A 72,089-nucleotide genomic window follows, 5' to 3' on the forward strand; every position below is an offset into this window, starting at 1 on the left:
GATGCAAACGGTGGCAAGCACCCTAGAAGCGATGAAAAGCATGTCCAAAAGTGCTTTCCACCCACACAAACCACTAAGTGCAATGGGTGGAGACGATTTCTCCAGCATCGACTTTAGGAAGTCTCATGAGAAGAAATGGACAAAGATATTGAGGTAAACATTTTAAAACCTAAACGATTGTCTATGCTTTTCTTACAACAAGCGATAATGTCCTTCAAACTGTTTAGCAAGCCGCATATCATGTTGATAAATTTGCAATGCAAATTGGAGGTTCTCGCAACCCACTAGTAGGGATAGATCCTTGTGGCACTACCTGAGCCACCTGGGACCATCCAATCGTTGAGTTGCTCCTTTGGAAAGGGTATGTGTGTGTGTGTGTGGGGGGGGGGGGGGGGGGGGGGGGGGGGGGGGGGTAAAACCTTTATATCATGTGCGTCCAAGCACTTTTCATAAAACCCCTTAACTGTGAATTTCTCACCCAAAAAAAAATCAAAATATTTTTTTCAACACCCTTTTGTATGTAAAAATGTGAAAAATGTAGAATAAAATATCCCCAATGTTGAACCCACATGGGGATTACTATGTGTAAAATTTATAGATCACGTGCATTTACTCAATGTTTAGTTTAAGCACTGACCACAATCACATAGTCCAGGTGGTCAGGGGACACCTTCAATCAACTTTTGTCAAAACATAATGTACAAAATTAATGTTACATTTTGCACCAAATAGTAGAAATCTGAGTCATTGATATTATATTATGTTCTTTTTTAGTGCACGATAGTCCACAGACATGCGGTATGAACCATCCTTCTTTTGCACTAATAACACGGGTGAGCAAAATGGAGATGAGCTTGGGCGCACCATCCCTTTTTCCATTAGCTCATTTACTTGAGTCATAATCTCCTCTTGTTGTGCAAGAGAGACCCAATCCTATGGTCATCTTGTCCCCTTGGAGGAGGTAGTTCCCCTGGGATAGAGTCGATAAAACAATTAGCATATTCATTAAGAAATAACATTAAATTTGCTGCTTATTTAAATGAATCTTTTAGCTCACATGGTAGAGAATCATTCATAGAATCTTTGACAAAAATCAAGTAAGCGAAAAGAGTAGACTTTGAAAAGAAATAACTCTATCGGGAGGCTTAAGATTGGCAGCCATACGATGAAACCAAGGTGTGCCCAACAAAACATCTTGATGCTTAAGAAGAGAAATGTAGAAATCCTCTTGGTCCACATAGCCTTGCACATGTATGCAAAGATTTCCAAAGGAGTGAATGGGACCACTGGAGTATCAAAAGCCCCATCAGCTTCTAGCACATGTCCCATCTCATATGCATGAATGCCCAGTCGACTTGCCGACTCCCTTGAGATGAAGTTACGATTGGAGCCTAGGTCAAACAAGATAGACAATCTTGGTCATGCACTTTGCCCCATGCATAGCATTGGCGTGATTCATCGTCTTATTTTTTATTGTCTTAACCAAAGATGCTTGTGGATTATCATTCTTAGCTATCCGTGAAGGACAAGCTCTATATGCATGACCTTGTTCTCCACACTTGTAGCATCAGTTCTCTTTGTGGTAGCGCTCCATCTCTTTGGGAGAAAGACATTTCTTGCCTTTGTAAAGGCCTTTGTCCTTCTTCTTTTCCTCTTTGGCCCGATTATTGTTGGGAGGTCTCTTCCCATTTGGTGGCCTTTCTCTACGCTCGTTGGATCTCACCACTGTCTTTGTAGTAGCTGTAGGAAAGATCTTAGTAGCTACAATAGAGTGGTGTATCATGACGGAGATTGTTTTGGGACTTTGAGCATTAACATATGCTCTCAAATCATCTGGAAGCCCAATGCAATATTATTGCTTTTGCTCGGAGCATTCCATCTTATTAAAGACAGTGGCTTTGAGATGTAGATCCCAAAACTTATCAATGTACTTTTGGATGGTTTCTCCCTCTTCCAACTTGAAGCTTCTCCATGCGGTTAAGACCATCTTTAGTGCCTTCTGTGAGAAATTGTTTCATGATAGAAATTCGGCATTCCTTCCAAGTCCTTGGCACTAGACGTTGAGCTCTTAGAGTAGCCCACCAATGCCTAGCTAACTTTTGGAAATACATTGTAACATGGCGTAGCTTGGAGCCTTCCATGAAGTGCTCACCTCTAAAATCTGTAACAAATTGTTGAATAAAGTGTAGTACTTTATTCGTATCACCAAATGTCCCATCAAAGGAAAGGAAGGTAATGCTTTTTCCTCCTTCCTTGAACTTTTGGAGACGGCGAGACCTTTTCCACGCTGGATGTGCATGTCTATGCTCTCTTCCCTTTCGAGGTGGTGGAGAGGAGCTAGCTTCTCGTGTATTCGCATCATAGCTGGAAGAATTGGGTGAGGAAGAAGGAGGAGAAGGGGATATCCTTCTTCGTTTTATCTTGGAGTCCTTCTTTCACTACTCCCATCGCTAGAAGAGGAAGTGTTGTAGTATGAGCTAGCATAACCTCGCTTTGTTGAGCGAATAGGAGAGCATTGTGGATGGTGTCATCTTGGTGGCATCTCTTGGTCGGGGACCCTACAACGGTCCGCTTCACTCCGATATTCTTGATCTTCATATCCATTGCTAGGATTTAACACTTGTTCTCCCTCGTTGCATTGGAGACTTTAGCTCTTTGTAGGTAGAATTTCTTCCACCTTTAGCTAGCGATTCCTGGTGCTCTAGAGAACGAGTTCTCTCTTCTTGAGCGGAAGGAAGCAAGTTGTTGCTGCATAGTTGAGCTTGCACGGCTACTCGCAAATGCAGATTGTATTGTGCTTCATGTAGCTTATGAGAAAAATAGCAGATTGCTCTCATACCTTCATTGCTTGCTTCATCTTGTAGTAAATCTAGCTTTTGCCAAGCATTCAAATCAATCTCTTGATTTTCAGCCATGACTCTAGAATCAAGAAAAGTCTTTGAGTACTCCACACCCACGGTGAGAGTTCCTCCTACAAGTTAGAGTAGAAGAGCATGGTGTAATAGTGCTATCTCCTAGATGACTAGCTTTTGGAGACTTTCCACATGCCAATAATACCAAAGCCATAGGCACCCTCCGAAGAAGTGTATTATTAAAACAAGGGATCCCCCTACTCCCTAGTGTAACAGGAAACAGTTAATAGCTCCCACTCTCTTCTTACACTAAATTGTAAGCAAACTTACCTTCCTAGTGTACTTTAGACCGTTTCTGGCTAAATGCACTTGTTTGGAATCTTTTGGGCCATTATATGACTCTCCCGAAGTCTCAGGTTTCTGCCTCACAAGTTTTTGCAGAATGATCTTTTTATCGTGAATAGTGAATTTCTTGAGCCCATCAAGCATTTCTGCATCGGCTTCTCCATCAAAATTGTCATTGATTGAAGACCATGCAGTCTTTACTGTCCTTTTCTTTTCTTCTAACAGAGCTTTTCTTTCTACCTTGGTCATTCCACTCGTGATTGAATCATTCTTCAACTTTTGTGACACTCGTTTGGTTCTATTATGTTTCTTTTTCTTAGGGTTTTCTCCCAGTTTAACCATGATGTCTTGCACCAACTACAGTCCATATTTCCATTGTACCTCATCTTTTACAAAATCTTTTGCATTGACATAATACAGATACTCATTCTTATCAGAGAATAGAGGGGGTTTTAGCTGTTCTATTTCACTCTCTTCTCGTTCCCTTCTTTCTTTTTCACATTTTTGTTTGATGGCTTGTTTACAAAACTTCCTATGGCTATGACAAAACTTGCGTACTGGCCAAGACTTAGGAATTTCAAGTTTGTTGGTGGACCTGTTAACCTAATGGTTGGAGAGCATAATGTGTTATGAGGATTAAGCCACCATGTATGGTTATGGGCTCATAAGAGTTCCAATTAGGATTTTAGGGCATTTTTGAATTTTGGCTAAATTGGAGTGGGCGGCTAAGTGTGAACATGAACCCTAAAGTGCCTAAAAAGGAGTCCTTAGGGTTAGAAATGCACCTTTTTTTATCTCATGTTTTTCAGAGAGCTCTAAGAAATTAGGAAGTATTCTTCTATTCTCTCCTTACTCTTCTATACTCTCTAATTGATTCATAACTTCTTATAGAAGTATAAATCTCTTCTAATTACTCTTTAATCAAGTAAGACTCTCTTAATCATGGATTAATCTCATGTTTACAAGTTTTACAAGTGGCTGCGTTTCTGTGTTTTATGCATGATTTTGTGGCTGAATTGTTGATTAGTGAATGCTTGAGATGATTATGTGCTTATGCATGTGTTAATTCATATGGAGATAGCTATCTATACATAATTCTCTTGGAAGACTCCAAAAGCTCTCGGATCTTCTCATCTGATTCGTTTGTATTCATGCGGCTCCATAGATCCGAGAAAGCATTATCAAGATGGTATCTTCTTTGATTAGAGAACCATGTTTCAAACCCTTCTGGCAATTCCTCTACTAGCTTGCCTTTCATTCTAATGCATTGCTTCAAGAGATTTTCCCAATACCACTCTTTTCTCAAATATAATCTGAGTTTCTGTGCACACAAATACCGCTCACACGTGGGGTCATCTAAGCGGCATTTGAGCATAGAGTGGAGGATATCTCTTTTCCTAGAATTTAAACATAGGGTAAAAGTAAATAAATAAATATAATTTAGTAATATAAATTTGATATTTTGCGAGGGTAAAATCTTTAAAATAAAGTACCTGTCAGCATTAATTTTGGCCGTCGCTAATGAGTGAACTTTATCCTTTGTTAAGCCCACCATATCTTTATCTTTTACCCAATTATATTTATAGAGAAGATTAAAGAATCCTTGACCATTTGAAGGATTTGCAATAGATAGCATCTTCACAAAAAAGCTACCTATTATAAGAATGTAGCCAAAAAAATGATGCTTACTCTTGTCAAATTCTAATATCATACCTTATATGCTCTCTCCTTGTAAATCTTTTCTGTTTTACCTCTAGCCAAGTTCTCCTTATCTCGCATCAAAATAGAGGGATCATTAATATCCACTACTCTTTGGCAAGGGTTGCATCAAACTCTTCCTATAAAACATAACAATGTTTCTAGGAAATGGTTTCCCATTTTGAGACAAATAAGAAATATATAGAGAAAATAGATTAACGAACCTTCCAAACTAACATAGCAAGCAATATTGCAGGAGCATTATACCATGTTCCTTTTGCTCCCTTACGCTCACATGCTAGCTCCACCTCAATCCAATGAAGCCAATAATTTGTAAAGTCTTTAAGCAAAGGCTCCTTGCTTGCCATAGCAAGTTTTTGGAAAAGAAACACCTCTTGACCAAAATTGGTACATACATCGGTTCTTCCAATTCTAAAATTTTAGCAAGCACAATAATTAGTTTACAACAAGTAAAGTATAGCATGTTCAAAGTACTTCAATTTGTAGTACAAAAAGACAAATAAAATGAGCTTATAAACTTACTCATTTTGTGTCCTTAGAGCAAGCATAAATTCAACTTGTGAATGTCGATCACCATCCACAAAGTGACATTTTACAGAGCAATGTCTCCATTTCACCATGGAATACTCTATAGTTGAAATAAATAAAGCTTAGATCAAGTACATTAATTGTAAAAACTTGTTTAAAAAAAATAGAGAACTTACGATTTTTAATAAGGGAGCCCCAAATCTTTAATCGATGATTTCCATCGTAGACTATGAATAAAACCTCAAAAAGAGAGGTTACATGGAAATAATTTAATTCTTATGGAGGCAACCGTCATTTTGCAAGTTGATTACAAGGGCTAAATCTATGTTTTTTAACGTTGCTTGCTTTTCTTGCACCATACAAAAAATATCATCCCGAAATAGTTACACCAAAATATCCTCAGAGGCATCCAATAGGACTAATAAGGTAGCACACTATATTCTGCTTGCAGAATCATATGTTTTTCAATAATCTCTCTCATCACTTGAGAGAAGGCCGCTTTTGGAATGATCGGCTTGGTGCTCTTTTGGTACTTTTTTATCTCTCGTAGAGTCACCGTTCTAGGCCTCCATCTCTGTTTCTTTTATATTGTTGGCAATGGTGGAGATCCTAGCTATCGGTCCCCTTGAGGAGGGTCATTTTTAAACTTTGTCCTCCGCTCCTCTTGGGCATGTTTTTCTTTGGGCATTAGCTTGTCCTTCTTCTTGGCATATTTTTTTGCTCTTTGTGGAATCTTGAAAGTCTTAGAGATCCCAATGGTAGCTTGAGCCCTATCCTTTGTCGCCTTCTTCTTTGTCTCTCCCCTTGCTTGTAAATTTTCAAGGTGGGCTCCCTCGGTCTCTGCACATTCCCACTCCTCTTGCTGCATTTGCCTTCTCTCTACCTCCTTCTTCTTTTGTCCTTCTCTCTCAGCCTCCTCTTTCTTTTGTTTCTCCTCAACTCTTTTGATTCTCTTGGCTTCTTGGCTTTGGATTTAGGATTGCTTGTTATTACCTTTCAAACCTTTTTTTGAAGTGAGGGCCAAATCTTCATGGTGAAGTTTCTACGGTTGCTTGAGTTGCAAGTGCTCTGATCATAGGTGGGATCTCCTCATTTAGTAGTGGACCTGGATATTGTTCTTCAATGGCCTGTATTTCTTGTTCGGCTCTTTGTAGAGTAGAGAGTGTTGGGGAATATGATAGAGGCATGCGGTTGGCATGATTCAATGGAAGATGAGCAAATATCTATTGCATGGTGATTTGATCCTCCCTTTCAAAGGTTGGGGAGGTTGTGGGGCATCTGGAGTAGGTTGCGGTGGTGCATTCTCCACATGTGGTTGAGGTTGTGGATTTGAAGCGATGGATTCAGTATGAACGGATGTGGTTACGGATTTATTGTGGTATGAGTGGTGGTGGTGCCATTGGTGTTTGTAGTGGTTTTGTGTGTCGTCCATGTGGTACAAGATATGTGCGTGCTTGTGTTTTCTCAAGAGGATCTCCTAGAACGTGCAAATGAGAAATGAACTTCAAGTTATGATTTTGACTTATATAGTACTTAATTTTTTTAGAAAACTTATAAAACTAATAAAAATTCAAAAAACCCAAAAAGAGACGATACTTCGTGCACGGAACCATTAATTGTGTTGTTAAAAGCCCACTTGGCATTACTATGCATGTTTACAATAGAAATGATTACATTGTTAGAAATTTATTAGTTTTCTATCCCAGACCTATCATTTCATTGCCTTGTCTCTAACCACCATTGGGAATGATCTTTTGCACTCGAGGCGTGATATGATTGTGATCACCTCATGTTAACCACTTTCATTATCCTGCATTTTAGACTACTTTTCATTCTATTCTTCTTCCTCTCTCTCCCCACTAAAACTCTATAGCACCAGTTGAACATCTTATGTAGAGCAGTGCTCATTTTCCTTCCACCTCCATGATGTGTATTTTTGAAATAGACTCCTTTTTCTTGATAGTGTGAGCGCTCCATTCATTGGCTACTCCAAATGCCCAATGAATCATAGGTGTCAAGAAAAAATACACCATGTGAAAAAATTATGTGTTGCAAACAAATAAATAACTTGAGAATAAACACATAAGTATTTTGACTCTAAAGACAAAGTGTTCAGTCCACCGTGTAATGTGTTATGTGTGTTTTCCCTGTGCATCGACCCTTTGGGTTGTGAAACTATTGATTGCAAACTTCAAGGTGGACATATCATCAAAGGTTTGCTTTGCCTTCTCAAGCAGATGAAAAATATTGTCAACAGACTACCATGCACGAGCACGCTTAATTCCAAGGGTTGCTTCATTACCTCTGTAGATGGTTATGTCACACACCTTTTTCCATAACTATAACTTAGTGGGACTTTGGGAGTTAGAATAGTTTGAAAACAGATACCTTGCTTTACTACCACCTATACATATTTTATTAGGGTGATCTTGTGTAGTTGTAAATGCCTTCTTGTGCTTTGTTATCTCACTACACCACCATGGAGATCAACGCTTGATAAAATAGCCTCAAATTCTCTTATACACTCTTCCTTTCTTTTTCAAGCTCCATATTCCAAGCATAATTAATATGGAGCATTAGCAACTTGTCAAGAATTTGTAGACAGGCATGAAGAATACACGAATGCACATTTAGTAGTGGAATTTGTAGAGTAGAATTCTAATTTGGATCTTCCATATCTCGATTAGGAGATACACTTTGGTCACAACTAAGGATACCTTGAAACCATTTTTGTAATGCTTTATTCACTGTTTGTATAGTGTCTACACCTTTTGCATAGGTGGTTGCAACTTTGCCACCCTTTTTTTCCCACCCTTTGACTTGTGGGTCTTTGCATCCTTGCCTTTAGCGATCGTCAAGGCTTTTTACAGTGGCAGAATACATGCAAGGAAAGAGGGCCATGGCACCTTGTTTGCACCCCAACATACACTTGAGAGCTTTCAAGTCTCTTTCTAAATGTCATTCAACTTGGAACCTACCCAAACTTGAAACCTGCAATCTTTGTCCTTTGTGTTGTTGTCGAATGACATAAGAAATTGGAGTGTGATTGAAATACCATTTGAGAGATTCATATGTCTCACATGAAAGATGAAAATTTGCAAGCCACTAAGTATTATTCTCCAATTGAACCCAAAACATGTGTTTCCCTTCTTGTTGGTATTTAGCATCGACGCTCACCAAGTCCTTGTGTTGGCGGATACGCCACGACGGACGTCAGCACAGCGAGAACTCACCTAACAAGATTTGTCAGCTAAGGACGAAGCTCGACCCGCAGACGCGTGGAAGTAAGCATAGGGTGTCAACCTACACTCAATCGACTCTCGACTAATTCCTCAGAGGTCTCTACCCAATGTCTAAGCTACAGCCCTCAGGAGTGCATAAGAGGAGGTTTCCTACAACGCTTCCAAGAGCCAAATACCCATCAAACGGTCTCGAAACGCCACAGAATTTGAAGGAGACCCTACTAACACCAATAGGTCGCTCTCCCTAAGGTCCATGAACCAAAATCCCAACCCTAAACACCTGGTGCAAAATCGCGTAGGATGTCTGGTCAAAATTTCCGAAAACTAAAGTGCCTAATGTGTAGCTCTACTCAATGCGAACACGTGGATATGCTGAAATGCAAAAACCGATAACGTATGCTCACCGAATCACCAGATGAAGCTCGTAGGTCGAGCTCACAAAAGCAGACCGTACACCCACAATGTAGGTATCGGCGCGTAGCTCTCATCGGGGACAACACGCTGCACTTCTCCGCACTCGATTCTGACCACCGGTGTGCGCGTAATGTCAAGATGAAATTCTCACTCTCTCTCGTACACAGTACGCTCACTCACAGACGAACTTTTTTTAAAATGACAAAGGTTTCTTCATTAAGGTCAAAAGTGGTATAAATACCTTACAATCTCAAAGCCTAATGTTGCAATTTAACCATCTACTCAATCTAAATGTCAAAAATGGGATACAATCTGGAAACTTCTGTAAGCCCCAATATTTACAAAGGTAAAATGTCGGTTTTTCTCAAAGAATAGTTACAAAAAATAATATTCCGTCGAGCAGTCATTTTTGGTAGGGTGTGTCTAGCTGCTAACACGCCCCCCCTCCTTGTTCATGTCGTCCCCGACATGGTAGTTGAGCTGCTTCTTTAGTGTAGGCTTTCTCTCATCTTGAGAAGGGACTCATATCTCGCATGTTGAGCGAGTAGCATCGGGCCAAATATATCTATGCTGATTGTGAAGAAGCCGGTGTAGAAGGCTTCTTAAGAGGCTTGGAGGTGATAAGAAGGCAAAAACATAATCCTTTGATACAATGCATGGATCACCTCATGAGAAGGCTGAGCAGACAGATCGTATGCACATCTGTATGTATCTTGCAAAAAAAAGATATTGTATGTCGCCTGGCCTAGTTCAAGTGTTTCAAAGGCTGCCAAAAGGGTTTTACATATCTTTCTCATCATGATGCAAGATAGGTCAGGCGAGCCAGTGAACAATTTGATGGCGCCCGTTAGGGTTTTCACCATGTATTTCTCACTTATTCTCTCGCTGCCTTCAAGCCTGGCAGCTTCGGGTAATTGAGCCAAGTGGGTTGGCTTCTCTGCAATAGCTTGTGGGCTTTCCATGTCTTCATCCTTGGTAGAGGGCAGAAACTGAGGTTATCTTTGATAACTTTAGGTGCCTTTACCAGATGGATTAAATATTGAGGATACTTTGTGAGGCATGCCTTTCTCCACATGGGTTGAGAATCCACTATCAGCTTGACCCCTTCAGGTTTGGAGATATTTGCATTGGAGATATCTGCATTGTACAATGGCACTGTTGGCTCCTCTTTTATTTGTTTGTTGATCATGGTAGCTTCATACTTTAGCAGAGGATATGGGAGAGAGGGCTGTAGCCATTCACGCCGAAGGTTACTGGCATCTATCTTCTGAATAGTCATTGATTTAAACACCCTCTGCTCCCACTCCAATGCTTCTTTGGCTGTGTCTCTGACTGCCGCTTCTATGGCCTTTTGTAGCTTCTCTTCTTCTTCTTGTGTCAGATCTTGTGGCTCTTGTGAGGGTCCCACCAGGATTTCCTCTTGCATGGTGGTGTCCACTGGATCTGACACATTCTCTATGTCAATACCCTCCATGGCTGCTGGCCCGGTGCTAAAATGCTGCTCTTCCATTTGCTGCTAGCCTCTCAGCTCTTCTATTTGCTTCTGAAGTGTCTTCTTTTCCTCTTCCGCTTGCTCTCCCATGTTTACTAGGAGGTCGTTTAGATCTACATTTATTTTCTCCGCCTCCTCGAGCTTTCTCTTGATGGCTTCTAGTTCATTCTTCATGGCCTGATTTTTTTTCTTCTAGGCAGTTTTACATTACCAATGACCCCTTGGCCAGCATCAGCCTTTGCCTTTTCTCCAGTGTTAACTCCTTTTGGAGCTCCTTCATTTGTTCTTCATATAGCTCATTCTCAGAAGTGGTGCAAGTCGAGCTAGTAGCACTCTGGCAGGAGATGCCCTCAGCCTTTGGATGGTTTGATCTTTGACTTAAATCTGATCTTTCAGCTCGATCACTGCATCCTGGCTCGCTTCATGCTCTATCTCTGCCTTTTCCTTGGCATTCCTTAGTGTTTCCACTTCTTTGGACTCTTCAGCAAGTTGTAGAGTCAGGTTGTCCCTTTCTCTCTCTGCATCTGTCAATGACTTGCTGATTTTCTTGTATTCTTCTTCAGCTCTTTGAAGCTTGTTTTTTGCTGCTTGATTTTGTCGTTCCATCTCTTGGCATCTTTGTAATTCCGTGTCCAGACTAGCTTGCAGCTTTGTTTGTTTCTATATATGCTCTTGGCTCTATCTTTGTAGTGTGTCCACTTCAGCCTTGATCTGAACTTCATTGGTTTTGAGATTAGCAATCTCACTCTTCGTGACCATTGATCTTGCCCTGAGCCCGGTTAGCTTGTGCATCACCACATCCCAATCATTGGTTGGTGGATGTAGGTCCACTGTATCAGTGGCCATCTCTTTCACTTCCACTAACCGCAGGCTCTGCACCTGTTCCTTGGGCCTTGTGCTTGCCAACTCAAAGGCCACAATGGCTGCCTCTTCTCGTGAATAACCCGCAGCTAGTAGATCAAAAAATATTCTGAAATTCTTTTCTTCTGGATCTAGCTTCTCCTCTTTCGGCTTAGCTTCCTCTTTCAGCTCTTCCTCTTGGCTCTTTTCTTGTTTAGAATCTTCGTGTTCATCCTCTTTTTGTTGGGTTTGTGGAGGGCTTAGAGGAGGTGGTGATGGCGGTGGGCTGGATTCCGTGCTTGACGGTGGAGTTGCTGGCTTCTTCTTGAAATCTGTGCTCGCCTTGGTTTTTCTCTCCCTTTCTTGGCCTTCCTGCTCTTCTAGCAGCTGCCGTCGTACTTCATCCACTTCTTCTTCTGTAAAAGGGACATTAGGGATATTCTCTATCGTAGCATCTAGGATCTCGAAGTTTTTGATGTAGTCTTCAAATCAATCTCGGTGCACCCTTCGAGATGATCCCGACATGGCTTCCAGGGATGGCTTCCACAGCTCGCTCAAATCTCCCTTGAGTGCTCTTTCGGTTCTAAAGCTTTCCATTAGTCTTTCAAGCCGCGCCGCTTTTTGTGATTTGGTTTCTTTGATTGGTACTTGTACACTTTCCTTCTTTCCTTTCTTCGACTCCGGCGGCTCTTCTAGCATGGTTTCTAACCGACGCTTCAACCTTGTGGCTACTCTGGGTGCCTTGGGCGGTTCTTCTTCTCTATCTTCTTTCAGCTTTAGCCAATCATTCTGTGATGGAGGTTCAAGCCAGTTTCCCTTGGCATGCAGTGCTCCATAAACCACTTTTGTTATTAGCTCACCAGGTACAATGTAGGTGGGACTTTTGGTACCCATCTTCACCAGGTTGTCATGGATGTAAGCAGCATAATTGCTCACCTTTGGCTTGCTCTTCTTCATTGCCCATGTGAAGGTGGTAGCAATGGATCCAGGTGGCATCCTGTAGTTTTGTGGCCGCTTTGTACACATATGGAAGTATTGGTTGTAGAGCTGGCTCATGATAGCCACTTTTGGATTTGCAATATCTTCAAATGTGTAGTTGTTCTTCTTTTCTGAGTAGACTTTGACTTCCTCTCTTCTCTTGGTCACACTATCTCCTTTGTTGGAGATGTCTAGTGCGGCTGCCACCACCCTCTCTGTGATGATAATCATGGTGTCTGGCTTGCCTTGCAGATTAGTGACTCGGGCCACTCCATCTTCTTTGATAGTGGTTACAAATTCCCACACTCTTTTGATGTCAATTCCTGCTGGCAAAGCTTCAAAGTAGTTATGTAGGTCCAGCTTCTCCAAGTAATCTCCTATCTTGCTTCTGACAAATTCATTGAGCTCCCGTGATATCATGGGTAGCTCTACTGCATTTCCTTCAGGATCTTTGAACACGCCTTGGTAGATCTTCAAATCATTGGTCTCTAGCAAATCATCGTGAATCCATGTGCTGGTTGGCTTCAGGGTTCCTTCTGGGATCACAAATGTCTCTACTTCTTCCAAGTAGTCTTTTATTGTCATCCTCTTCTTCTTTGCCGGTGATTTTGCGGCTGCCATGGATCCTGTTGCACTCAGTAGTCCGAAGTTAGCGTTTTTTCCATATTAGCTGAGAAACTGAGTTTTAACTATCCAAATGACTTGAAAATTGAAAATAAAACTTAAAAGGAACTTAGGGAAACTCTTCATGTGCTCACAGTAGCTTTCTGGCTAAAATTTATCATTTAGACATCCTACGCGTAAGATGTCTACCTTGCCTGTTTTTGGTGAAACTTGGTAGGCTGTTGGCCCTTGACTTGTGCAACATGGCTATGTGATTGGAATTGGGTTTAGGCATCAAAAAGTGCATTTTTGGGCAGATTCAGGCTTTAGGCTCATAAATTGGGTAGTATGTCCTCACAGGGGGAAAATGATATTCAAATGGGTTGAAATTTGATGTATAAGCTTCTTGCACCATGGTAATGGCTCCCATGAAGTCAGATCCTGCACAGTAGGTCAAAATCACACTGTAGACATCCTACGCGTAGGATGTCTTTTTCATCAAAATGACTTGAAGTTGGTTCTGGGGGTAGCTCTTGGCATGTGGAATATGGCCCTGCTCTTGGATTTTGATTTGGACAAGAATTGGTGTTGGTAAGAGCATGTCTAGTGTTTTTGGGCTCAAAAAGTGCATCTTGGAGGTGTTGGGGGCCAAATGTGATGAGAATGTCTTGAAACTTGATGTATGGGCTTATGAAAGTGTCATAAAGAGATCTGGAACTAAAAAATACCATATGGGGCCAAATTGGTCATTTAGACATCCTACGCGTAGGATGTCTATTTCATCATTTTTCACATATGACCACACAGATAGCTTTCCAGTGTGCTCATGAGTGTATTGTGCAAGTTTCATGTGATTTGGAAAAGTTTTGGTAGATCTAGGACCCATTATTGCCTCTATGCTCTGACTTTGCGTTTTTTGATGCTTATGAGGTCAATCTTTGTCCAAATGTGATGAAACTTGGTGGCTAGCATGTACATGCTTTCCAGAAGCTGTGTGTGATAAGAGATGTTGAGTTTGGTGCCCAGTTTTTGGCCTTGAGACATCCTACGCGTAGGATATCTCCTGATGAAATTTTTATGGTGAGTGCTACTGGTACCTACCCTGAGCCCCCCTGAGTCCCTTTTAAGCATTATTTCAACAAAAAAGTCAAATTGATAGAAAGAAACTCCCTGTGTGGATTTCAGAGCCTCCGAGCCGTTTTTTGACTTTTTGAGTGCTTTTCGGCGATGAAATTTCTTGATGTTGGTCTCCATAGCTTCACGGTCCCTTGGGGATCCTTGCCATATGGTTTTTGTCGATTTTGGCTTCACCGGAGCTTCGTTTGGCAATTTGTCACTCTAGAAGCGCCCGTAGTTGCGTTTACATGTCGTCGATGAATTGTGGTGGTCTACCACCATAGGAGTTGGTTGTTGATGGTCTAGGGAAGCCGCTTGTGAAGTTTGGTGGCAAACGGACATGCGGTTTGGCCAGGAGAGCTATTTGACGCTTTGTGTGTTTGATGCCGTTTTTGAAGTTTAGTGCCGCTTCGGGTCACCTTATGGCCATGTGGGCTATATAGACTTGTCAAGCATGTCGAGATGCTCCTACCCATGAGTTTTGGTAGCATTTGGGTGCCTTTTCGTCGATTTTCCATTTGGTGGCCTCTTACAAGGCTCTAGAAGTTAGGGTTTTTCCCAATGGTTTTCTACTACCTTTGGGCATCCAAGAGTGGTCTTCTATGCTAGGGTAAGCCGCCAATAAAGTCTCATTGCTTTTGGGTTAGCCGTTAGGTGGTCACTTCTACCTGTAGGTCTCTACTGCTCATTTTCTGTGTGAACCCTACGCTAGTTTTCACGACAAAACAACAAACATGCGTGAAAAGCTCAAGGTGGTGAGCCAACCTCTCATGTTTGGATCTTGTCGGGTAGTCGTGCGCGTCGTAGAAGCTGCTGGAAGTTCCGTTCACTCTAGGTGGCAGGAGCTTTCTCTCAAAAGGCAATAGTAGAAATGAGCTTAAAATGAAGTGAAAAAATCTTATAATGGGGGTCCTCAAACCACTTTCCATGAAATTTAACATGTGCTCCCAACTTCTTGCAAGATGTGGTTTAGGCTCAAAAATTTCTTGATTTGGACTCCATTTGCCCGGTTTTCGAGAAATTTGACGTTTTGGTCAAAATCTGGCCAAAACACGCTTTCCGCTCCATTCACATAATTGCACCATTGTACCATAGGTTGTCCTATAGTCACTGATCATCCCCATATTTTTTGTTTTCCATTACGACCGTTTTTCACTTGCTTTTTGTAATTTTGAAGCTTTTATGTCAATAATTAGTAAAATTAAAAGAAAAATAGCAAATTAAACCCAGAAAAACTCCAAAAATCATAATAAATAAAAAACATCACTGCAAAACACTACATACACTCACATGCAATTTTTATGGCCGGATTTCTTTGTTTTACCAATATTTTGTCTGAAAAATGGCTATTTTTTACCTATATACACACACTTAGGGGCTTGATTTGACGTTTGGCCCCATATACTTGTAGATTCATGTTGTATAAGGGCATATATACTTGGGTTAGTCCAAAAGAAATTGCAATCAAACGAAAACCCTTTAAAATAGTCAAAAAACATGCCCTTTTTTTGCTCTTTTTGCCATTGGGTCCGCATTTGAGAATGCCTCCCCCCCTCCTAGCCGGAGTCCTCCCGGACGACAAGGTATCGCCTCGGTGTATGTGCCGTGTATGGGTGAAAACTTGTGCTAATGCTCGACCGTGTAATGTGGCCCTATATGATGCATACTCGGTCAATGCATTGAAAAATTAATGTTGTGCAAGAGGAGGGTATAAGCAAGATGCTTATTGGCATTTGCCGTCGAGGTTTCCTGTTTGTTGTTGATTTGGTCGGCAGATTATCTTTGCAAGTAAAAGTTGTAACTCTACCGCTCTCTGTTTGACCGTCTTTCGTGCAAAAGTCGCTTGGTTTGCCGCTACTCTCGATATGGCCATGGTTGTCTCCTTAGAGAGAATTGTCGTGGCGGAATTGGCCATAGACTTTGTCTCTTTTGCTTTCCATTTGTAGCTATGCTTTGGAGGTTTTTGTAGGTTTATTGCTACTTCCATGTTGGTCATTGTTTTGGTGTTGAATTGCACCCACATCGGTGTGCCGGTTTCATATGTTGTGTGTGTCTGCATGCCGATGTTGCTTGTACTGAAGGGAGTTCCTGTTGTTTTGGTTTCGGGATCCAAATGCGAGTTGTATTTAAGTTGTTAATGAGCATTTTCTTTGGGATCCATATCTGTTTTATTCCCTTGTTTGTTGGTTGAACTGTATGCTTCTGCTTCCGTTGACTTTTTCTGTTGTATTGTGGTAGGTATGCCATGTCATCTCTATCCTTCCGCACCCATACTTTTTTGTCGTGTGTTGCTAACCTTGATCTTGGCACTGCGGTCTGTGTTGTTTTATGTTTGTAGTGAACTTGGTTGGCAGTTCCCCTATTTGTTCGCCTTGGGTATTGTGTTGTTCTCTAGTGGCACCCATCTTTTTGGTTCTTTATCCAGTGATTGTGTTTCTGTCATCTGGTTCTTCTGGGGTTGCTGAGCAAAGGCTACCACCTGTTGTTCTTGTGCATGTTGACTTTTGACTGCATTCGCATTCCAATCTATCTGCACATTATAATCTTTTTGCCAAGGTTGTCCCAACAACATGGGGTGTTGTGTGCTTTCATCCTCAACCACATAAAACTTGTGTGGTTAAATATATTGATGTACTTGTACATGCAATATAGTCAGGCCCAATGTTTTCAGCGAATGTGATGTACTACTTTCCAGCACTTGTGGAGTAGGATGTAGTTGACCTTTGGGCTTGAGCTGTTTGTATAACCTGTAAAATATTAAATTTTCTTGAGCTCCAGAATCAAGCAATGCCGTCGATTCAACATGATTGCTACCCAGTTTGACTGCAATTATTGGCTCCACTGTGTATTCATCAAAATTCGTTAGTCGAATAGCATTTATTCGCAACGACGATCCACATTGTTGTTGTCGTCGTAGAAGCCGTCTTTTTGTAATGCGTTCTTTTGCTTCTTCCTGGGCCTCTTCGCGTACCCTCTGTCTCTCGTTCATCCATTGTTTTTCTTGATGGATTTGTTGAAGCATATCCTGTGTTAGTGGTAAATGATACTTTTTTAATCGACACCCACTAACCCAATTTATTTCTTCACCTGCTAATGTAGCAAGCTTGACAACTCCACTTTGTGATAAGTCACTAATCACAAAGGGTCCCATCCCTTGCTTTTTAAGTTTCTTGGCATGTTGCTTCAAGGTATAAACAAGTACATAATCACCTGTTTTGAACTCTTTCGTGCGCACATGCTTGTCAAAAAACTCTTTTTGTCTTCTCTTTTTAGCATAGATCGAAGCTACAGCTCTCAAGAGAAGTTCATCTAGCTTTTCAAGATCATCTATTCTTGAAGAGAGCTCATGTCCTGTCCATTCTAAGCTTTTCGCTACTCATAGAGTTGGAATTAAAATCTCTATGGGTATATAGCGTTTAGGCCAAACACCATGTTGTACGGTGTTGTTCCTATTGATGTTTTGTAAGCTACCCTGTATGCCCATAGTGTTGAGTGTAACTGTTGATCCCAGTTTGTCCTTGACTTTGATACAATTTTAGTCAGAATAGTGCACAGTGTTTTATTTGTGGCTTTAGCTTGTCCATTTGCCTGTGGATGATATGGATCAGATTTTGTATGTATGACCATGAATTCCGCTAGCAGATATTCAATGACTTCATTAACAAAATGTGTTTCTCGATCACTGACAATTTCTATTGGTAACCCGTATCATACAAAGACATTCTCATACAAAAATTGTGCAGTGGTTCTTGCGTCTGCTTTTTGTGTTGCCTTAGCTTCCGCCCATTTTGTGAGATAGTCGGTAGCCACAATGATATATTGGGTATGGGTGCGATATGCAGGGGGTGAAATAGGCCCCACAAAATCAATGCCCCATTTTGCAAATGCCCTTGCTCCCATCATTGGCCGTAGTGGCATCCCATCTCTCTTTATTGGCACCTTGGTGCGCTGACATGCGTCACAACGCTTTACAAACTCCTCAGCATCCATATGCAATGTAGGCCACCATATTCCTGCGGTTAAGATAATTTTTGCCGTCTTATCGCCTGAAAAATGGCCTCCATTTATTCCTCCATGTACGTGTTCTAGAATCGGCAGGTATTCACTTTCACTTGCACAGATTCTAAGTTGATTATCCTTTTCTCGTGTATAGAGTTAATTCTCAATTAAATTAAAGTCGCGAGCCTCCAGCTCTATAGCCCTTTTCCATGCTTTTGTTACGTTTTTAGGAAATGTCCTTGTTGTTAAGAAATCAATGATATATTGACTCCATGCAGGTGCTATATTTACCTGAAACAATGTCACGTGATCCACCGGTCGTTTGGCACTACATATAGTACAATTGTTAACATAAGCATGTGTGTCAGCATACATAGTTGGCCAATAAACCCCTAATTGTTTTAGTCTCTGGTGTGTTTTCATTGTTGAACAATGAAATGCACAATCCTCGACATGTGCTTCTTCAAGATAACACTCGAATTTCTCCGGATTTATACATAATCGTAGAATTTGGTCCGATCCTAGATGATACAATCGTCCTGCAATCAACTGGAAGTTTTTTGTTTGTCGAATTGTTTGTTGTTTGGGTCTGTCTTTCTTGTTATCAAATCTACCATCAAAGGAAAGAATGCTAACAATTTCCTAAGACCATTTGGGTATCATTTCAATATTGAAAAGATACGCATCAGGTATGTCATCATCTACTCCTTCAGGAGCTTCCCCATTTTGCAGTCTTGAAAGATGATCAACCCGTAGATGAGTTTTACCCTTTTTGACCACCACTAAAGAAATCAAACTCTAGCAATATAATAAACCAGTGTACAATTCTCCCAGTATTGCATGGTTTATTTACCAGATACAAAAGAGCTTGATGATCTGTGAAGAACACAAATTTGTTTGCGAGCAAATAATGCCGAAATTTCTTTACAGCATAAATCATTCCTAACCCCTCTCTTTCAGTGGTTGTGTAGTTCTTCTCTGCACTATTTAACTGTCGGCTTGCATAACAAACTGGGAAATCCATTGTTCCGTCTCCATGTTGAGCTAGAATACTCCCGATTGCATATGCAGATGCATCAATGTGAACATGGAATATCTTTTCCCAATCTGGTGCTTTAAGTACATGTGCTGATACAATGTTTTCCTTAAGCTTTTGGAATGAAGTTTCACACTCCTCAGTCCAATCGAAATTGACTAACAAACGATACAGAGGTTGTGCAATGACTGCATACATATATATGAATCTTCGATAATATCCGCAGTGTCCCGTGAAGGATTGTACTTGTTTCACATTAGTAGGCATGGGCAAGTCTACTATGACTTTGATTTTGTCTAGGTTTGTGGTTATGCCATTTCTTGAGACAATATGTCCTAAGATGCTGCTTGCCTAACCATAAAAATGCACTTTTTCGGGTTAAGACAGATTCGATATGTTTTGCACTTCTCAAATACCTTTTGTAAATGGTCAATATGTTCCTCTCGTAGGAGAGAGTGTACACAAAGATCATCCATATATATTTCTAAGAATATTCTCAGATAGTCTTTGAACGCATGAGTCATTAGCCTCTGAAATGTAGCTGGGGCATTAGTTAAACCAAAAGGCATAACTCTATACGCATATATTTCCTATTCTGTGACAAACGTTGTTTTGTGTTGATCTTCTATTGCAATTGCCAGTTGGTTATACCCTGAAAACCCATCTAGAAAGCAATAAGCCCGTTTTCCAGCCACCATCTCAAGTACATGTTCTGTGATCGGCAAGGGATAATTATCCCTTATGGTGGCTGCATTTACTTTTTTGAGGTTCACACACACACGCAGCTTTTCGTTCTTTTTGGGGACAACCACAATGGGTGACACCCAATCTGTATGCTCGATTTCATAGATGAATTCAACATCCATCAGCTTGTCAATCTCCTCTTTGATTCGTTTAGCAAATGTATCATTATAAGTGCAAGGACACTATTTGCTAGGTTTGGCATCTGATTTCAACGGAATTGTATGTTGGCATATCAATGGATCAACTCCTTTCAGGTCTTTGTAGGACCATGCAAACACATCTTTATACTTCTTGAGAAGTTGTGTTAACTGTTCTTCTTCTTCAGGCTCTAAATCAGTTGCGATATAGACCGGCTGAGGCTTTTCACCTGGTTCAGTGAGGTCTATCCGTTTTGCATTTTCCGGCCCATCGTAAGATTCCTGGTTTATTGTTTCCCTGACTGGTGGTGTCATTATGATTTTTCTGTTCTGGATGGTGAATTTCCGATAGTGTGAGGGTATATTCATGTTTCCTTTTTATGACTCCTCCTTACCATCACTTTCTCCCTCAGTCGTCCATACCTCTCGTAATGACCGTTTCAGTTCTTGGTATTTCTTTTTACGCTCCAATTTGGTCTACTCTGGGTCTTTTGTTTTTTCTTGTTTTGATTTTTGAGATTTTTTTGATTTTGTTTCTGTTTTAGCTTTCCGCACTTGTTTTATTTCCTCTTGCGTTCGTTTCCTTCGCACTTTTGAGAATCTTCCTGATATTTGGTCTTTTACACAATCCTCTGCCTTAACAAGCATTAGATAGTGAGTTTTATCTTTTATCCTGGGCATCCGGTTCTCTCTCATTTTGTTTTCTGCTCATTTTTTCCTATAACGTTTCTGGCGTCTAGGGTGCTGATCGGCAAAATCATAAAACTTGATATTCGCTGTTTTCTCCCCACGCTCGCTTGAGCTGTCTGAACACTCGTTATCTGTATCGTTATTTACCTCCAGATGCTCAGAGGAGTTATAAAACTCTTCTTGTTCCGGTGGTTCTACAATCTCATCTGCTCCTAGTATAAGGCTTACCATGTAATAGGGTAGCACATCATTGCCGTCCTTATCGCAAAATTTTTTTGTTGGGCTATCTGTAATTGTACAGACATCCAATGTTGCTAGTATGTGTTTCCATTCCAGAGGTTCTAAGGCATTTTCAGGAAAAGGTTCCGGAATATAATCCTTGTCCTCAATAGCTCTTTCTAAGACGCATTCCTCTCTTTTTAAGCTCCCACAATGTGAAGCTCCGCACATCCATAGCTCTTTTTTTTGCCCTAACCATGCTGGGAGTTCGGACCCTGCCAATGTAGCTGAATCAAACTCTTCCACTGATGTCTGGTTAACATCTTTGTAGCTATGGTCTTTTAGGTGTATTTTGGTTGTAGTCTCGCCATGTCCAAGGTATATGTGGTCCTAACCCCAATCCTAGACCATCTTTAATTGTCTCATGAATGGTCTTCCCAAGATGATCTCGTAATTGTTCTTTTTGTCGAAATCGACTATTGCAAATGTATGCTCATACTCGATTCCGCACGAGGTGACAATTACTTTTTCTAAGAGTCCTAGAGGCTTTTCCATGAACCCATCTGCCAATTGAAATTTCATTCTAGTAGCTCTCAAAGCCGGTTTTCCCTATTTTTTCCAGATTTCCTTGGTGGCGATAGCGACTCCTGCTCCATTGTCAAGAATAGCTTTGGAAACTACTCGGAATTCTACTGGTAGCGTGGTGTTTCCATCTTCTCCCTCGCAGTATTCTCCAACCTTGTTTAAAGGTATTGGCCTAGTGTTTAGTTGAGGCTTGTCCAGTTCTCTGATCCCTTCTTGAAGCTTCGAGGTGGGGTCTTTTACTCCAAATTTTTCTAAGCATTTTCCTACTGTGGTCCACATGTTTGGTCGTAACCTTAGGAGTTCGGCTAATGTGATTGTGCATGCCACAGGGATGGACAATAACTCAATCAACCCTTGTGAATCCATCACTTTGTTAGAAGAAAGTCTTTGAGATAGGATTGCTCTCACCTCATACTTGGCTTCATACTCTCTTAGGTAAGAGGGTAGAGTTTTTAGCGAGTCTGGTTGGCTGTGCCCCGAACTAATTGATCCTTGGTCTCCCCCTTGTGAATGCATATCAAAGTTCATTTGTGATCTTGCCTCAAATTCTTCAATAGGAGGTAAGATCTCATTTTTCTCTTTTCTCGTGCTATTCATTTGGTAACTTACCCTGTTAGCTTCGTTGGCATGACGGATTGCTTCCACAGGTCATCTAGACTGTTACAATCCTTACCCATTTCTACCAATGTTTTAAGCTGGAACCCCTTACTTGTCTCATCTATTGTATTTGGCATTATGATAGGTTCTCTCCTAGACTCAGAGGCATTCGTGAGTCTTTTCTTCGTTTCTACTTGTTTCTCTAAAGTTGGTTTGATAGGGGTTGGAGCTGGTACTTCATGCCAGCTTGCAGGTTTACCAAGCTGGTTTTCTATCAAGGATTGAGTTGTTTCAATCATCTTTCGACACATTTCCAATCTCTGTTTTTCTATTTTGGCATATGGATAAGTCATCCATCTTTGCTCTTGGGTTTGGTTGTTTTTGAGTCTGGCTTCGTATGCTTTTAAAAGTGCATCTAACTGCTCATTTACCTTTTTTGCCAACACTGATCCTCCTGGTCTTGCACTTTTGGGTTCTGCTATTTTCTTGGGTACTATGGTTGCCGTAGAGTGTGAGCTTAGACTAGCTAGATCCTCTAACCGCTCTAATCTATCCTTTGTGTGTTTTAACTCCTCAGATAGAGCCGTTTGCTCTCGTTCTCTCCTAGCTTTCATACGCGCCTTTCTATCTTTCCAAGTGCTTCTCTGATTTTTCCTTTTTGAACTTGGGGCATCGGTTTTTGGCTCTTCAATTATGGGTTCATTCGTCATTCTTTGAGCTTGGGCTTGTGTCACTGCCTGAATAGGTATTATTGTCTCGTTTTTGGACCCTCCACTAGAAGGCACTGCTTCCATCATGTTCGAGGTAGTTTTTTCTCCTTTTCTCGGGTTCTTAGGGCAATCACGAATCAAATGAGTAACTCCACACTCGGTGCAATATGCGTTAACTCTAATGATTTCATCATGAGGACAGTATCTTAGCCAATGGTCTCCACCACACTTGTAGCAAGGTCCCTTAGGCTGTTGAGGTGCTCCTTGAGCTCCTCTTTGTTGGTATGCATGTCTCTGCCCGCCCATGCCTCCGTTGGCTATGAACAACAATGTTCGTTTGTCCAAGCTATATCTTCCTTCTCCTACTACCTGTGCAGCTGTTGGTGGTCCTGTATTTTCCATCATGCTCCAAGGTTCCGACGTTGGAGGTTCTTCCGGTGGATAATTGACAGGATTTGCAGCATATCCATTGGGATCTTCGTAATATGCATGCATAGGCACCAAAGCCTTCTCTTCTGGTTCGGTTACTATTGGTGTGTATCGTATGCCGACTGGTCGTAATCCTGGTAGGGGTGGTTGCTGCCCCAACACTGGTTGTGGTCTTTCTACACCTACAGGTCCTGGTAGGTTGCCTACTGGATACCTAGGCATAGGTGGAAGTTGAGGAGATACTACCTGAGCTTAGGGAGCATAAGGTCGTTCTCTCACATACCCCTTGTTATAATAACATTCCTCCGTCACATGGTTTGTCCTTTTTTGTTCAATAGCACACCACTTTGGCCGTTTAGCCTGAGGTTTGGCGTACAGGTTAATCTTTTTTAGCACTTCCTCTACAAGCTGCTCCTGGCTTATAGCTACTTCTCCTTTCGGTACTGTCTTAGCGGACTTGCTTCCACTTTGTTGTGAGGATGAATCGTCGTCAAGGTCCTTGAATTCACCCTCCTTGTAGACCGCACAATTTTCTACAAGGTAAAGAGCCTCCTTAGTCAACTCATTTAACATAGTGCTCCTCTTCATATGTAAGTCCTTCTGGAGATCTGCATTTCTCAGTCCTTTGATAAATATGAGCATAAGTTTGGACTGAGTTGGCAGTTCTTTCACAGGGCAGAACTTAACATATCTTTTTAGTCATAGGGCTGCCTTTCGCACAGAATCCCCATCTTTCTGTTTGAATTTATGGATTTGTGAGACTGTATTATGAGCTATTCCCCTTTGTGAGAATTCCTCAATAAACTCGTCAAACACCTCTTCCATAGACTCAAAGTCTCTACGCTCCACAAAGTCAAACCAAGTAGCAGCATCCTCCTCTAGGGTCATTCCAAACCCTGCAAATTGGGTAGGGAAGTCTAACACCTCTTCAGCTCTAATTACACGCACAAAGGCTGCTACATGATCTCTAGGATCTCTGTTTCCCATGTATTTCTTGTTTATCCATTTTTACACTTGAAGGTCTAATTCTTTGATGGTCTACAAATCTCATCATTGGATCTCCTCTTCCTAATCGATATACCTCCTCTAGCCTTCGGTAGTAGGCGGGTTCCTCTCCCAGTGGTGCTCCTAAGCCATAATTTCTGATGGTTTTTGCAAGAGATGGTTCATCTCTTCAAACTCGCTCTATGGGTGGTCTTCCACGGTCTGTTGACCCTTGAGTTTTTGGCTTACTATCACCTTGATACCGTGAATAAAGTGGTGGTTCTTGTAAATCCCTTAGCCCTTGTGTGGCTGGATAAACATCTCGGTTTTGGTCTTGTTCTAATGTTGCACTCTGTCGAAGCCATGCCTGCAATGATGGTTGGGTTGCTGGTTAGTTCTGATAGTTGAACGTCTGTTGTCGGGTAGAATGTGAGGTAGCGTTATACTCTTCTGAAAATGGATTTGTCAATTTGCTTGGGGTGTAGATGGCTCTTGGCACTTCTTCGGGGGCATATGTTGATGTTTCTGGAACTGTTGCCTTTTCTACCTCCTCTGGGAGAATGCGTTTGTATTCTCGCTTGTACCTATAAAAAAAAACAATAGCAATTTCATAAGAGAATAAGTAAAGAACCTTGTCTTTGCTTAATTCGTTTGGGTAGGGTTCTTTGCAAAAAAAGTAGGAGACTATTCCCTCGCTCTCATGCTTGTAAATTCCCACTTCTCATTATAGGTTGAGACCCTGGTTGTTTTCTTATCATACATAAAAAGAGCTCCAAGTCGATCAATGTTTGGAGGCGGTTCTTGAGTTTCTGAAACCATTTTTCCTTTCGCCACGTTATCTCCATATCTATTGTAATCCTCAGGGTTACTAACTATCAAATAGTGGTTCCCCTTTTCGTCTCGGAATTTATCTCCATCATCATAGACTCGAATTATCTCTAGTCTTTGAGCAGGTCTTTCTTCAATACAAATACACTTGCGTCCTTGATAGTCAGAATAAACTAGGGCTCCCCTCGAGTTTGTTCCTTCTAAGAAGATTATAGTGAACTTAGAATCGTTCAAAGGATTTAGGGAGGTGCTTCCTCCTAGCATTGGTCCTTCATAGGAGAAACCTCCTGGCTGTTGACTACCCATCATGAAGAAGGACTTGTCTGATGAAGTGTCAGTATCACTACCCTCCTCAATAATTGGTGCTAGTGGATCTAGCCTTGCCTGAGTTACACTCTCCTCGGTGGACACTAAGCTACCCTGATCACCTGCCCCTTTTGATCTCTAAGAATGTGTCTTCTTGATCTTAAATTCATCAAACTTAGCAATGCAACTTAACACAAATCCAACCACTCACCTGGCAAAGGATCAGTTTCCGCACAACTTCTTGCTTTGCCGCTGAATGTAGATGTACACAAGAGTTTAATTTCGGCAATCGAATTAAAGAATTTAACTGCTAGAGGTGGTCTTAGTAATGATTGGTATAACTGGAGGGTTAACCTCAACCACTACTGTAATTTATACACTTCTGATGTTCTGGATTAGGTCTACTAATCTGGAACTATGCTTCCCTCGGATGTTGGTCAATTTACATGGAAAGTCTTAATTCCGTCTAAAGGTCAAACAAGGTCCAAACCCACTTCTGAAAGAAGTTCTGGAACCCTCAAGTCAATTGGAACATCACTGTATGTCCTCAGTTAGCTTTTCCCTTCACTAATCCCCTGTAGACATCCTACGCGTAGGATGTCTCCTGCTTTGTTTTGCCTGGTTTTTGCATTATAGATTCTCCTTGTGAGTCCACAATTGTTTTTTACTTTTTGATTTGGACACCTATAAGCTGGTCAATGGATCAAAAATCTGTTCCAGCAGCCTGATGTTAGTCTAACCAGTCAAATCAACTTCAATTTGGACCAAAATTGACTAGGAGGCTTACCTCAGGCTATACAACACCCTGCTATGCCTACAGTTAGTTTTTGGCTTCAATTTCATGCATTAGACATTCTACACGTAGCATGTCTAACTGCTCTATATGGCTTCAAATGCAAAGCACGGACTCCTCTTAAGGTGCTGATCACTTTGGTATGATCAAATCAGGGTTTGGAGTGCCAAATCACACAAAACACATCCTATGCGTAGGATGTCTATTTGGCCTCTTTGACCCCAGACTTGAGCCACAGCTTCCCCTTGATGTCAGCAACCCAATGCTATGCTTAGATTTTGGTTTGGATTTCAAAAGACCCCAATTTTAGCTGTTCTTGCCCTTTTCATTAAAAAATGCTAAAGTCTGCTTAGAACCCAATTTTCTCACCTAATTGAGATGAAAACTTTCTCAAGCACTCAATAAATCATGCAGATCATGCTCATGCAGCCATCCTATGGTTTTGGTCCTAAAATAATTCCTTGGCACAATTTGGGTAGGATGTCTGGCAATTTTTGTCTATCTGGCCTTATCCTGTCAAGATATGGTCAAATTTCCACTTTCCGGGTGCAAATAGGGTAAATACTACCTTCTGAACACATTGGTTAACTAAAAATTTCAAAATTCCCACCAGATTAGCCTGTAGACATCCTACGCGTAGGATGTCTCCTGGCTTAAAATGTAATTTTTTTCCTGACAGAAATGCTCCCGATGCTTTGTAGCTCTATCAAAAACACTCACAGCAACTTTTGAACTTCACTTCAGCTTTCAAACACTCTTTTGTGTCTTTTACAACCTTGTGATGAACCTAATCAACAAGTATAACATGCATGAAGTGCTCAGATCATAAATCATGATGTCCTACTTACCCTACTCCTACTCATCATGTGAGATGGTGATAATGGTGTTTTGGTTGCTTCCTGGCCTCTTCGGACTCTCAAGCTCTCCTTTCACCGCTTCTACCACTCAAACTCCTACTCTCTACACCACAACTCAACCAATACCTAAAACTACGTAAGTCTACCTAAGTCGAAGGATCTAAGCCAGACACACGCTACCTAGACTCCCTCTAAGACCTAGAGAGTCCTCCACCCTCTGATCCCATCTAAATGTAAAACGAGACTCTAGAAAGCCAGAGAATCCCTATCCTCAAGGACTAGTTCGGTCACCTACCTAGGGTTTTTGTCCCCGGCAGCGGCGCCAATGTTGGTGGATACGCCGCGATGGACGTCAGCACAGCGAGAACTCACCTAACAAGATTTGTCAGCTAAAGGACAAAGCTCGACCCGCAGGCCCGTGGAAGCAAGCATAGGGTGTCAACCTACACTCGACCGACTCTTGACTAATTCCTACAGAGGTCTCTACCCAATGTCTAAGCTACAGCCCTCAGGAGTGCATAAGAGGAGGTTTCCTACAACACTTCCAAGAGCCAAATACCCATCAAACGGTCTCGAAACGCCACAGAACTTGAAGGAGACCCTACTAACATCAATAGGTCGCTCTCCCTAAGGTCCATGAACCAAAATCCCAACCTTAAACACCCAATGCAAAATTACGTAGAATGTCTGGTCGAAATTTGCAGGTGATCGTTTCTGAAAACTAAAGTGCCTAATGTGTACCTCTACTCAATACAAACACGTGGATATGCTGAAATGCAAAAACGGATAACGTATGCTCACCGAATCACCCGATGAAGCTGGTAGATCGAGCTTGCAAAACCATACCGTACACCCGCAATGTAGGTATCGGCGCATAGCTCTCGTCGGGGGCAACACGCTGCACTTCTCCGCACTCGATTCCGACCACCGGTGCGCGCGTAGCGTCAAGATGAAATTCTCACTCTCTCTCGTACACAGTACGCTCACTCACAGATAGGACTTTTTTTAAAATGACAAAGGTTTCTTCATTAAGGTCAAAAGTGGTATAAATACCTTACAATCTCAAACCCTAATGTTCCAATTTAACCATCTACTCAATCTAAATGTAAAAAATGGGATACAATCTGAAAACTTTTGTAAGCCCCAATATTTACAAAGGTGAAATGTCGGTTTTTCTCAAAGAATAGTTACAAAAAATAATATTTCATCGAGCAGTCATTTTCTGTAGGGTGTGTCCAGCTGTTAACACCTTGTTCATCAAGGTAATACTTATCCTTTTGAGACATGACCTTTGATAACCTGGCACAGGAAATTGTCTATGCCTCATTTGGCAGGGTAGTCCTTGAGAATTTCTAGCAATAAAATCTATCCTTGGAAGAAATACCCGGTCTCCAATTTTGGAACCCGTGACTATGTTCACCTCTATGACTCTAGAATGAAACTGCCTGCATATCAACCTTGTGCCATTACAAAGTCCCCTTCTTGGATCCAAATTGCACAATAGCATGACATGAGCATTTTCTTTCAAGCACAATAATGTGGTGGATATCCTCCACCTAGATCCAGGCTATTAAAAAATTCCATTGTATACAAAGCACTGATCTCTTTTGATCACATAGTGAGTTTTCACTCAAATTCTCCTTACAATTTCCACACATCTTGCGTAGAGCATAAGCATTGGCCACATCTACATCCTTGTTGTGAGGTCCAAGAGCTCCCCCATCTTTAAAGAATCTTGCATAATCCTTGACTCTATGAATATCTCCATAGATGCTCTCAAGAAGATTTGACAAATGGTTTCTTTGAAGTAGCACGCTTGTAGGCAAAGTGACATTGTCAACAATTCCCCATCATGTATATTCCCATTACCGATATCTACAACCCAATGCAAAAATTGTTTCTCAATTGCATCTATCATACAATTTTGCACATGCATATTCTGCGTGAGCCTTAATATTCTTGTGTGTCTCCAAATGTATGAATGACACAATGTTGCATTCACAATATCTACTCGGCTACCTTTACATACAACTGGTAGAATCTGCCTAAAGCCACCTCCAAACAAAACTACCTATCCACCAAATAGGCTGTCTGTTTGTAAAACATCATTGAGTGTCCTATCTACTGCCTTAAAAGCATGGCGATGAGTCCTAGGTGCTTCATCCCATATAACCATAACTACCCTTCTCAACAATTCATCAAGTTGATATTCACATTTATATTGCATGTTGACTCTATTATGGAGGAATATTAACTCAAATGTGCAATTCTTCCATTCTTAAGGATAAAAGTTGCAATACCAAACGATGCACATGCCAATGCTACCTTATATTCACTCAAAGCCGTGCAAGCAATGCATTATACAATTTAGCAAGTTGGCTATTCACTTTTATATTGCATGTTGACTCTAAATTTAGTTCTAGAGGAATCTTAAACCTCAAATATGTATTTCTTCCATTGTTAAGGAGCAAAGTTGCAATACCAGACGATGCACATGCCAATGCTACCTTACATTCACCTCAAAATTGTGCAAGTAATGCATTATAAATATAGGTTTTTCCAAATCCTCTTGGACCATCTAGAAAGAAGGAACCCCCTCCAATTTGCTCAACTACTTGTAGTACACATTTGTAAGCATCATGTTGGCCATTGTTTAAAGATCTTTCCATCTGTACTGGCATACTACATTGTTCAGTAGTATCATACATGGTCTCTTCTGCTAACACACTACTACTACTACTTAAAGACATAAAAATTTGATCAAATTGGAGGCATCTAGGGATAGTCAGAGAGCCTGTTGAAATATTGTTGTAGCAAAGAATGCAGATTACAAAGTGTCCAACTTTAAGCAACTTCTTGTCGAACTCTTGGATCAAGCACACGCATGTTTAAAGAATATGCATAGTCTTCAGAAATCTCATCAAAAAACCTATCCCACAATGTCCTTGGACATAATGGCTCATGGTATACCAATATAATAGCAACCAATTGGTGCAATTGATGTAGTTTAAAAAGAAGATTCTTCTTCCTAGAATGTGATCCACTCCTCATCACTTTGCAATAACCCTCTAGCATTGCAAGCCTCTTTGAACATAGCATAAACATGTCCTTCATATGTTTGCAAGTCATCATAACACTTGCATCCCTTACATATGGTTACCAAAATCCACAAATAGTAAACATCTTTGACATTGTGGGGACAATGTTGTACATTCTTCCAATGGTATCTCCGAGCTATCTCTGTATCCATTGTTGTTTAGTCTTGTTCCAAACGCACATAATAGTAAAGTTAGCATATGTTATTATATGGGCCTGAAGATGATTTAGGTTTACAACAAAGCACTCAGTGAGTGCTGTCTTATTAACTTTGTTGCTATTTAGTAACTCTACCAAATCATCTGAATCTCAAATATTCACAATATTTTGATTGGGAAGATGAACTTGAAATCTTTGGATTCTCTTCATGCATGTCAAAACCGTAAATTTGCCAGTAGCTTCGGATGTAGAAACATATCGTGCATCAAGATAGCTCTTAATTTCATCAAAAACACCTTCATGATCACGGAGCACCATAGTGGCTTGATCATGCCCCTTGTAGGCATACTTGTATAAATACTTTGTAGAAAAATGGTTGAGCAAATCTCAACATTGATGTGTGCTTTATATCTCAATGGCAAAAATGGGTTGTATGGAACAACCCATCTATTTTCTAGCTTGCAATCGCTCAATTAAACAAAAAATCCATTATCTTGTCTCATATACGTAGAATATCCACTTTTACCCACATTTGTAGATAGGCTAAATTTGTAGATAGAAGGAGCATTTGAATTCAAGGGACCACATGGTCCGTGAATATTACAAGAACTAATCACACTATGCAACTCTAGAAATAGCTCTTTGTCTGGGAGCTTAGCACACACCAACTTATCATAGTGGGATGCTTACATTGGTTTGTACTTAGATGCTAAAATATGTGCATGTAGTAGACTTTGCTTTTGAAACTCAATCACACATACATGGCCTACAACATCTCCAAAGACAGCCTTTTTGATGAGCAAATGCATCATGTCTTTGAACTTTTGATAGAATACACGTGCAGCTAGATCCAAACAATATGAATCACTTTGTCCTTGTAGAAATGTTTCTTCTATTTCTCTCAATCATGGATTACATATAAAGGTTATGAAGAGATCAAGATTTCCCCTCTTACAAACAATTTCCATGGCATCTTGGTACAAGTGCACATCTATCTTGGCCCTCCGCTGAAAGAAGAGGATAAAAAATTCTACTCCCAACAGTTTGTCCAAAAATAGCATCGGTACCATCCCTATATTTTCCTTGCTTGTGGAATATGGAGGATTCTAAAGATGGTGCACATATAGGGTGCGCATGGATTCTTGTCAGGTGGATATACATCATGATTATTTTTTTGGGGATGTGTGTGTGATGATATCGATGCTTTGGTTGTGGGGTGGTCTTACCAAAATACATTGGTAGTGTCTATAACTCCTTGCAATCTCTAGATTATGTATGACATGCATAGCATAAACGGCTGTTCTTAGTAAGATCTTTGATGAGTCAAGTTTTTCATACATTATAATTGCTACCAAAATCTTGAACCCTTTGATGCCTTGAAGTGTTGGGGCTGCTCCTGCATGTATTTCTTGAATACTCATGCTTGAATGCCTTGATAAAGAAAATTGTAGCTTGATTGTCTTGTCAAGTTCTCAATGCCTTGTGTGATGGTGATGATGCCTTGATCGTGAATGTTTGATTTTCTTTGAAGTGCTTTGTTACTTCTCTATTGCTATGGAGCCGGGGCCTTAATTCCAATATAGTTACCAACAAGCTGAGAAGGGTATTTCGTGGATGGTCTTGAGAACGTAGGATTGGAAACTTAGTTTTGCTGCGTGATGTAATAACACCAATACCAAATGGTGTCGTGTGTGTGTGATAATCTAAATAAACACTAAATAGATAAGTCAAAAAAAATAAATCAGCACCAGCAAGTAGCTGACATGGAGTAGAATTGATGGGGGTTGCCCATTGTTTGAAGCAAGATGTAGGTAACAGCCGTCGAGCAGGTTTTCCAGGTGAGTATTGAGGTGATTCGTTGTGGCTTGGGCAAGGCCAAAAGAAGCTACTGGAAAAGTTGAAAACCCTTGAAGAGAACCCACAAAACTCTGGCCACAATGTTTGATGTTAGTTTTTTATTGTGCTTAGCCAATGGGATCTTTTGCAGCATTGGTTAACTTTCCCTTCTTATTATGGTATATCAAAATGTTTTTTGTACAAAGCTATAGAAAGATAAGTACTATGGTAGCTTTCTGATAAGCAGTGCTTGAACTGATGAAGACTTTGTGGCCTTTGCAGTAACTGATGATAAGTGGTGGCTGGTGCGAGGGAGCAAGCCAAGGGTGAGTGAATAGCACGTGGGACTAAGTTGCCGACGAGATCTAGTTGACTTGCACCACTTAGGTTATTCAACAAATCCTATATCTATTAGCATTCAAAATATTCCAAGCACCTTGAAATAACAATATATGCTAATGAGGATAGCTCCCAAAAATTGGGCAGCATCTTGTATGTACAATCCATGTTTTTTCAACAAAAAAAATGGTCTCTTTCCATTTTGTTGTATAGAAACTAAATGATCCAGTATAATAATGTATATGATTGCTAATGTTTTGGTAGCAATCCCAATTTTAGCAAAACTTTTCTGATCAACGAGCTTCAAACAAAGATTTTATAACATTCCACAGTATGAAGCATACAACAACAAGTCAATGTATGTGCTACTAGATATACCAGCCAAATGTCCCTTAAGCTCTATCTTCACAAAATATGTACATTATAAAGTAATTGGATAGCTTCCAAAATTATGGCAGCATTGTGTTTGTACCAACCATCTCTTTTCAAAAACAACCCATCCCCTCCAACTACTAGAGAGCCTCACGCAAGGATTTCTTATAAATAATACCGCTATCACTTAGCCAAGCCCACTTTGTCATCACAATAATAGAGTAAGAGCTATATCATTAACTACTACAAGCATGAATTACGGTATTTACTCAATATTTCACTGGTATCATTTCATTTCTGGATGAGCTAGCCAAGTCACCTAGATGATGACTTTGGAAAAAACATGCTACGATCCTCTCATTCAAGGATTTTCAAAAAAACACTTCACTAAATTGTTTTATTATTTTTTATTATAATACAAAAGCATTAAAATATTCTTTTGTTTTAATTTTTAATGTATCTTTTTATTTTATTTTGTTTCAAAATGATGAGGTGCAATGTGCACCATTTATCTTGTTATTTAAGTGGGGCCCTTCGTAATATATAAGAAATTTGCGATTAGGTCTCCCCCAATCTCATAAAAATAAAAATTATTTCAAAACATATTAAGTGGATAAGTGAAGGGTGAATTTAGGAAATGAAAACACAAATGAAGGTGGAAAGTCAAAAGCCATATTACGAAGGTGAAAAATCAAAAGCTTTTTGTGTCTATATAAAGAGGCCTTATTTTTATGTAATACATTTTATATTAAAGCACAACAAAAATTTCATGTGATTGTAGGCACTTACTTGAACTTACTCTCCTTTGTCCCCCCTTAACTTAGCAGGCCTTTGTGTCTCTTCACCTTGTTTGGAGCCATTAGGAAAGCTATAGTAAGTACTGTAAAAAAAACAAGGTGAAGAGTCACAAAAGATTCATCAGCAGGGGGAGATGAGAGCTATGGGAAGCGGGTATGAATGAGTGCTTACAATCAATGTTATTTTTTGTATTTTAATATAAAATTTTATTGTCCATTATACACACACAATCACAAATGGCTTACGTTACAAAGGGCTCCATTTAAACAAAAAATTGAAAGGCTCACTTTGACATTTCTAAGACAAAATAAAAATGAAAAAATAGTAAAAAATAAATAAAGAGACACATTGCCAAATTTTTTAAAAAAAAATCATAAGAAAAGGTAGGTCTAATAGACATAAGATATAATAAGATTTAAAAAATTGGTACTTCTCAGGTAATAAAAACATTAAAGGTGTCCATTTCCAAATTAAAACAAAAGAAAATTTTAACGCTCTCATAGATAAGGTAGGTCTAATAGGCATATGACATAATAAAATTTAAAAAATTGATATCCTACATTTTGTGAAAAATGTATATGTAATTAAAAAACAATAAAATAAAAAGATACATTAAAAAATTAAATAAAAGAATATTGTAATGCTATTTTATAAGAAAAGATAGATTTAATAAGCATAGAAAATAATTAAACAATTTACTGAGATGAAATTTTTTGAAGTCCTTTAATGAAAGGACCCTTTATCAATTTCTCACGTCATCAGATCAAACTTACTATCTCTATTCTCACTATACCAAATCTTGGTAAATCCCTCTTCAACTTAACAATTCATGCTTGACAAGTCTCAAATAAGCACCACGCAGGGAGAGACTTCGACCTCACCAAGTGAGAAGTAAATCTTCGAGCTAAGCCACTCCACCTGCCAGCTATTTGATACAAAAAGGCGAGCGTAAACATATTAAAAAAAGGTAATCTTCTTTTTCAAGCTCTGTGATGTAGTCTCTCATGCCAACCCTTAGGTCACTTACCTCCCTCTTCTGACTTTGCTTGTTATTTCCTCTCTTCAACAAAGCGACATCTCACTTAGATTTTTACTAGGAAAAAACAACCAAAAATTGTCTATCCTTTATTCTCTAAAGTCTTTTTTTTTCAAGCATGTCCAAAGAGTGAATGTAGGTTTTAGAGTATTAATAGCATTGGAAAGGCAAGGTGTTTTAAAGCTTTTAGGACCCTTTTTAGCAAAGGAATTTGAACGACCTTCACCTTTGAGGTGTAAGGCCTTGTGGACGGGGGGGGGGGGGGGGGGGGGGGGGGGGGGGGAAATTAAAATATTTTGAATTGTTTTTCCCAAAATTGGGGAGACCTAAGGTATAGTGAAAGAGGTTATGATAAACGTCTAAATCCTAAGCGCTTAATGGATTCTATGGCCATGGCCACCTTTGATAGAGACATTCAAAATTCTCCTTACTTTTCCGTTCTAAGAGTATAATATTCTCGTGAATTCTAAGAGACTCTTTTGACATTTCTTTTGCAAGGGCATTTTCAATAATCTTTAAAAATAAAAATAAAAAGCTACATTCGATTGAAAAAAGCCAAAATCTACATTTTATGACAAGTCGTGAACTCGAAGAGACTTTTTGCACTATGTTTTACAAAAACATACCCAATGCATGTCATCGACAAAAAGTACATAACATTTGGATTTTAAGATGAATCCAATCACATGACAAAAAATGTGCTACATTTAGTAAAGCCTTGCTAACTATATTAGAGAGTAGACAGACACGCACAAGTAGAGGAATCAAACACTTGGCACGGCTCTGAGATGAACACTAGGTCTTGCACTTGCCACATCTTTGAATTTGACACCCCGATCGCAATTTGTCCAAGAGTATGCCCACCAAACAACAAAGCTTTCAATAATCGAACGGTCTCTTTGTCTTCCTAGCAAAGGAAGATGAAAGATTTTTCCATTAGATTATGTCCTCTTTCTGTTTTCAAGTAGAAAGAACTCTTGCATAGGCTAAAAGCCCATGGGAGTGTGGGAGTGGAATATTTTTCTAGTTTCCAATCATAACTTTCCTTTACTTTTTAGATTAACTCAATCAAATATTTGCTCTTTTTACGAGTTTGTGTGCCTTCATAGTCCTTTCGACCAAAACAAGAGATCTTTTGGTTCAACTTTTCCACTTGTTTGTCTTATCTTGGCACCATGTGACAACTTGAGATCGTTAAACAGCAGGGCATTATTCAATTTGACAAGGCAATGCAGATTTGGACACCTCAAAGTTTGATGGACGTTATTGTTTCCCATGCACTCAAGATATCAAGAGCTAGTAATAATTGCTCATTTCCACGAGTCAATTGTGCATGTTCTTAAAAATGCGTGCATCCGACGCTAGTAGATTGTTTTTATCTAAGACTTAAACATATCTTGTGAAAGGATTGTGAATTGACCACATACCATTGATAGATATGTGTATGGGCATAGACCTACTTTGCACCCGCACTTGGCTAAGTATTACTAAACTTAGCTACAGAGGCATCATGGAGGAGTCTTAAGACATCTTGTAGGCAATTGTGTATGATAATGCAAGCTGCATTACCAATTCAAGAAGAGTATTGCATTACCTTACTCTTCTTGAATGGTAATGTGGCTTGCATTATATATATTACTCTCCTTGGTGGGTACCAAGGGTGTTTTGTGGTTATCTATGTCTCAAGGTGGTTCCCTTTGTTAGCCAAAGAGTATTGCTCTAACTTGTAAAAGTTGAATTTTTGGAGTCTTCCTCTTTCTTTCTTTTTTTGGGGTAACCATGGCTCCAAGATATAATTAGAATGCTAAAAATGACAATGATGTATGGGGCTTATTAAGAAACCCTCTATATAATGTGCATTCGTATGGTACTTGAAAAACCCTTCTATTAAAATGTGGACTTGAATAAATCAATCCCACTTTTTTTTATTAGCGAGCTTTTTTCCACTAAAAAATGTCCTCTTGTTAATGCACTAAGGTTTAAAGGCTTAAATTTTGGAAATTCGAAAAATGATATTGCTAAACTCATGTGGTACGTTATCACAAGTGAACCTGCGGAGCTTTTATAGCAGAATCTAGCCAAGTCGTTATCGTTAATATTTGACTCTATATCATGTTGCAACAGAATATGGCTAATAACATGGATTATAGCAGAATTAAAGTAACAATAGTGAGCATTTACTTAAGAGGATTCCTAATGAACATAAGGAGAGTACATGATTGAAGGTAGCAAAATAAACATTATACCTAGTTAGCTTGGCATGAACAATACTTGCAAAAGATAGAGAGAATTAGAGAAATTGACAATATTTGAGGAATGGATCTACTTGGAGCCGGTCCCCCTTCCAAAAGGCTTTTGTATTATAGATTCTCCCTTGAAGAGAGACTTGGTATAATACATGCTTTCTGTTCCTTGAGACCTTGTTGATGCCATGAAGATGGTAAGATTCATGCACCAATATTATGTCTGTAACTATCTTGCAAAAACATTAACTTATCCCCGGCCTCAATCCCAAGATCTCAAACACCTTCAAATGTGGGAGAGCTAGCAGGGAATGAGGAAGATGATGAGAAAAAGATGTATCTCTACAAGAAATAAGTAGTCTCCTCACATATAATCACTCTTAGATCATAGCTTAGCATAGTGAAAATGAAGATGGAGAGATTGATAAGCATTGCTTTGAGCATAACTCTTGGTTGGATCTGCATTCCATAGCCAAGGTGTGTTGGTGTAGGCTCTCCACTTCTCAACCTTGGAGAAGGAGATGACTGTGTGCACAACACACAATGGGGGAGTGTGTGTGTGGCTTATAGAGTATACGAGAGAGAGAGAGAGAGAGAGAGAGAGAGAGAGAGAGAGAGAGAATTTAATTTTGCTACTTTACTCTTGCTAAAAGCCTATTGGCTCAAGCCTTGGGCTAGCCAATGAATGACTTTAGTCATAACAAGCAAGGGGTGTAGCATTTGAGCAAGTGTCTGCTTTTCCCCCTTTGAGAGAAAGATCTTGATTATTTAATTAAATCTAAGTTTTAATTTGACCTTCCTATAGGTCATCCAATAGGATTCATACACATTATGACCGCAATATTGCTAGGGGCCTGATATGTGTCCTTTATGTCCCTTGTGTCTTGGGCTTGCCTTGAGTGTGTGTGTGTATGTGAGTGTTCTCTCTCATGCCCCTACCTTTAGGGCTCATCTTTGCCTTGAACACCTCAAGCACCTTGGCCACCAAGCACAACAAGCACCTTAGTCACTCAAGCATGACAAGCACCTCAAGCACCTTAGTCATTAAGCACGACAAGCACCTCAAGCACATGCTTAGCTTGCCTAGGTTCTAAAGTACCTAAAGGTCCTAGGTCTAAGGACTTTTAACACTAACCTTTGGAGGCTTTAATGAAGCTAACCCTGCGGTCTTTTAAGCTCCATTAGATGCACGTTTTCTCTTTGATAGACTATCTCCTTTTGGACCCCTATTGAGATGTAACCATCTCTCCTCTTGGTCCCTTGCTAAGATAAGTCTAGAAGCACTTATAGCACATTGCTCTTTGGTAGACCATCTCCTTTTAGACCCCTATTGAGATGCAATCAACTTCCCTTTTATTCCCCCGCTAAGATAGGTCTAGAAGCACATATCTATATCATAACTCTTGTTCCCCTTTTATCTTCTCATATTAAATGATCAATTTAATATGAGAAAATCATTTGGTAAAGTTAGATATTAGATTTTATGGTGTTACCTCTCTCTTGAAACCATAGTCATCCTCTACTATGAGGTAGATAAGATAAAGCCTAGTCTTTAGTCCATGTTTCTTAGTGGATAGAGGATCCCTTTTTACCCTACGACATTTTTCCAGAATGGATGACTAATCCATTTGGTGCTTGAGAGACTTAGATGGCGCAAGCCTATTTGCTCTTTAGTCCATATGATACTTCCAAAGTAGAGTGACAAGTTCTACTTGGTGTTTGGGAGACTTCGTTGCCACAAACATGATCCTAAACATGCATACTTCTTACACTTTGTAAAAAATAAAAGAAAGAGTTGTTCATTTAAAATGCATTTTCATATGCTTACTCTAAGGCATCATTGTAAGCATTGACAAGGTTCATATTATCCTTAAGCTAGGCTCCTTGCATCCATCTAGCATCTTTAAAAGGATAATTCTTAAACTTAATAAGATATCGTCGGGCAATCTTATTGTTTCTTAATACCTTGCCTTCATGTCGTAGAATGGACTCAAGTTGAAGTACCTCTTCTTGATCTTTGGTTTTTGGAGGGTCTACAACTATTGCTTCTTTTGGTGATGCTTCTTTGTAAGGCTTAAGTAGGCTCCCATGAAAAACATTATGCATGAGACAATGGTTGGGAAACTTTAATTGATAAGCCATTTCATTCATTGGCTTAAGAATTTAAAAAGGACCATAGTATCTTTTTGCTAGTTTAGCATAATACTCATGGTGTCTCGTAGGATTCTGGCCCGTAGTATGCCTTGAGAAAATTTAGCAAGACCCATTCATTTTCCTTAAAGGCTAAGTCTCTTTTATGCTTATTAGCAGTAGCACTTTTTGCCTTTTTTGTGAGATGGATATAACCTCTTTAATATTTGGAATATTTTGAAATGATTCTTGTAAGTCACGGCTATATTTGACAGCAATGAAGATCTTCTCGTGTAGATTAAGTAGTAAGGATTTTTGGATCTTCCCTCTTTAACCTCAAAAGGTGCTTTCCCCATAGAAGTATGTACAATGTGATTGTACGCATACTCTATAAGAGGTAGGTACTTCTCTCATTGAGAACATTGATCTACTTCCATGCCATACGCTTTTAGTAGATCAATAATTGTTAGATTAGTTATTTTACTTTGGTCATCTGTTTGTGGATGATAGGCCGAAAGAGAAATTTAATTTAATTTCTAGATTCTCAAAGAGACCCTTCCAAAACTTACTGGCCACTCTAGAATCTCTATCCAACACTATGGATGTTGGCAAGCCATGATACTCAAAAATTTGAGATTTGAAGAGGGTTGTTGTTTGATGTGATGTAATAGTATTTTTGACAGGCATAGAGTGTGTTTTCTTGCTAAGAATGTTGACTGAAACAATCCGAATTGCTTCCCTCAGTCAAATTTTGACTTTTGGCATACCGCACATTTTGAAACATACTCTTGTATTTTTAATTTTCATGATAGGCCAACAAAAATACATTTCTACTCCTTGAAGAGTAGATTATGGAATCCCTCTTCGCCTCGCATAAAGAGAAGAATGTGATTCATACCGTTAACTTTCTTATTGTATGGGTGAGTAACATATAGCCTACTACTGTTTAGAAGATAACCATCCTCCAAGGTGAATGGTTCTTCTTTCTTCCCTAATGCAAAGACTATATTGCATACTTAAAGTCGTGATCAGTAGCATATTCATCTATCATGAAAGATAGATCATTGTGAGTTTCTATTGACACCACATTTACCTTGGGCGTTGTGAAAGTGCATCAGCCACTTGATTGTGCTTGCTAGCAACGTGAGCAATATGAAATTTAAATTGCGAGAGAAAATTTTCCCACTTCATTTGTTTATCAAAGAGCTTGGTTTGCATCATGAAGTTCTTAAGGCTTTGTGATCCGTTCGTAGGATGAATGGAGTCCCCTAGAGATAGTGTTTCTACGTGTCTAGGGCATATAGAATGGCTAGTATCTCTTTTTCATTTTTGCCAAATACTCTCTTATCAGAACTAACTGTTTGACTCTCATATGCTATGGCAAGCCCTACTTGAAGAAAAATAGCTCCAAGAAAATCACCACAAGCATCACATCGGACCTCAAATGGCATTGAGAGATCTAGTAGTGTGAGCACATGTTGAGAGATAAGCTTCTCCTTAAGCTTCTCAAAAGCTTCTTGCTCTTTTACGGTCCATGAATACTTAAAGTTCTTTTTTGTTAAGGCATGTAATGGGTCTTCTATTAGCGAGAATTTTTTTATGAAGCATCTATAGTATGCACACATACCTATAAAGCTTCGTAGCTCCTGTAGATTCCTTGCATTAGGCCATCCTCTTATTACCTCTAACTTTGTTGGATACATATGACTTCCATCTTTAGAGATAACATGATCAAAATATTGAATCTCTTAGAGGAAAAATTCACTTTTCTTTTGATTAATGAAAAGCTTATTCTCTCTCACAACTTGAAAGATTACTTGGAGGTGTTGCTTGTACTCCTCAAGAGAATTTGTGTGGCCTAAAGATTTTTGTCCATCATGAGTTTGAATGTGGCTGGAGCAATGGTCAGGACGAATCTTGTAACTTATCAAATAGATCTTCTACCCCCGGCACGAGAAATCGTTTTTTATTATGGTGATTCTATTTAGTCCTCTATAGTTGACACACATGTGCTGTGTGTCGTCTTTCTTTTGCACTAAAAGTATTGGTGAACAGAACGGAGAGGAGCTAGGTCTCACCATCCCTTTTTCCACCAATTCATGCACTTGCCTCATGATCTCCTCTTGTTAAGATTGTGAAACGATCTTGATAAGGAGGTTTATTAGGGGGTGAGCTTCCTAGTAGAAGCTCTATTGCATGGTCATCATCCCCTCGTGTTGGAGGTAGCTCACTAGGGATGTCATCAATGAAAAGATCTTGGAATCCATTTAGGAAATTAGGCAACTCTAATTTCTCTTGACTCCCTTTATTGCTATTTGTGAAAACATTAGAATCATTTACAGATTTTCTAACAAAAATCATATACGCAAAAATAGAGCTTCTCATTGACTTATTAAAAGCAAGTGTATTTACCAGGGATATGGTGTTCCTCGACTCATTAGCATCTATCTACATGGATTTTTCCCTGTTATTGAGATAAATTCTCCTTTCAAGGAACTTCATAGTGGCAACCATGATGCCCCAAGGGTAAAATCCTCATGTTTGAGAGGGAAGATGAAGAAGTCCTCTTTGTCAAGGTAGCTTTGGACATGAAGCATCAATTTCCCAATAAAGGAAGTAATTGCATCTTCTTGTCCCTTGAAAGCTCCATCAGTTTTAAATGTGTCTCCCATGTCATGAGCTTGTATGCCTAACTTAATGGCCAACTCCATTGATATGAATTTGTGAGTAGAGCGAGGGTCAAAAAGGACAAAAGCATCATGCTCTCTCACCTTTCCCCAAGCATAAGAAAGGGATGATCCTTTGCAATGAGTATCCTCTTTTGGAGCTTCAGCCATAGAGGCTCTAGGTGGCTCATTGCAGACATTTCTTTAAGGGCAAGCACGATAGCATATCCTTGCTTCCCGCACTTGAAGCACCAGTTATCTTTGAGCTCCTTGGGAGAAAATGTTTTTTTGTCTTTGTAGACTCCTTTCTACTTAGCTTTATTGTTGTTTTGCTAGAGTTGCCTTTGCAAGAATGTTAAGCATTATTCTTCCCTCTAGGTTCATTTCTCTCTTTAATTTCCATGGGCTTAGTATTCTTCTTAGCCCCTTGTTGTAAATTGATTTGTAAAGCAACCTCAGTATGGTGTATGCCCGCATTTTGGTCCTAGGCCATTGAGAATGGACATACTTGTCCATACCTTTAGAAAATCCTGCACAAAACTGTTGTTTTTGTTCTACAAAGTCTATCTTTTTGGTAGGCTGAAGCTTTGAGATGTAAATCCCAAAACTTGTCCACATACTTGTGGATAGACTCATTGGGAGATAGCTTTAAACTTTTCCATTCGGTAATTACTTTGTCTTTGGCATCACTTGCAAGAAATTGCTTCATTATGGAAACTCGTAGAGTTTTCTATGTCTTTGCAGCTTCACCATTACGTCATAGACTAGCCCATCATTCTCTGACAGAATTTTAGAAATGCATAGCTACATGGTGTAGCTTAGAGGACAATGTGAATTTATCATCTCCAAAGGCCGCATCAAATTGTTGGATGGAGGCCAAAACTTTGTCCGTAGCACCAATGGTGTCATCATAGGTGAGAAAAGAGATGCTCTTTCCTCCCTCCTTGAACTTCTTAAGCTTGTAGGACCTTTTCCAAGCAACATAGGATTTGTGACGTCCTCTCCTCTTGTACTCTCTAGAAGGGAAACTGTTGTTTTCATTGAAAGAGGAGGAAGATGATGAAGATGGAGAAGAGGGTGACCTCTTTCTCACATTTTTCTTCTTTTGATCCCTCTCTTCCTTCTCAAAATGATAAGGAGAAGGAATATATGATGATATTTTCCTCCTCGGAGGAGTTGGGGATTGTCTTGACCGCCATCTTTGCGGAGCCACGTCTTCCAAAAAACTTGGAGATTCACTTCTTTCTCTTTCATAGGATTCTTACTCTTCTCTCACCGGAGAGAGTCTTCTTTTTGAAGTCTCTACAAGAGGATTTCTACTCTCTCTCTCTCTCTCTCTCTCTCTCTCTCTCTTCGGGAGTTTGGAGAATCCCATGGGTGCGAAGTTGTTGGGCAACTTCACTTTGTAGGGCGGGGTTACCCATAGCTTGTTGTTACCTCTAGCAAACTCACAAGCATAGGGGAGTCATTAGTAGCACCTTCATGTGCAAAATGAAAGTTATCAATATTCATTTTACTCTCTTTATTATTGTCAGCCATGCTAAAATAATTTATGTGTATGTTACTTTGCGCTTTGGCAACCTCAAAACTTCAGTTTCTACTCTTCTTAACTTTTGAAAATTAACTCTCAAGCAGCCACACCCATGGTTTAGAGAATGTTGATTGCAAAGAGTAGTGGAGAGGGTCTAACAGTGCTCGATTAATTATGGTTCTTGTTGAGCTTGCTAGTAGCTCAATAATGGTTAAGCCAAAGGCAAGCCCCAAAAGACTCCATTATTAATTCTATAGTTCCCAATGGTGTACCTCAAACTTAGTTCATTCCAACGGAGATAATAAATCCTTGTCCCACTTATCCTCTTGCAATGAAGTTATGAACAACTCCAACCTTTCATGGACAACTTAAGGACCTCTCTTCTTAAGCAAGAAAAGAGAAACCAATAGCTCTAATACCAATGTAATGGAATATGGCTAATAACATGGACTGTAGAGGAATTAAAGTAACAATAGTGAACATTTCCTTAAGACGATTCTTAATGAACATAAGGAGAGTACTTGATTGAAGGTAGCAAAATAAACATTATACAAAATGAACAATACTTGCAAAAGAGAGAGAGAATTAGAGAAATTGGCAACATTTGAGGACCGGATTTACTTGGAGCCGGTCCCCCCTTTAAAAGGATTTTGTATTTTAGATTCTCCCTTGAAGAGAGACTTCGTATAATACATGCTTTGTGTTCCTTGAGACTTTGTTGATGACATGAATATGGTAAGCTTCATGTACCAATATTATGCCTGTAACTAACTTGCAAAAACATTAACTTGTCCCCGGTCTCAATCCCAAGACCTCAAACACCTTCAAAGGTGGAGAGAGCTAGCAGGGAGTGAGGAAGATGAAGAGAAGAAGATGTATCTCTACAAGAAAGAAGTAGTCTCCTCATGTTATAATCACTCTTAGAGCATAGCTTAGCATAGTGATAATGAAGATGGAGAGATGGATAAGCATTGATTTTTGAGTATAATTCTTGGTTGGATTTGCATTCCATAGCCAAGGGGTGTTGATGTAGGCTCTCCACTTCTCAATCTTGGAGAAGGAGATGACTTGTGTGCACAACACACAATGGGCGAGTGTATGTGTGGCTAGTGGAGTATATGAGAGAGAGAGAGAGAGAGAGAGAGAGAGAGAGAGAGAGGATTCAATTTTGCTAATTTACTCTTGCTACAAGCCTATTGGCTCAAGCCTTGGGCTAGCCAATGAATGACTTTAGTCATAACAAGCAAGGGGTGTAGCATTTGGACAAGTGTCCTCTTTTTCCCCTTTGGGAGAAAGATCTTAATTATTTAATTGTAGCATTTGTGAAAGTGTCCCCATTTTCCCCCTTGAGAGAAAGATCTTAATTATTTAATTGAATCTAAATTCTCATTGGACCTTCCTATAGGTCATCCAATAGGATTCAGGCACATTATGAGGGCAATATTACTAGGGGCTTGACATGTGTCCTTTATGCCCCTTGTGTCTTAGGCTTGCCTAGAGTGTGTGTGTGTGTGTGAGTGTTCTCTCCCCTACCTTAAGGGCTCATCTTTGACTTGAACACCGCAGGCACCTTGGTCACCAAGCACCTCAAGCACCTTAGTCATTAAGCATGGCAAGCACCTCAAACATCTTAGTCATCAAGCACAACAAGCACCTCAAGCACCTTAGTCCTTAAGCACGACAAGCACCTCAAGCACAGGCTTATCTTGCCTAAGGTCTAAAGTACCTAAAGGTCCTAGGTCTAAGGACTTTTAACACTAACCTTTGGAGGCTTTAATGAAGCTAACCCTGAGGTCTTTTAAGCTCCATTAGATGCATGTTTTCTCTTTGATAGACTATCTCCTTTTGGAACCCTATTGAGATGTAACCATATCTCCTCTTGGTCCTCTATTGAGATAAGTCTATAAGTACTTATTGCACATTGCTCTAAATGGTAGATCGTCTTGTGCTGGACCCTATTGAGATGCAACCATCTTTCCTTTTGGTCCCTTGTAGAGATAGGTCTAGAAGCACATATCTATATCCTAGCTCTTGTCCCCCTTTTCTATTCCTATATTAAATGATCAGTTTAATATGAGAAAATCATTTTGTAAAGTTAGATATTAGATTTTATGACACATGTTGCATACCATCTCCCTAAGATTCTGTTTTTCCTCTTCGCAACCATTTTGCTATTGGATAAGCGGGCATCGACAATTAAACTCTCTAACAATATGTACTTCCTTTGTACTTCACATATTGATAAACTTTGAACCATCACACCAAATTTCATGAAATATAAAAACATTTTGGGTTTAGCTTGCAAAGAAAGTATGATTAAAAAAAATCTACTAATTTCTAAAGGTAGCTGAAAATGCTTCAAATATATCTTGGTAAATGGAAGTGTCATTCACTACTACAACATTGAGTATATGATGCTAGAAGCATGAAAATATGTTTTTTATTCCAAACTCACAAATTGTGAGTGATAACCACACTATTCCATATTCACCTCAATAGAACAATGTTGCTGAATGAAAACATTGCATTATTCTCAATGCTATAAGATGTATGTTGATTCATTCTAGGTTATCCCGTGTTTTTTGGGTTGAAGCTACTTTGACAGTAGTATTTATTCACAATCGTCTTTCTACTACTGAACCTTTCGATAAGATACCTGCTAATTTGACTGGAATCCATCGTCACTCCCACTGGATTGACGATTGACTCTAGTTTATCTTGTGACTCTGCCATCACATATCTTGTCTCGGTATCGGCCTCATCAATAGGCGGGCCGCTAGGCGTCACTGGTCCATCTTGCATCTCCACTTGGGGTTGAAGCTTACATTCTCCTTCATGCTCGATAGGTCCTGTTATTTGGCCTTATCTTCCACCCGAGGGACATTGTCAACAAGCTTGACCTCTCTAGTAACGTATCTTTACATTGTCTTGACTTGCTGATTCCGGGCACCAACTACCTCATTCCAATCATTAGCATAATGACCAATATTGCGGCATTTGTAATAACAGGTGTTCGAGAACGACGAGAACACTCAAGTCTAAATACTTTGGGATTGGCTTGATCATATTTCAAAGAATACAGACTTTAACATCCAATCTCGATCTTATCCACTGCAATTCAGGAGTGAAAAGTACCCTACCCAACTTAGAAGCAATGGAGTCTCTTTGTGTGTGTGTAACTGAATGCACACATGTCGACATATCTTCATAAATGGGATCTTAACGTGAGTTGCAAATTTCGTGCAAAAATAAGTGACAATAAGTTGTGATTAAGGTCTACTAGAATGGTCAATGCCAGGCAGGCAAGGCTATTGCGACAAGCAACAACCACCGATGGTGTAGGTGGAGAATACCAAGGAAGAACCTCTTTCTCTCTCTCTCTCTCTCTCTCTCTCTCTCTCTCTAGTATCACGTTTGTTTAGAATTTGTTGAGAGCATCATATTTTCACCACATAGAAGAATGTCCAAAGCACTCATCTAACCTCACTTCAGAAAGAATAGCATTCAGAGATGTACACCATGTACACATTCATTGAGAACATAAGGCCATTAGAAAATCAGGGCCTCACTTTTCATTAAGGGCTTCAATAAGGAGGATGTGTGTGTTGGGGTTCAGGCAATGTGCCTTTGCATGAGGCCGGACATCTGGTGTTCGACCATATTTTCCTTCTTCTTTGTACATATACAGAGAATAAGGAGGTCCTCATGAGAGGTTCGCTCCACCCACACAAAACTCTTCTCCTTCTCCCCTTCCCTACATGCACACGTACACACACACATCCACACACTTTTAATTGGTATTAGAGCGGTGGTGGTGATTGATGATGATGCACTCCACCCTCTTGAGCAAGCTCTTGATGGTGGCTATGGGAGCTTGAGGATCAAGCTTTGAATTACCAAATCTAGCAAGGAGAAGGCGGGTGGGTGACACTGGGAGTAGATCCAACTGAGCTTTGATACGTGGAGCCCCCCTTGAAGCTTAAGCATGGAATCTTGGTAGAATTGAAGCTCTACAAAGAATCAAGCAAGTCTTGGGGAGAGAGGAATCGAGGGTAGCAAAACCTTCAATTACCTTTGCTTCCAAGTGTTGTGTGTGGTTGTGTACACACACACACACACACACACACACACACACACACACACACACACACACACACACACACACACACACACACACACACACACACACACACACACACACACACACAGAATCGGGCAATTTAAAGTCTAGCAAGGTAGATTTTTAAATTGTGTAGGGTATCGCGTAAGTTAACTCAAGAGGGTTATTAAAAGTTCATAATGTATATTTTTATGTATACATTAGAAGGGAGTGGGGTTTTTTCCAATAGACCCACAATGCAAGTATAGTATGCATATTGGGGTGTTATTAATTACCTTTTGAACACACATGATATATGGATATTTTAATAAGTTATTGTACTGGATCAATGCCCTCTATTCCTACCGCTCATCCACTTAATTGGCCTTTTTGGCATCTCTCTATTTCTCCCACTCTTCACTTTGCTCCATTTGACTAGATGGATCATTTGGTAACTCCTTGATGATGACTTGAGCACTCGTAGTCATCACACACACTAAAAATGGCTATGTCACCTTATCCTCTACCACTTTAGGTTTTAGATTGTGTGTATTTTCCATAGGCATAGTAGCTAAAGTTACGTCTACTAAAATCATCCTTACCCCTACCCCTACCTCTACTAGAAAGGTTCTAATAGCATCCTCTTCCAGCCATATTACTAGTGCTAGCTTTATTGTCCATGTTCTCTTGTATCCTTTGTTGCTTAGATAGTTTTGGATTCGTCAAAATTATCATGGAAACATCTTTGGCTTCCTTGCAATTGACAGTTGTTCCATAGGTGTCCAAAGGCTTTGCAATAAGTGCATTGGCATTATTCATCAAACCTACACTTTTTGACTTGAATTTTGTGCAGTAGGTCTCTAGTTTTCCTTTTGAAGTTTTGGTCTTGGATATTTTAGATACCTGCTTCGATAGCATCTTGGTATGTTTGGTCCAAGCTCCCTTCTTCCTACTCTTGTCCTCTGACTCACTTTTTAAAGATCTAGAAATGGTAATGGATCCTTCATTTGATGATTGACTATCATTGGAACTCTCTCTTCCTTTGTGGGCTTTCTCTTTCTTGACATGTTTCTCTAGCTTTAGAGCTCTTTGCACTAGACTATTAAACTGCCTAGTTGATGTTGGCCCTTCCTATTCTCTTAGCTTCTTGCAATTTAAAACCACTCAAAAGTCATGCCCGGATTTTTTTTCCTGATGGTGGTTCATTCAATTGCCTAGTCATTCCATTATCTTCACCATATAATTCCAAACAAACATCTTGCCCTGTTTGATTTTATCCAATTTGCAAAGGATGCCCTCATTCTCATAGTTTTCACTATACTCCAACAAGAATGCCTTCTTCAACTTACTATAAGTCCAAAGCTTACATGGTGGTTAATGGTAGTACCATTTCTTTGTTGCATCCTTTAGGTTTTGTGGAAAGTACTCTGCCCATTCACCTTCATCGATGTCCTCCAGATCAACATATTATCCAAAGGCTTGTATATGAACATCTAGATCATCCTTTTTGCTACCTTTGAAGATAGGAAACATGGTTTTCAAATCAATAGACCATTCACCGTATCTGGATGATTTATGATGAATTGATCTTTTCTCTCTGCATCTAGACTTCCCTTTCTAATCTGATTTTCTCTTCCAATGTATGTGCTTGCTATAATGATCCATGTTTGCCTCCCATATGCAATTGTACTAGTTATGATTAGTTTTATAATCGTGTCAGGCTCATTTCCAGGACTAACTTTTGTGTGTGATCCTCTCTTTTCCTATGTGTACTGGCATCGCTAACATCCATGCAAACCTTTGCTTTGCCTCTTCCATTCAAACGCCAAGATCCATGTGAATAATTATGTGTGTGTGTGTGTGTGTGTGTGTGTGTGTGTGAATGGCATCTTCTTGAAAGTAGTGAATGTTCCTCACTCCTTCTGTAGGGTTAAGGGGGATGTGTTAGTGCTCCATTCATGGCATAAGCATACTTTGGAGAGGTTAGTGTAGAGCTTGATAGAGAAACTACTGCACAATACAATATAGGGTATAAATATAAATGATAAAGCTTAATATTATTCAGCAGAACGTGCCTCTATATAGGCTTTTAGAAATAGGTAGCCTTTTGAACATGAGCACAAAAGGTGAATACAAGTGGCTTCCTCTATACAAAGGTTGCAAGAGACTTTTCACATGGCTTGACACATAAGGCTTTTCTAAGTGGAAGAGATTGTTCACATAAGAGATGTAACAAAACTTGCATCCCAACAATCCTCCCCTATGTGGGTTTTGGTTGCATATCACTCACACAATCCTCCCCTCAAAACACACTAGGGTGAGGCACACAATTCACAAGCCTCCCCTTGAACAAAAAAATGCCTCCCCTACACACAAAGGGTGTAGGCACACAAATCATCAAGGTGTAGGCAAACACAAGCCTCCCTTGGCACAAATAGAGGTTAAGCTACACAAGAGAGATAATGCTCACAACACATCATCATAAACCAAGCCAATATTGTTGTCGTTATCTTCGTCAGAATCTTCAGTGGTGGCAAGGTTGATTTTTGCTTTTGGTTTATCCTTGAAATGCTCTTTGTAATTGGTAACCTGTGAAGATTTATCTTTGAGTCTGCAATATTTTGTAGCATGGTTGTTTTTGCCACAAATGCGACAAGGGTTGATTTCATAGCAATCCTTTGAAAGGTGATTTGTTCTGCCATAGAGTGTGCACTTTAAGTTGCTTTTGTGATTGTGGTTGTAGCGGGTGGATGAGACCACATAAGCACCACTAGACTGTTGTTGACTGCCTTTGAGTTTCTTTTCGTGCTCTTGAAGAGAGTTTATTACATCTTCAATTTTAGGGATTGGGTCTTTTTCTTTAAGCACTGTTACAATTTGGCCAAAATCTGCATCTGGTACTGCTTTGACAAGCATAGCAATTTGGTCTTCATTATCTACAAGGCATTTTATATATGTCAACTGTGTGCAAATACTTTTGAGCCTATTGACTAGAGATGACACATCTTCTCCAGGATCCATAAGCAATCCATAAAGTTTCATTTTTAATGCAATTTCAGAATGCTTGGCAATAGCACCAAAATGCTGCTCTAAAGTTATCCATGCATTATGTGCAGTGGTACAATCATCTAAATAATTCACAAATTTGTCGTCAAGTGAAGTGAGTAAAATGCTGAGAGCTTGCTCATCTTTAGCTGCAAACTGTGCTACGCTCTGTCGCGTTTCTACTTTGTCATCGTCAATTGGTGCCTTAATGTTGGACCATAACTGCTTTTGCATTAACTACCCCTTGGTTATTGCCTACCACGTGTGGAAGCCATGCCCATTGAATTTGTCTATGTTTTTATCTCCCCCCATGATGGTGCTCTGCCATGTGTAGGTGAGAGGAAGGTCTTACGCGGATGAGTGGGCAGTGTCTAGTCCTCGTGAGCACTTGCTTCAAAGGTTTTTACAAATTACTCGTGAAGTCACTCTCCAAAATGGAGCACCTCTTCACCAAAAAATTGCGGTATATTTCGAGGCTCAAAAGATTTGAAATTTATGGTTACAAAAAATTTGAGAACTTTGGTGAGCACGAAAGATGGGAAGCGTTTGACAAAAAGTTTGATGAAGTCGTGTCGAAACCTTCCGCAAGATGTAGTGCTTTGGGCGGACCGAAGTCCTCCTCTTTGATGAAATTGTAAGATAGCATGGTGTCAAGCTCGACTATTGTGGGAAGCGCCCCTTCTAGCAGAATTGTGAGTTCGAGGTGGTTGGGGTAGTCCGCGCTATGGGAACAAAACTTTGAAGGCTTTTGAATGTGAGCTACTGTAAATTAAAATAATGTGAGCTTTACTTTATGTCAATGGCAAGCACGAGTTTTGCAGGTAGAAGCAGTTGGGCACGACGGTCTGTGTGCAGGCCGAGGGTTTACAATGAGGGCGACCAGCTCCATTTGAGGCCGTGTTGGACGGGGTCAAGAGCATGAGGTTCTTTTCAAGGTGATGTTCGAGGGTGTAGGTTATTGAGGGTAAAGCTGAGGTGCCGAGTGCAGGCTTTCAAAGAAAGAACCCGAGATGGAGCGGGTGATATCGATTGCAGGTTGAGGGGCTCAATGGCAACAATGGAAGCAGATTGTGATGCGCCAGATGGGGTAGCGAGCTACTGAGCTGATACCAGTTGTAGGGTGAAGGGGGATGTGTTAGTGTGCCATTCATGGCATAAGCATGCTTTGGAGAGGCTAGTGTAGAGCTTGATAGAGAAACTATTGCACAATACAATATAGGTTATAAATGAAAATGATAAAGCTTTATATTATTCAGCATAAATTGCCTCTATATAGGCTTTTAGAAACAGGCAGCCTTTTGACACATGAGCACAAAAGGTGGTTACCGATGCACAATACAAGTTGCTTTCTCTTTACAAAGGTTGCAAGAGACTTTTCACATGGCTTGACACATAAGGCTTTTCTAGGTGGAAGAGAGTGTTCACATAAGAGATGCAACAAAACGCGCATTCCCAACACCTTCTTCTCCCTGGGTTGGCATTAGTTCTCTCATTCTGAGAGCGTAGTTCTTTATCATAGCCTTGATGTGTTCCTCAGTTACTGTGTTGATGTGGTATTGGTCTTTATCAAACACTGTAGTTGCTCTCCTTCCTTGTATTGAATGATGGGGTGGCATTGCAAATAGTTGATTGAGTTTGAGTTTTGAATAGGAGACTAATCCTGTCAAGAGCTTTATCTCACCACCGTGATCACCAAATTGGAATGAGATGGTCTCTTGATAGCTATTCCAAGTTTAGAACCTCAGAGTCATATGTCAGATTGTAGATCAAATGGAAGGAATAGAATCAGACTTCAGATGATCACATGAGAAAGTCAAACAAACAACTGATTTGAGCTAAAAGAATAGATTCAAATAATAGGAACCAAAACAATTGAAAATTAGATATTCAGATTCATGAGTCTAAAGTACTATTGATGTTTCATTGAGTGCTCAGTTCCAAGAGAGTACAAGAGTTCTAATGGCTCATGAGTGATACAACTGAGCTTTGTTAAAGATCGATCTACAATGGGGTTAATTAATAGATTATGAAAATGAAAGTAATGGGTCCTATTTATAGACATCCACAGTGGGTTTTGAGTGATTGGTTGATTGTATAATTATTGACTAGTAACTACTAGTAACTTCACTTTTCTTCATATAAGCCACTTCCTAGGGAGGTCCCCATATCTACAAAATAATAGAAAATTCAAATGTCCACCCAACTCTCTTCTCCTCTTGGCTAACAATCCTGTCGCTTTAAAATTAAAAATGTTGATCGAAAGAGAGAGAAAAAGGAAAAATCCTGCTGAGGTTTTTTGGAGAAGTGTAAAATTTGTCTCAAATTCTCAAATTTTCCTCTTGGAAAATTAAGAAAAAGGAATTTGATATGGTTGCAAAAATGATTTTTTTAGAACATTGCTTCTCATCTAAGGCTTCATTTAGAAAGCCAAATAATTGTGGGTATATGGAGCATGCATCCACGTTTTGTGAACCGAGGTCTTCCTTTTCAACTTCACTGAAGACAAATCTAGTAGTATAATATGGATTATATCACTCAAGGCAACTAGTAGGGCCTCCCAATCTCAAGAAAACAAGAATCCTTTCAAAACATTTCAAATGCATAAGTGGAGGGTAATTATAGGAAACAAAAAGCCCCACAAAAATGAAAAGTTTATTAAAATGGAAAGTCAAAAGCCTTTTCATCTCCATATAAAAGAAGTGATTCGAGTGTATTTCTTCTCCATTACCTTTCTTTTATTGTTTCCTTCTCTTTAGAATCTTCTTGCACTATGTAAGTAGAGTTTCTTTGCACTATGCAAGAATGTGAAATCATATCAAAAGGACTCCGTAATGTAGGTTTAGTGTAATCCCACCATTTGCAGGTGAGATTACACTAGACCTAGGTTTTTTTGAATTTTTTGGAATCTTTGAGCTTTTTGTCTTTTAATTTTTTTGAATACCATTAGGAATATCTATACGTACCCTCATAATAAAAAGCTAAAAAAGGGGAGAAATCAAGAGAGAGCATTGTTGGCTTGCTCAAAAAGGCCTTAAACTTTACTGTTTTTATATTACTTAAATCATATCAGTAGGACTCCGTTATGTAGGTTTAGTGTAATTCCACCATTTGTAGGTGAGATTACACTAAACCTAGGTTTTTTTTTTTTTTTTGGAATCTTTTGAGTTTTTAATCTTTTAATTTTTTTTGAATAGCATTAGGAATATCTATATGTACCCCCGTAATAAAAAGGTAAAAAGGGGAGAAAATCAAGAGAAAGAATTGTTGGCTTGCTCAAAAAGGCCTTAAATTTTATTGTTTTTATATTAGTTAAATCATATCAGTAGAGGACTCCGTTATGTAGGTTTAGTGTAATCCCACTATTTATAGGTGAGATTACACTAAACCTAGGTTTTTTTGAAATTTTTTGGGAATCTTTGAGTTTTTTATCTTTTAATTTTTTTGAATACCATTAGGAATATCTATATGTAGCCCCATAATAAAAAGGTAAAAAGGGGGGGAAATCAAGAGAAAGCATTGTTGGCTTGCTCAAAAAGGTCTTAAACTTTATTGTTTTTATATTAGTTAATTCATATCAGTAGGACTCAGTTATGTAGGTTTAGTGTAATCCCACCATTTGTAGGTGAGATTACAATAAACCTAGGTTTTTTTGAATTTTTTGGAATCTTTTGAGTTTTTTATCTTTTAATTTTTTTCAATACAATTAGGAATCTCTATATGTATCCCCATAATAAAAAGGTAAAAAAGGGAGAAAATCAAGAGAAAGCATTGTTGGCTTGCTCAAAAAGGCCTTAAACTTTATTGTTTTTATATTAGTTAAATCATATCAATAGAGGACTCCGCTATGTAGGTTTAGTGTAATCCCACCATTTGTAGGTGAGATAACACTAAACCTAGGTTTTTTTTATTTTTTTGGAATCTTTGAGTTTTTTTTAATACCATTAGGAATATCTATACCGACCCCATAATAAAAAGGTAATAGGGGGGGAAATCAAGAGAAAGCATTGTTGGCTTGCTCAAAAAGGCCTTAAATTTTACTTTTTTATATTAATTACATTTTATTATCTGTCTTAAAATGCCCAATGGCATGCCTTTCACCTTGTTGTTTAAGTGGGACTCTTTGTAACATATAGAAAAATTGTGATATATGTGTATAATGAGAGATATAATTTTATTATAAGACACAACAAAAATGGCAATGTCTGATTGTTACGCACTCGTTTTTTGGGGCTGCTCCCCATAACTCTCATCCCCCCTTAGCTTGAGCAACCTTTCATGACTCTTCACCTTATTAACTATAGTGCGGGAGCAGAGGATAGCCAAAGCATTAAAAAAAACTATGCTTTGAGAGGGTAAATTTATTGCAAATGCAAAGCACTTGAATGGATTGTATCGGCATGGCCAGTACCTTTGATAAGGACATTGTGCTTACTTTTCCTTTTTAGCAGTTCAATAATCTTGTGAATTTGTAGAGACTCTTTTGCAGGTTCTTTTACAAGGACATTGTGCTGACCTTTTCTATCAACATTACAATAATCTTGTGAATATGAAGAGACTTTTGGCTCTTTACTCAATTGACATGATGGATTTTTAAGTGAATCCAATTGTATAAGAAAAAACCATCTTAGAAAGCCAAAGTGATAGATTTAGTAATGCCTTGCTAAATATATCAGAGAGAGTAGATAGACATGCACAACTGGAAGAATCAATCACTTGGCATGGATCTAAGATAACCCACTAGGCAGGTCTTGCATTTGCGACATCTTCGAATCCAATACCCATCTAGAGATTTGTCTATACTATTCCCACCAAACTAAAAAACCTTCAATAATCTAACTGTGATTTTGTCTTCTTGGCAAAGGAAGATGAGAGATTTTTCCAACAAATTATGACCTCTTTTTGCTTTCAAGTAGAAAAGAACTCTTACATATGCTAAAGCCCATCAAAGTGAGCTACTTTTCTAACTTTCTTATCACTTTTTAGATTAATTCGGTCATATATGTTGCTTTTTAGTCACTTTCTTTGTGTTCATATTCTTTTCGACCAAAACAAGGGATCTTTTACTTTACGTTTCCACTTGTTTGTCCTATTTTGGCACCATGTGATGGCTTGAGATGCTTAAGGTAATGCAGATTTGGACACCTAGGAGCTTGTTGGTAGATAATGTCATGTACAAAGTGAACTCTTGGGGCATTGGAGACAAGGTCTTCCCCTTTCTATCAATTTAACTACTTTCTTCCATGAGTATAGGCAGTAGGTCATCCCCAGGGGGATTCAATAGATTATTTAATATAAAAACCCTTTCTCACCCACCACAAACAACCATGCAGCGTATACATAAAGTACACATGTTTTCAATAAAATTTGAAAACATGTGACTGACCTGGAAGGCCAACTGTCTCGGCTCACACATTGAAATTTCCCTACTAGAAAAATAACTCCTAAGTAGTCACTCAAAGGACCGAGTTGGTAGATTTTCCCAAAAGTGTGTGTTGCCATCCTTGATAAAGGATAGAAGCTAGTCCCACTTTTCAAGGAATGGATAAGACTACAAAATTGGTGACATAGTTAGGAAACAGGTGCTAGTATATATCCTTACTGCCTCTGATGTAGCTAAAGCACAACCTATACGACCCCTATTTTCATTAGCCTTTTTTCACAACACCTTTGTGCTCAATATGGTAAAGTAGAGCTAACTTTTGCACGGTCACTAAATGTAGTGCTGCCTTTTTCCATTCAAAACAATATTCCAACAAATTTACATGCCAAGAGCGTAGGAATATTATGCAAGTAGTTAAGGGAAGTTGGCCTAGCGGTCAAGGCGAAGGGACTTAAGCGCACCCACTATGGTTCAACCCCTGTGACATGCAGGTGTGGGTGTGTGGGCACAATCCCGTAAAAGTAGCTGATGTGATGCATCGGATTGCCAAAAAAAAAAGGGAAAATATTATGTCGCTCACTTGATTTCTTAATGTAGTTGATAGGATTGACCCCATATACTGTAAAAGAAAAATATTTGCATGGCAAAATTTGACCTTCACAAGATGAAAGAGACTAAATTGTACATGGTTGATACTTATGGGATGAGGGGAATTTTGGCGAGCTAGTCTCCATTCCTATCACTAGTAGGCTTACATTCCACATGATGAAGCCACTTTTGCTGGTCTCTTTTTTATTTAAAGTAAAATAAAAAATGATGAAGAGCCATTCTTAGCGAGAGAATCACATTCATCTTTTTTTTTCTTTGCCACACTCACAATTGTGAGTGAAGATATTATATTGACACACAAAATAATATATAATCAATGTCAAGCACTACATGTGCCTTGAGGGGACATTGGTTCCTCAAGGGGGCTTGGAACAATATATAGCAAGAGACTGACAAAGGGCTACTCAATAAAACCACACTACTATTCGATGCACCTAAGTGCATATTTCCATTCTTCGGCATTAGCGGTGGCACCTCTCTTAAATCCAAAAGCATGGATGATCTCAATGCTTTTACTCACAACATCATTGAATTGCAACACATTCTTCCTCTAACATATGAAGGTTCCTAGCTTTGCAAACCTATTTCAAATAGCACTATCTAGGATTTGGTTGCATATTAGATTGACAACTTTGCAATCTAATTCCTCCCAAGATGAGGTTGTTTGTATAGAAGATGATCTTCCAAGTCATTTATACCCATTGGCAAATTTTTGCGGCCAGACCCCATGTGGCAGAGTAGGTTTTGAACACATGTAAAAGAGCCTTTGAATTTTCCTTGCAAGCCAAGCAAGTGTTAGGGCCAATCCCTCTAGAACAAATCTTGTTTCTAGTTGGAATGGCTCCTCACAACACCTTCCAAATAAACATATTCATGGAGTTTGGGTGTTTAGTCTCCTAGATGACACTAACACTCTACTCCCAATGCTCTTCTTACTAATTTTCCTTCCAAATCTTGATAAGGGAATTGAAATAGTTAGGTTTGCATACTAGCTTGTTTGGTATCTTGGATTTTGGGGAGTGTATACACTCTATTATTTGACCAGTGCCAGGTTTTCCAATCTAGCACAAACTTAGTCACAAGAATAGGATTGACAGAGGACATGGCTTCTAAAACTCTATTGGCCAAGATCCTTTTGTAGATACTTAGATTATGTTGGATTACGCCTTGCTCCACCTCCTACAAGCAAAGGTTCCTATCATCCCAAACATGTGAGAGACTTGAGATCCCCTTGTTACTCACCTTTCTTGCAACTTCCCTCCAAAAAGGGTTCAATAATCCCCTTCTGAGTTTGGACAGCAAGGGGGACCAATGAAGCATGGTCCATCTATAAAGTATTTGACAATCTCCCTCCATTTGAGAGTCAAACTACTTTGGATAACTAGGGGGACCAATGAAGAATGGGCAATCTATGAAGTATCCGGCAATCTCCCTCCATTCCAGAGTCAAACTGCTTTGTTTCACTTTGGTTCAATTTCCTTTGTGCAACCCCCAAGCTTAAGGAAAGTCTATATAGGCAACATAATTCAATCATGTACCTTAGCCTCGTTCCATGTTCTACCTTGTGAAACAAGCTCTATTGTGTTAACCATTTCCCAGGCCATAACACCCATTCTTGCCTTTAAGTAGTTAACGAGATAACTAACTTATCACACATGGATTTTTCATGTAGCACAATGTCTAGAATCCCAATGCCACCCTAGTTCTTGGGTTTTGCCACCCATTCCCATTTCCCTCATTGCCAAGGAGTCGTGTTTTTCTTCCACAATAACCGTTTGATAGGTTTCACAAATTCTTGCCACTTGCATCTACGTATTTTTAGAATTGAAGACATGAAAGAGGTGTAGGGACCATGAAGGATTTAATCATGGTGTCTCTGTTATGGAAAGGAAGGAGTGTGTGTTGCCGCCTTCTCATTTTAGCGTGGATCTTATTCAAGACCCAATTGAATCGTTGCTTATCCAAAACGTACACCCCAAATAGGATTGATGAGGTGTCTGAACACACTGTCTTTCCCAATAACTTCCTCGGACAACTCATTGGGGTCAGACAAGTCTCTTTTCGAGAGCAAAATCAATCTTGATTTTTTGATATCTCACTTTGAGCTGGAAGCAGTAGCAAGTATTTGGACAATTTTGAGAGCTCTTCTTAGCATTTGTGGGTCGTCTTTGATAAAGATCGGTGAGTCATCAACAAAAAAATTATTAGCAATTGATTTTCCTCTAGCAGTGAGAGACCTTGAATTTCTCATTTTGCCACATTGTCCTCAAGCATGATTACCAAAGGGTGTGAGTTGATCGCAAACAGTAGCAGAGCAAGGGGCAACCTTACTTAATTGATCTTTTTTACTTCAAACATCCCCACAATCTTATTACTGAAGAGCAACTCAAAGTAGCTTCCCTCCCCAAGTGTGTGAACTATCGTGCACATTCTGGGTCCAAATCCCAATGCCTTCATGACCTTAGGAATGTATGTCCATGAGATTCTCTCTTAAGCCTTATCAAGGTCGAGTTGAAGAAATATACATTCTTTCTTAGTGAAATTTGTATACTCAATGTGAACCACTGCTCCTAGGATGTTGTGATAAATAGATGTGCCTTTGATGAAGCCATGTTGATGGGGGGTGATCACTTTGTCCAAGATTGGAGCCAACGTTAAAGCAATAACCTTAGCTATGATCTTGTAAGCTATTGTCATCATAGAAATTGGGTGCTAGTGTTTTAGAGGGAGGAACAGACTAATTTGGGAATATGTTTGATCAATCCTTTTTTTCAAGCCGGCATCCATTTGTCTCTCTAATAGAGCCCTCTTTGCTAACTGTATTATCAAGATTTTGACATGTTCCCAAAACTCTTTGAAGAATTCCGTTGTCAACTCATCCCACCCAAGGGAGTCGTTCACTTTAAGGAAGTCCAACATTCATTGTCTAAAATAGGCACTCCAAGACTGGAGATTCGATAGGTAGCATCGTGCACTTTACCTTGCCAAGTAGTCGTGCTCTCGCATTTGCAACTGCCTGTAAGCATTCTTTTAGTTGTTTGATAATTTGAACGAGATGGTTTTGGCCATTTGACTATGTTTCCCCCCTCCTCTATGATAATTGTTAAATAATCCCTTCTTTGTTTGACCGTAAGGGTTGTAAAAATATGAGCTTGGTTAGAAGCCTCAGGATTGAAGGAGAGTGCTCTGGCCAATAGCTGGGTCTTTCTGAACTCTTTGGCTTCTTGCAGATTGGAAAACAAGCTCTTTCTTAAAAAACTATCTAAAACAAGCAATACAACAACATATGTCATAAGATATAACATGAGAACCATCAAAACTATGACCAAAGATCCACCACTACTAGGCCCTCTAAAGAGTACCGCTACCCTCCAACTGACACTTTTTGAGTCTCTAGGAAGAATTGGTATGAGTGTTCCTTTGGATGTTGATAATATCGAATGTGATAGCTAAGCTGATACAGACACTTCGTTGAGGTAAAAAAAATTCAAAAGGAGCCACTGGCTCATTTGAGATCTTGGCGGCAACAAAAAATTTCCCAGACAATTAATGTAGGTATCTCTCTCTCTCTCTCTCTCTCTCTCTCTCTCTCTCTCTCTCTCTCTCTCTCTCTCTCTCTCTCTCTCTCTCTCGTGTACAACACGCACACATGCGTGCACACACATGCACACAAAAATACACATAAATTGTGTAGATTTGCGCGCACGCGCGTGCGCGCGCGCACACACACACACACACACACACACAAAAACCAAAAAATCTATCAAAGAAAGCTATTTTTCTTGATTGGAATTTTGATTTGCAAAATTAATAGTAAATTTAAGTGTTGTCTAGAGTTCTTTATATATGCATTTCAAGCATTGTTATTTTTTATGGTTAATTTTTTAAAATTGTTGTTTATTAATTTAAATTTTGGACAAATTATTATTGTTTAAATTTAGGGTTTTGTAAATTAATAGCAGATTTGAATGTTATACTCATTTTTTTAATGTTTATAATGATTGTTGTTTTTTAAAAAATAAAACTTAAAAACTAATTTCAATTCTAAATATAATGGGTTAGCTTTAAAGTTTCTTTAAAAAGAATTATTGCTACTTTAATATTCCTTTATTGGTTAGTTTTAGGTTAGTTTAAACTTCATTCAAGATTTGTTTAATTTTCTTTTAGGGATGCGGTTTAGAATTAGTTTTAGAGTCAATTTAAACTTCTTTTAGGGATGCAATTTACAATTAATTTTGGATTTGATTAGTTTAGAGTTCTTTTAGGGATAATTTAGGATTAGTTTACGGTCACGTTGGTCACATTACGATTATTTTAAGATTAGTTTTAGATTTATTTTAGGGCTCATTATTTTAGGATTAGTTTTATTGTTTCTTTTAAGGATATTTGAATGTTGTTTGTAGGGTTACTTTTAGGGTGAGTTTAGACTTCCTCTTGATAAGTTCTAGGGGATGGCCTAAGGATAGGCACTTCTATAAGCCTCAAACCAATGAAGTATACCACACACTCATGGCTTCGATGGATTGGTTCTCTCCACCAAACAAACAGTGGGGCATGAAGTGGCCAGAATCAAGATGGGAGAAAGTCACCAAGAACATATGGTGCCCACAGTGGCCCCTCAATATGAAGGTGTTTCTATGAAAGGTACTGTGGGGAGCATTGTCAACTGGGGTAAAGGCTCTTACTAGGGGGATTGGGCCGGATAGATGCCCTCAATGTAGAGTGTTTAGCGAAGACCTCTCCCACCTTTTCAAGGAATGCCCTTCGATCAATGGCAAGATATGCAAATGAATACAAAGGACATGGAAGATAGGCTTCTGTAAGAACGATCTATTATTGGGAGTGAAGGCTTGGAAAAGCCAAGAGTAGCTTATTGTAACACAAAAGTCAGGTTTTGCTACTTCAAACAGATCTAGAAGGCTAGGAACGGTCGCTTATTCGACAAAACCATGAAAATAGACAAGTTCAGAGAGATAATACAAGAAAGCAGGGGACGATCCTAGCCTTTGGAAAATGCAACAACTCCGATGAATGGAATAGGATAATTGATGCCACTTTAATTGAATGTCATAGATGAGGACCTTGTGCTAGTCACGGGGTGGCTCCGCTCTCAACCGATGTATCGGGAATCACTAAGTGTTGTCATGGCTCGACACGAGCATGGAAAATGTAAATTTTTGTGGTTGTTAATATATTCACTCACCATTGTGAGTTTTGTCCCATAAATAAAAATAAAAAATTATAGGTGATTTTTAAGTAGTTAATCTAGGAAGACGTTTAACGTTAGTTCAGGATAATTGGTAAGAAAATGCAATAGAGTAGCAGGAGTCTTAAAGTGGGGGGAAGAAGCCAGATACTTCAAGAACTCCATTCTGCATTGGTCCCCCTGACTTTCCAAAGTTGTAGATCCACCACAAACTCCCTATTGGATTGAGACAGCCAGGAAGCTGAATAATAAGGGTCTGAAGCGATTGGGCACTTCTGGGACAATGGCAACAAGAGTTGGAAAACCATTGACCTTACGGTTACCGAGTACCAACTTAATAACTTGGAGGTCTTGCTTGTCCACAAAGTGATGAAAGAGCTTGACAATCTAGTGATGCCAATCTGTGATTCGGAGCTATATTGGAATGCCTAGAAATGGCCCAGAAGCAGTCTCTTGTGGAAACCCCATACTAAAAGCATTTATCAGACAATGATGCAAAAGAAGAATTGGTCTAGCCCCCTTAACAAGCTATGGAAAAAACAATGGCCGGAGGAAAGGTGGGAGCATGTAATGGAGAACATATGGAAGCCAAAGGTTCCGCAGCACATGAAGGTTTTCTTATGGAAGGTTATTTGGGGTGCTCTACCGATGGGGGTGAAGATTCAGGAGAGAGGGATTGGGTCAGATCAATGCTTGGGGTGCAGGTTGGCTAGTGAAGATCTGGCCCACCTATTCATGGACTGCCCAACTATCAAAGGCCTCGCGGGGAAAATATGCAAGTGGGTCCAAAGAACATGGAAAATTAGTTTTTTCAAGACTGGCCTATTCCTTGGAGGTAAGAATTCAGGTAGTCATGCACTCCTCATCAGCACTCAGATAGTCAGATACTTCTTCTTACATAATGTATGGCAGACAAGGAACCATCGTGTTTTTGAAGGAGGTTTTGAGGTGGCAAGCTTCATAGGAATTATACAAGAAAGAAAAGTGCTAATATGGACACTCGGGCGCAAGCAACACTTGGAGGATTGGTCCAAGACTATTTGTGCCTTGTTGTCAACAGATGGAATGCCTAGGATGGGGGCAAATCTTGGCCATCGGTAAATAAAAGATCTCAAAATGACAAGATTATGGACCTTGTGTATCAAGGATGGTCTAGGGCAGGTTGGTAGGGGTGGTTGCCCTGATAGCCGATGTAATTATGGTCCCCGGATGTTGTCATGGCTTAACATGAGCATGACAAGACCTTGTAATTTTTTGAGCTGTTCAATATAATTCACTCACAATTGTGAGTTTTGCTATATAAAAACAAAAAAACGTTAATTCAAGGTTGTGTGTAAGTCAACACTCTACTTAATTCCAAATGCATTCCCAAACAAACCTGATTTCTTAAACACAATTTCTTAAACACAATTTAAGGGTTTGTCTTTTGAACTAACATTACGGTTTAGTTCTAAGTATGTGTTCTTTTTTTTTTTTTGGCGGTTCAAGTTCAAGTTTGCGCTTTAGATTTGCATTTCAAGAAAACATAATACTACTACGTAGATTAATTAATTATGTTACTCTTAGATTAATTAATTAACAAGATTCCATGTTTTCTTAGAGAGTTTAGAGGAAATGCATAGCTTGGGTTTGTTCACGTGCAAAGCATATGTCGAGATGACGAAAGACAAAAGCATAACGATTTGTCACGTCAACAACAATTCCGAGCATAATCAGCAAATCGTATGAGCTTGTTTGCGTAGAAAACGTATCTCAACATTACGAAAGACACAAGCACAACGTTTTGTTACGCTGATATCAATTTTAAAGACAATGAAAAAATTACAACACAATGGAGCTGGTACTCGAGATGATTGTCAGAATTTTGTTATCAGGTCGATAGTTACATGAGGTCAGGAATATCTGCTAGGAGTAAATAACCAAAATAGGTGCAGAGCAAGAAAACCTAGCAGCTGTCCAGATTGTCCTCACAAAAACGCCAACAAATATTTAGAGTCTACACCAGCAAAAAAACCCAGCAGCTGTCCAGATTGTCCTCACAAAAAGACCAGGAGATATTCACAATCTAGTCGACAAGATGTCTGTTTAGCAAGTTCGCAAGCCTTCATAGCAATGCATTCAGCTTGCTGAGCTGTGTTTTCAACTTTGACACTTCAGTACGCAGCATTGCAATTTGCTCCTCTAGCTTGGAAACATGTATATCAGCGAGTTTTGTTTCGTCGATTGCGTCTTTTAATCTGTCTACAGCATCCAAGATATCAGATCGAAGAGCTCGATAACCCTCCGGCTAATTCCTCGAGACCTCGTGCAAAATTTCTGTCACCATCTCCTCGGCCTTCTCCAATCGTGGATCTTGAATTTCATCCAACAACTCGTCTACTTGCGTCTCTGTCGTTGAGTCCACCAAGTTCATCTGGTCCATTTTACCCTGCACTCACAGAATAGAAACTTTTAGTCTCATCACATGCAAGAAATAGAAGCAATTACAATAGACTAGCAATACATTGTATCATGCAACTGTTGTCACGCCAACACTATGCACCAACGGGATGTACACATCGTCTATTTGCGGACTCGCTCCATTTTGTTCACTATAGTCATCTTCGTCATTCGTTCGCACACTCGCTGGACTGTTGAGAAGATGTTTGATAGTTAGCAAAGTGCAAAATCAAAATCATTCCTATGCATATTGATGACCATACCTCTCAATTCCTTGCCAGCGGGAGTGAAACCAGTCGGCACGTGGGTGAGTTGTACTATGCTCATCCTTGTTGATGAAGATACTAGCGACATCTTGGTAGGTTGTGGTTGATGGATAAACCATGCATCTCCAAAGAGCTTTCGTCTTGCCTAATTGCATCCCCCGGCCTTGGTAAGGTGTCACCCACGTCGACGACGGATAATATTTCCCAGTTTTTAGCATCTTGTGCACAGTAGACAAGAAATCGTTTCCCAATGGATGTCCCAATCTAAACTTCAAGAACATATATGTCCTATCAAATATATTTGCGGGCGTTAAACAGACTTTTTTCTTCAAGTCGTCGCCACCATACAAGCTATACAACTCTATTCCCTTGTTAATCTCGTCTGCATGAATATTGTGCATCACGACTTGAAAGTACGGCTGGTCTTGGTCCTTCAAGCAGTAGCCAAGCATACCCTCAAAGGTATGCATATTACGCTGTTTCAAGGCACGACAAAGCACCATCCCACCAGTAGGCAAAGCCTTATCCCAGCCCAAGTACTGTTTCACTTTCCTATTTGCTGCGACCAAGGAGCTAGTCCAAAGCCGCATCACCATCTAGAAGTGCAAGTGAAAAAGACTGCCGCCTCTTTCAATAGCACAAAGACCAGACAATTGTCTCCTTTTCGAGGAATGCATGCATAGAGCCTAACAAATCTACATCAATATCGCAACCCCCTACAGATACCGTGACACTAACCTCCATAACCCTACAGCTTTTCGGCTTCTCAGTCCTGCTAGTACCAGTTGGCAATGACTGCCTTTTTTGTTTTTTTGTTACATTGCCCTTAGTTGCATCCTGTCTGCAGTGGGCCTCCACATTCCCCTCACTTAGGTGCTCCCTGCAGCAGGCCTTCACATTCCCCTCATTTTCGTGCCCCCTACAGCAACCCTCTACATTCCTCTTAGTTGGATGCTGCCTACACCGGGCCTCTGCCTTGAGGCGAACCATAGCCCTTTGCACGAAACAACAAGATGCAGCACAATACAGGACGCTCTCAACCTATTGACATGAACTCACTAGACAATCCACACCATAAACAAAAAAGTACAGCACATGTTACCTGCACCTGCTTAGATTCAGCGACAGCCTGCGTGCGCAGCGAAAACGGACAGAAGCACGTCGCGACAACTGAGTAAAAAGATGCAGCATCTCACAAAATAGCCAAATACACGCGTTCCTGTCCACGAGTAGGTGCCGCCAGCTGTCCTGACACACGCCAGACCGCCTAGCTCACCTCGAATTTGCTTCCTGAAATTTGGTTCGCATCTACAGAGATTCGCACTAATCCCAGCACGAAAAACCCGTTTTGGGCACCTACTAGATTAGCGTTTGCAATCTAATTTTGCACTTGCAGTTTAGGTTTGAATTCTAAGTTTATCCTTTCAACTAGGTCTACTTTCAAAGAACACTATCAATTTTCGAGATTCCAACCATCTGCCAAATCTCGAAGGAAAAGGGATGTAGTCCTCGTTCACATGCGTGGCGCATCTCCAACCTTGCTCTCTGTGCTCGTGAGGAGACCGGTCACCTGCAGACCAAGACAGCCCTTCACGATTCTAATCTAGGGCACCTGTAGACTCCATCGTCTATGACTCCTGTTTTGCTTCTTCGCCATTAGCATTGTCTCTCACAATGGTATTGCCCCGTCCATCAAGGCCACCCCCAGAGTCCACCGCCTCAGACTCCTGCTACTCCCTTGGCCTCATGCCTGGTTTGCAACAACTCTTGTGCCATGCCTACCTGGTCGTTCGCTACCCTGCCTCCACGAAGCTCTTGCTTGCGATGATGAAAAAAGGCAGGGTGCCTTTATAAACTAGCACGCGAGCATAGCCGATTGTATGGCTCAGAGAGAGAGAGAGAGAGAGAGAGAGAGAGAGAGAGAGAGAGAGAGAGAGAGAGAGAGAGAGAGAGAGAGAGAGAGAGAGAGAGAGAGAGAGAGAGAGAGAGAGAGAGAGAGAGACCACGTCGTGATTCCGTCGCTCAACCTCTGTCTTGGCTCGACTCACACCCCTGATGCCCTGTCGTCACCATCTCCTAATCGTTGCTGCCTCTGTAGGCCTCCAACCTACTGCACTGCTCTGCTCCACAGCTCTCGTAATCCAGTGGTCCGTCTCTAGCCTGCTCAACAGCCTGATCGCACATGCGGGGTCCTCATCATACACAAAAAGAGCACGACTGGCACAATATGACCAAGGGGGATTGAAGAGAGAGAGGGGGGGGACCTTTTGTTATTAGAGATAGAGAGAGAGAGAGAGTCTACGTGTTTTGCACCCCGAGACAAAGACCTACTTTTCCTTTCATTTTCCAAAGGGCATCTCGCTACATATCTCTAATTAAGCCCATAACCAAAATTGGTCGGGCCTGCTAGGTTCGAATTCTAAGTTTATCCTTTCAACTTGCGGTTTGGATTTGTGCTTGCAATTTTGAAGGTTTACATTTGTGATTAAGATTTGTGGTTTACATTTTAGGTTTTCCCTTCAGTTTATGTTGCTTGCTAGGTTGAGGTTTAAGTTTGTGTGACAAGTTTATGGTTGCAATCACGAAGCAAGACCAAGCCTAGGCTGTTATGCCAAAGTCCATGATGGACAATGCCAAACTATGCTCGCAAGGTGGCCAGTGAAAAGGGTTGGAGCTGCACGACAAGCTGCTTGCCCCTCAGTGGTCTAACCTAAAACTTGGGGGCTTAACGGGCGAGCTAGCCCAAAAGTGCAACAAAGCAATGTAGGCCTTGGAATGGGGAGAGGTAACTAGGTACTTTCACAACTCAATGTCTCACTCATCCCCTTGGCTGTCGGAGGCAGGAAGCATTCTTTTGAACATTGCTTGGAGGGAGGTGGCCAGAAAGATGAACAACAAAGGACTCCAATGCGTGGGCCAATTTTGGGACTACAATAGCATTGAATGGGAAGGGTGGTCAGACCAACTCGCCTCCCAGCTTCATCTCAATGGGACTAAAAGATTGTTGGTGAGTAGGCTCTTAGAACGGCTTGAAAGTTGCTACCTACCGACCTATGAGTCTTTGAATGGAAAGCACTGCGGTGGCCCACATACAAACACTTCTGAAAACCACACACCAAGGATGTGTATAACATCCTAATGGTCTTGCTGGATTGGTTCTCTCCCTTGAACAAACAATGGGCAAGTAATGGCCAGAGGCAAGATGGGTGACAATTGTAAAGAACATCTGGTGCCCACAATGGCCGCTTGAGAAGAAGGTCTTTGCATGGAAGGTACCCTAAGGGGCATTGCCGATTGGGATGAAGGTCCTAGCTAGAGGTATTGGTCTAGATAGATGCATGCAATATAGATCAACAAGTGAGAACCTCCCCCACCTTTTTAAGGAATGTCCGACAATCTGTGGCCTGACAGGAAAGATATTCAAGTGGGTCCAAAAGACATGGAAGATTAGGTTCCTCAAGAACTATCTCTTCATGGGTGGGAAGGTGTCCGAGAGCCAACCACTACTAACCAATACACAAATTGTTAGGTGCTGATACTTCAAACACGTCTGGAAGATCAAGAACTGTCGACTATTTGAGAATGTCCTTGAAACAACTAGGTTCATGGAGATTATTCAAGAAAGCAAGAAAGCGATTATAGAAAATGGGCAATGGAGGAACTCTAAACAGTGGAATAAGTTCTTGAGTGCTGCAATATCTGAGCCTTATGTGTAAGTGTTTTCTCCTTGTGTAGCCAAGTGTTCTACCTTTGTCATGGGGTGGCCCCCCCATAGCCAATGTAACGATGGTTGCTGGAAGATATCATGGCTCGGCACGAGCATGACTAGTAATTGTAATTCTTTTGGGTTGTTAATCTAATCCACTCATGATTGTGAGTTTTGAAAAAAAAAGTTTAAGTTTACAATTATAATTAAGATTTCTACCTAGATTTAAGTTTACACTTACATTTGCAATTTAAGTAGTAGATTTGCGCGTATGTTTAGGGTTTGCAGTTTAGGTTTTAGGGTTGCACTTGAAGTTTTAGATTTGTGTTTTAAGTTTAAGGTTAGAGTTTAAGTTTTTGGGAGAAAGCACTATGCCTCAAGTTGATTTATTGTAACCCCCCTTACAAATTTTTGAGATTTTCCTCAAAAAATTTAATTTGCCTTTAAGTGCTCAAAAAACCTAGGTTTAGTGTAATTCCACCTACTAACTCCAAGTCAACCGGAAGGGGAGGAAACCTACAAAGCTCAAAAAAATCTAGCATGAAACCTTCAGAAATAGCCAAGAGTTGCCAGAGTTGCCTTTTGTCGTTCACCTTTGTTGTCTGTTGAGGTCCGCTCTTACTTTCGGCTTGTATGCCTTCTACCTTGGACTTGTTAGTGCGAACTTTTCCGATTATGTCAATTCTTGATTTTTTTTAATTCTAAATTCTGTAGATATCAATATTGATTGTCAAATTTTGAAACTCTATTGCGGATTTTGTCGATTGTCGCTTTGGTCGATTGCTAATTATAAGACCAATGCTTATTCTCTGTGTGTGTGTGTGTGTGTGTGTGTGTGTGTGTGTGTCATATACATATATAATGCGTGTAGGACATCCACAACAAATTGCTAGACTCCCATTGTTGAATTGTTGAGCTCGCTATACTTCATTAATGCAATGAAACTGTGGAAGGCCTTCGTGCAACGCTCCAACACCTCAACAAATGGCACATCGACTTTGTTTCTCATACACACACTCAAAGGAAACGGGTCTCTCTCTCTCTCTCTCTCTCACACACACACACACACACACACACACACACACATGCACACATGTACATACAGACAAAACACGAGCACATGCATGCAATTGTTGAGCTTCGAACACTGAGGTCAAAGATCAGTACAACCTGGAAGGTAAGTGCAAACCTACAAATGGAATTTTATTGGCCAACACATAGAGGGAAGTTCTATACAACTTTCAAAATGCAAAGTAAAGACACCCCTCAAATGGCTTTCAAATACAAAAGCAGTGAGTGAGTGGTGAGTGTTGAGATTTGAGGGCTGGAGTGAAACTCTGGCCTTCCCAAAAACTCCATGGCCTTCCCTAAGACTACAAATATTGTAAATATAGATAGAGTAGGTTGCCCCAATTTCGCAAAGGGGTTTATTAATAGGAATCTTGCATGATTCTTATGGATTAGGTGAGTGAAAAGAGGGAAAGGAGGCTCGAAGCTCGACGCAAGGAAGGTTTTTACTCTATTCCCTCAATTGAGGCACGTGGAAAGAGAAAGAGCCTTCATGTCCGCATTTTCTTTCTTTGCAGGGCAAGGCGTGATTGGAGTGGCACAATCTCCCTCCCTTTCTCTCTTTGGTTTCCTTGCAGTGCATGCATTGCACTTCCTTTTTCAATGCCAAATGTCTCCAAGAACCTCTAGTGGTGCTGCATGATGTTCGCACCTTCTACCTAGGATCTGTCACAATGTGCCACCATTGCACATAGCACTCTACTTGTATTGAACTACTGCAACCCAAGATCTGGCTTTTAATGGCACTTCTAGTCTGCCTTTCCTCATGAATTATGCAGTGCTTAGCCTAACCTTGATGGTAAACTGCAATGAGTATGTAGATCTAATATGGAATGGAATGGCCAGGGAAGGGAAAGCGGGGCAGATGGCCTTCTCAGTGGTGTGGAGATGTGGCAGCATGATGCCCTCCCATGCCAGGGTCAGGAGTAAAGGTGCAGGCAAGAATGAAGGAAAAATATAGATAGACTACTAAACTATTTTACTTTACATTTCTAGGACTGTGAAGTCTTTTCATATTCTGCCATCTTAGTACTTACCCTTCAGTTTTTCACTTCAAATTAAATGTTTCTTAAGGTTCTCTTTGAAATGAGGCAGAGTGTGACACATGGAGGGTCTCTCCTTCCTCGAAAATTTGAGGCTCCATTATACACAATCTAGATATGGAACTCATACAACATCTTTTGAAAGAATAGTTTAAGTTCAATGAGATCCATGATTTATTGCAAAATAAGAGATGCAAAATTTATAGCTTTGTGACTTAGTTTTTCTTTTCAAATGCATCATACCATTTTTCTTTGTGGTAATTTAAGGTAAAATATTCCAAGTCTTTTGGAGTATCTCCATAACCTTCAGATCCTCTTAACTATCTAGATGTTGTGCTAGTTGAAGCCATACTGCTTGGTCAATGGTGTATGAATAATGTTTCATATTTCTTCTTTTCTTTTCGGAAGCTTGAGTAAGGTCTCAATGGTGTTGGAGGCTTGAGCAAGGTATTGACGGTGTTAATGATTGGAGTGTTATGAATTTTCTAAAGAAGAGGAGCTCCTATCCAATCCAAGAATATAAAACACTAGTCCTTTGGCAACTTCCACCATGTACTCATGAGAGTGATAATTTACCATCACGGTATGATATGATACTACCCAAGCAATAAATGTGTATACTTTTATTGGTCCAAAAGAACACTGAAACAATCTTGGTGAGTATTGAAATATGTACCACAAAAATTGATTAAACCATGTATATGATTGAAGTGCAACAACTTGAATTATTCGAATATAATCATTTTTTATTGACATTCGAGGAATGGTCGGTAAGTGTTTCAAAAATTCTTTAAAACTCTCTTTTTGATCTCTAAATCAATTCATGAGGGAGAGTCCTTTGATATGGATGATGATTGAAGTGCTTGAGCATATTTTTCTATTTACCTTCAATAGTTTGATTTGCTTGAGTTCAAAGAGAACATCCCAGGATAAAAGTTATATGAATTGTAGAGTGAGGGTTTTACATTGCTCTACGATTTCTATAAGGATATTGTAAATTAAGGCTAGAGGAGAAATTATGAAAGGTGCAAATTGATTTTAGGGTTTCATCATCGCAAAGTTTATGTTCAAGGCTGATTGCATCAAGTTCCATCTACGTAGGAGGAAGCTGGGGGATAATGCATGAAAAATTGGGTTCCTCACAACAACTGCTAATTTGATCTGACTATTAGTGTAAATGATGTTGGTAGTGTCCTATCCAACACCCAAATCAACCATAAGGTATCTGAGCCATACACACTCAACCGTAGCTTCTTGAAGATTTCCCTATACTCACTTAGCTTCACAACTAGAAGTGGCCACATTAGGTTGCTCTTGATCAAACATGATATGCATGAATTGGCGAGCATGAAACAAAACCCACTTGTGGACACTTGCGTCTCATAACAACCAATCCAATCTGAGTCCAAAAAAGCATGCAAATTTGGCAATAATGATCCCTCCTTGGGGATAAAACAACCCAAGATGTAAATTGTTACTCAAGTTGCAAAATATCCTCTCAACAACCTGCCAATGCTTAGACCCTATTCTATGCATAAATCTGCTAACATGTGACTGAATATTTGACCTCATATTGCATACATAAATAAGGCATCCAATAAGTTTGCAATCCTCAAGGCCGAACTTACATAGTGATGTCTTTTTATAGCTTATTTGACATAAGGAAATACCTCCATCACACTGCTTAAAGTATATGCCTAAGTAATGATGCAAAAGCCCCAAGTCTTTTATCTTGAAAGTAGCATTCAAATCAGCCTTGAATTTTGTAATGCATATCTCATTCAGACTAGTAATCAGCAAATCATCTACATATAGAATGATGATGAGAAATACATGACCCTCACGCTTGACATACAAAATGCTTTCAGTTCAATTGTTACAAAGCCTTATTTAATCAAATGAATGTTAGCTTTCTCATACCCAACACAAGGAGACTGCTTCAACCCATACAAATTTTTCTTATCTTTGCACACTTTATT

General features: G+C 39.8%; 1 pseudogene; it reads right to left on the reverse strand.

The window, feature by feature from the left end:
* Nucleotides 1-4,278: 4,278 nt before the first annotated feature.
* Nucleotides 4,279-46,051, reverse strand: LOC147451093 (uncharacterized; annotated as a pseudogene).
* Nucleotides 46,052-72,089: the final 26,038 nt, after the last annotated feature.

Source organism: Adiantum capillus-veneris, chromosome 9 (genome assembly GCF_014529385.1).
Source record: "Adiantum capillus-veneris isolate H3 chromosome 9, ASM1452938v2, whole genome shotgun sequence".
NCBI lineage: Eukaryota > Viridiplantae > Streptophyta > Polypodiopsida > Polypodiales > Pteridaceae > Adiantum > Adiantum capillus-veneris.